Below are 72,089 nucleotides of genomic sequence, written 5' to 3' on the forward strand. Positions count from 1 at the left end.
CAATCTGCTTCACCTGTCTAGTGATGATGTGTCTAAGGAAAACCTTTCCCTTACTGAAGACTACATCATAGCCTCTGTCTTCCAGCATCGCGATCGACACCAAGTTTCTCTTTAGTCCTGGTACATACTTGACATCGGTCAAGGTAACGCGAGCTCCATGCTCCCTCTGAAAAATAACCGTGCCTACACCTGAGACACTATACTTCTCATCATTACCCATCGCTATGAGTATCTAGAGATCTTTCTCCTCCAAAGTACTGAAAAAACTCTTGTCACCGGTCATGTGGAAAGAAGCTCCATTGTCAAGAAACCAACCACTTCCCATCATGGATGAAACCATGCATGTGAAGAGTGTGAAATCCAACTCAAACTGTGAAGCAAGTGCCTCACCTTCAGATCCTTCCCTAGATCCCTTCTTGGACTTCTTCTTTGGGCAATTAGTAGCATAATGGCCCAACTCATGACAACGAAAGCATCGCACCTTCGACTTGTCAACCTTCTTCCCATCATTGGAAGAACTGGATTCAGAAAGAGAAACCTTCCCCTTCCCCTTCTTCGCCTTACTCGCTAAGGCATAGTTCTCCTCATCATGCATAGATGAAGAACTGTCTCTGGTGCACCGTCTAATCTCCTCTTGCACAAGATCCAACCAAAGTCTCTCCCATCCTGGCAATTTCTCCCTTCCATTCACCAAGTCCTGGTAGCTATGCCAGCTCTTAGGAAGGCCAAGGAGTGCTAGACTCACCATATCCTCATCCTCAACAGTTGCCCCCACACTTCCCAGCTCATCCCAGCATTGGGTGAACTTCGTGAGATACTGGGGCATACTGTCTCCATTCTCACACCTAATGTTTCTGAGTTTATCCTTGAGCGCCAACTTCCTCTGGTCGCTCTTGCTTTGGAATAGATCTGTTAAAGCCTTCCACATCAGATATGGAGAAGTCTTTCCATGCAGTCTGGACACAATGTGATCATTCACACCCTCCAACAAAATCCTTCGACATTTTGCGGTCTTCTTTTGCCAAGCATTAGCTTGAGTAGCATCAGTGGGCTTTGGGACATCCGTCTCAATGAACTCCTTCAGCCCGTTATCATCCAATACTGCCTCCATCCTGTCCTTCCATGCACTATAGTTTGAGCTGACCTCAAGAGCATACTCCAATCACAATCCGTTGAAAGACATTGCTTCTTTGACACCAAGAAAACTCTGTTGCAAATTCGAATTCCACCAGCTCCCAACTCAATCGCCTCGGATCTAAGATTCGTGAGAACAAAATATTTCTCGTACAGAGATTGATTGTATGGGCATTCACCGGATATCTCACGTTCCAAAGGAAGGATGAATCCAGAGGCTACCTGGCCCGATTATAGACTCTGCCTGAAGAAATAGAATGTAAACACTTCCTAAATAGTAGATCTAATGATCAACAGCTCTGATACCATGTAGAACTTTTTCTACAAATCAACCAGCTCTTTTACCATGTAGAAATTTTGAATAATATGACACTTATTCACAGAGATTATCCTGATTATACACTATTGTGGAATACATGCACAATACATAACCTCCTCTACGTTGATCATCAATTTAGCAGCATTAAAAACAATGAAACATCAATCGCATGCGCACATTAACACAGTATGTAACTCAGGGAAAGCATACAGCTGAAAACCCCACACTATCTATATATTATAATGATTGAGAACATGTAACAATACATAGTACAATACTCTTCACAAGTACTCAGTACTATCTCCACCTGTTACACACAATACAACTCAGATCTGATGCCTCAAATCTCCTCCGCTGCTTGCCTGCCTCCACTGCACAATCCTGCAAGAGAATGAATGAATCCAAACTCGTTCCAAGTTCTATTTAGCCTTGGAAAATCACTCACACTAGAAATCATGTGATCATAGGCTATATTACTGGGCATTCTCATGGGCATACTCAATACATTGCTTGTGCAAAGTCTCATGCACAATTATAGTCACAACTGATAGCAATCTCAACCTCTAACACCTGTCCCTGTTGAACTGTACATGCACTGAGTTAACTGATGTATTCTTTAGTTGCTTTATGAGTTAATAATTAGTGAATTAATTAATAACTAATTCACACAACTCATCACTTAGTCTATTGATCAGTTAGACTAAATACAAAAAGTTCAACTAAGTCAAACTGAACACAACTCCATCAACTCCTCATCCAACTCCACAGAACTCAACCACATGAGTTCTAACTGATGTCCTGCATGCAATAGCTCAACTGACTCATAAAGAAAGTGTATTTCCTTCTGACAGCTACATGTGCCACATCTGTAGCTCAAACTGAAGTGCTCCAAGAGGATAAGATAAAGTTTATAGTCTAAATATTATTATGAGACAATAATATTTGACTTTTCTATTTTTGACTAACAGTCTAAAAATAGACTCTGATCACTCCTGCTATGATCACTCCTGCTGTGATCACTCCTGCTGTGATCATTCCTGCTATGATCATTCCTGCTGTGATCCAAAAATAGACTTTGCGCCATAATTTGCCTACGGGACCACTTAGTGAAGGTGACTTCTTTCCACTAAGCTCCATCATCTTGTTGCATTCTCAACAAGCATTTCTTGTTGCACACTTTTCAACAGAGAGTTTGCGGCCATGTTTCAGGTAGAAAATGAGCTCATGGACTGCATTAGAGCTTCTCCATTAGAAAGTGATTTGAAAAAGGTTTACAACAATATGTGTAAGTCCATAAATGGATATCAGGATCAAAATTTATTGATTTACGAAGGATCTTGAAGTCCTTAGGATCATATCAAATTTCGAAACATCGTAACCAGGGAAGCAGGCCAAATTTCAGAACCTCAGAACCAGGGAAACAAGCCAAATTTCAAAACTAAGAAGGTAGGTTGAATATCGGAACGCTAAATTTTGGGAATTCAAAAATTATGGAGGGTCAGAGTCTCGGAACCTCGGAGGGTTGGAATTTCAAGATGTCGGAAGGTCAAAATTTCGAGACATCAAAAGGTCAGAACATTAAAGACGTGAAGATCTATTTAAAAGATACTCGAGATAACATTGAACCAGGGAAGCAAGATGTATTTTGGACTCCAAATTTCAGAACCTCGGGACCTCATAAATTAATAATGGATCCTTTTTAAAAGTGTTGAGGCTTATGGGGGGAATGGATTTACAAAGGAATTCATTTTCAAAACCAAAGGATCAAGGGACCTTTTCTCTCTTCTTGGATAGGACACATCGCAGCAGTTGATTTTCCCACAGGAGTTGATAGTGGCAGATGACACCAGCATGGCATGCCTATACGAAGGACACGTGGGAATCAATTTCAGAATTATTGAGTGGCCTAATGGGCCAAATCTTGGTGACACGTGTCACCACTAAGGAGATGCCATGTGGGGTGTATGACAAGAGCATGATGTCATTTTGTGAGCATATCGAAGGTCGAAGATTTCGTAACTCTTCTGTAATTGCAATTTAAAGAATGTTCTAATATAGGGAGCCCTGATGTTGTTGGAGTTTGGTCGTGGAGCCCAAAGAACCAAGGGCTTAGCCCTTATGTTATGTAGACACCCTGCAAGAAGTATATTTTGGAGGTTGGAGTTTTCGTAACTCCTTTGTAATTGCAATTTGAAGAAATTTCTTATATAGGGAGCTCTGATGTTGTTGTCCTTTGGTCATGGAGCCCAAAAAAAAATGGCATAGATAAAGAACAAAAGGAGATAGGCCCCCGATAGGATCTAGAAGAGATTAGAACCTAAATTCTATGTCATTGGTCACAATACCCAATCCTATGGTGGAAAAACAATAAGAGGTGAAGAAAAATGGGATAAAGTATAAGATCAGAATCTCACAATTTCGTAATAACCGACCTTAATAAAGTTACGAAATGTGGGGCTCTGAGATTGCAACACATAGGTGTATGAAGGATGAATGATTTATAAACTAAGAGTAAATGTGCACAAAAGAGGTGGTCGCTAGAATAATGGCAACTACAGAAACTCTTGTCTTGAAGAACATATAGGACCATGGTTGCACAGGATGAAATATTGGAGTCTATTAGGAGTTGATACAAGCCATCCCCGATCTTTCTTGCATGCTACGAGGGATTGAATGAATATCAGAGCCTCATCTAAAAGATATCTATTCACAAAAAGAACAATAGCCTTGTTGGAGAGTATAGACAGACTGAGATTTAATTCTCAACATGGAGAATCACATAGTGCCCATTATCTGAATTGATTGTACTACAACCATAGTTGGTGAGAGAACAAAGCCCATTCTTAGCGATTAATGAAGTTTCTTTTGCTTATGTATTAGACACAACAATAGGAAGGAGTGCAAAGTGAAGAAGTACACTCGGGCATCATGAATGGTGAAATGATCGCTGACAGAGACAACATCGATCACTATGTTTGAGTGAAACAAAACCCAGGATTGAAGTTGAGCAACAGGGTAAAACAACATCGTTTCTAGTGAGCTATGTGGAGAGGTATGTGTGTGAGTGCACTATTGAGGAGAGGCCAAGTGTTCCTGTGGTGCAGAAAGCGGTTATGTGTGCCTATGTTGCAAAGAAAATTGACTGAGTGGGCCAATGTTGTTGTGTGAGGCCTATAGAGCCCGTGGAATAGTAGAGGGCCAAGAGCAGAAGTATGATTCCACAGTGTGGATAGAGTGTTGCGTGAGCTGTGTATTAGTGAATGTTTTTGGGTAGAATAGTGGCCTACGGTAGAGTGAGAAGAGGACATATAATGTTGAGTGGGCCAAGGGAAAAGGAGAACAATTAGGTGAAAACAAGAAGAGAGGATGCCAATTACAATGAGAATTAAGTTTTTCTTTTGAGTGTGGGTTGGATCCTACATATGGGAAGTTGGTGCTTCCATATCTAGTGGGTGTCTGAGAAGGCTTGGGGGTTGGTGCCTCTTGCAAGTTGGTGCTTGCATAAATCCAAGGAGATGCAAGTTGGTTCTTGCAACAAATCCATGAAGTTGGTGGTTCAGATGGTGCTTCTGGTAGGCTGATCAGGTGTGTGCAAAAGGAGGGAGTTGGTGCTTCCTGCTAGTGGGTGCTAGAAAATAATCAAAGGGAGTTGGTGCTTCCTATGAGTGGTGGCTTAGAAATAGATTCATGTAATAGAGTAGGTTCTCTTATTTTTACATCAATAACAAAAACAATATTTGGTGGTTTTTTCTCCTAGAAGGGTTTCCATGTTAAATCTCTATGTCATATCTGTGTTGCTCATGATGTGTATGCTTTTGTTGATTCTTATGGCTATTGTTATGGTTTGTTAATGGTTTCTCTCATTTAGTGGATACCTAGTTTGAATGAGTAAAGGAAAATTTTCATAAAAGTTTAAATTAGCCTTAATGTTGATTCACCCCCCCCCCCCCCGCCCTCAGTATTAACATTGTTTCCAACATTTACTTCAACAAGTAAGGATGATAAATGCAACATAAAGTTTGGAAACCTAGAAGAAGAAATAAGATAATAAAAAAAGAAATAAAGTAGCAGAAAATAATGGATGAACAATGACAAACTAAAGTTTAGGATATAGGAGGATTTATCAATCTATGAAAGTAAATGGTCAAGAGACCATGAGTTTTTTCCACCTTGGGAGTATGAGGCAAGAGCATCTTACCTCCAAGGGGTTTTCATTTACCAAGGGAGTTTCTCCCTAATTGAGTCTAATCATTTAAATCAAATGGTTTTTATATGTTTTCTTGTTATTGCACGTAAGTGATGAGAGTGAGGAATATTGTAATCAGGTCTACTTCTAAGAAGATATCTCAAGAATATTTGAGTGAGCTAGAGAGATCTTAAGGCTAGTTAGGTCTCTTGGGAGATTAGAGGATCTACAAATAGGGATTTGTTGAGTAATTAATGGATCAAAACCAGATTAGACACTCCATTTCGAGCGTTTGGAACCATGTGTCAAACCTCTATTCATTGTATAATTTGATCTATGTAAATCATATTAAATACAAGTGTGTTGTTAACTTGTTACAATTTATTTCAGGAGGGATTGCGTGTAGAAGGAGTACACAGAGATCACAAAATTCTATGAATAAATATCGAGAGGGTGAGTGCTTTATAAAATTAATGCAAGAGTGCATACAAGGTTGAAAGTATTTTGCAATTAGCAAATATAAAATGTTGATCATTGATCAATGAGCCAGATCAACGATCTAATTTAATCAGAGTGGTGGACCAAAAGCGTGATGATCTATTAGGCGAGGAGGTGTGGAAGGCGTGTTCTAGAGGAGTTACTAGGAGTATTGAAACCCTATGTTGAAGCCTTGCGAGTGTTGACTTTGAACGAGAACATAGTAAAGGGAAAAGACATAGTTTAATTGAAGTGTGCAAAGCTCCATTGCATAATAGAGGCCGGGGAGATAGAAATTGAAGTCTATTAAGCTTTTTTTGTCTTAAGATAGATTCCCTGAAAGAATCACCTCAAATGTTTCTACAAATTATTACATTCGTAATTGTCAAGGTTCGAGTCAAAATTTAACATGAATTGAAATATTCTTGATTCTTGGAAGGTCAATACAGTGGAGGAGGTTGAAGGTCCAGGCATGTCATGTAATGGAGGCTAGGATCAATGGTTGACGAGAAATATTTTTGCCTCCTAGAGTCTATCAGCCCAAAGTATTAGAGAGGAGGCTATCAGAGGAAATGCTAGGGTTCCGAGGTTTGGGATTGTCAATTGACATTGGTAGAGGCAAGTGTAATAAGTGACGTGAATCCTTTGTTCGTTCTGGACTAGATTCACCCATGAATTTTTTTATAAATTGTAAAGTGAAAAAGCATTGGGTTCTGAGGTTAGAAACTAATAGGAACACACACTACAATCGATGGAAAAATATTTTCTCCGTCTCCCTAGATATTTATTAGGAAATCCTTGCACATTAGACTTCGAAAAGTCGAGGTCCGAGGTTCCAGGGTCCTAGGTCATGAGGTTAGGTTATATGGGTGCTAAAGTGGATTGACCACAAATGAATATATTAACAAGGTTTGGAAAATGGCTTTCCCTCACTTCCTGTCATATGAATAAAGGGTTGGATCCATTGGTTATCATATAGAAGGGCTATTTGAAGGAACGGGCTTGTGTAGAAAAGTAAGGTAATAGGAATTCTCTGCTGATACATATATATAGCTTGGTCGATGCTACGATGGTTCTTCCCTAAGTCTTATATACATATATATATATATATATATATATATATATATATATATATATATATATATATATATATCTATATATATATATATATATATATAGATATATATATATATATATATATATATATGAGTTTGAATCTGGTAGTTTTAGATATGAACTCCTTCAACTTGGCTCCATATGCCTTTTAAATAAAAAGAAATTCATTTCACAGTCATGATTGAGATTCAAGTATACATGGGATTTATACCCCATGGTTGGGTTGATGGAAGTTTCTAATTGCCACATTATTGGCAAAGGTAATTTTCTGTCATCACTCTCTCTCTCTCCTCCCTTCATCTGTCTCACTATCTTCCCTCCCTCTCTCCCCCCTCCAAATCCATCTCTTTCTCTCCCTTTCTCCTTCTCTCTCTCCCTCTCTCTCACCTCCCTTGCTTCCCTCCCCACCCATCTCTCTCTCTCTTGCTCTCTGCCTCTTTCTTTCTCCCTCTCTCTCTGCCCCTTTTCTCCCCCTCTCTCCCTGTCTCTCTCTATGTCTTTCTTTTTCCCTCTCTCTCTCTCTGCCTCTTTTTTCCCCTCTCTCTCTGTCTCTCTCTGTGTCTTTCTTTTTCCCTCTCTCTCCCTCTCCCCCCCATCCATATGATCAAGAATTGTCACTATGTGTCATCAGTAACATATGTAAGGTCTAATATAATAATACTTACAATGTAGATTATTATTATTATAATATATTATAATAATAATATATTTATTCTCTTATTGTCATTTACATGGGTTTTTATAGGTGTGATAGTGGTTTTAGCTTTACCTTGCCATTTACAAATAACCATGGTGTGATAGGGTTCTCTCTTTAGTTGAGCTTGGATTGTCGGATGGTTTTGGAACTAGGTGAGGTGGTCTCAGGAAAATTCCCAAGGGCCTAGAAATAGCTTGAACGGTAATGGTGGGATATGCAGTAAAGCCTGAGGGTGGAGATAGGAAAATACCTTAAGGTATGGGTGAAGAAATACAGAGGCATCCATGTTAGGTCCCTATAATACTAGTGTAGCCCTTTATTTTTATTGTTATTATAGCCCCCTTAGTATTATTGTTGTGCCCATGTAGTCCCCATATTATTGTTATTATGCCCCATAGAAGCCCACTATTATTATTGTTGAGCCCTTGCATTATTATTTTTATGCAGGCTCTGATTATATTCTAACCCCTTAGACTCCTATATATAGAAACGAGGTCTTGTCATTTGAATAATCCAAGAATTGTTCATTTATGTGATGTAAAAGAGGTTTCCCCATTGAATAAGCTAATTATCAAGTTGTTGATCTATCTTTTCTTATATTTTATGAGTTGGTTGCAAAAAATTTGGTATCATAGCTTTGGATTTTAGGGTTTTGCTGCTTCAAACATGTCATATTGATATTTTCGCTATAATTTTTTTTCTATGAATCTTCAGAAGATGAAACATTGACCACGTGGATCCGATGTCATGGCTAACTTCATGTAAAAGTTTCATACCTTGGTTCGCTATATTTTCGTAGATATGATCTGAGGAAGTTAGGGTTTTTTCAAGCTCCAAAATTCAATCTCAAACAAGTAACCTAGGGAAAATCATCATAAATTAAGAAGTCATCGGAAAGTTGAAACACTGTTATGAGCAATCAAAGTGTAAGACAAAGTCTCAACAAGGTTGGAAAGGGAAAGACAAGAATAAATGTAAATTTCCATCGAAGTGCACAAGACCTCAAGATGAAGGTGAGAAAGAGAATGTTGTTCCTTACAATAATTTTAATGTAGTTGAGAAGGGAGATGGGTCATAAGTTGGAGAGCGGCATAATAGAGGCAGTGATAGGGGACAGTTGCAGTGTTGGATATGTGGCATGGAGCATCTCAGCAAATATTGTTCGTTATATCAGGGTGATAGGCCTAAGATATATAATGCACAAGAGGTGCATATAGTTGGGGATGTTGGGAAGAGCATTCCTCAGATCTACGCAACATTGGATAACAGGTAGGTGGATCACTAGTCATTTATTATCAAGATGGATAGTAAGATTTATGATCCATTTTTTTCTATTTTGATTGACCCTTGATCTAATTATAGTTAGGCTAATCCTGAACTAGTGGATACGTGTGGTTTGAGAAAAGAAGTGCATGCGAAGTCTTGGTTAGTGTAATTGGCTACAGATACTAAGAATAGAGCTCATCATTGTGTAAGAGCTTGTGCATTTGAGTTGAATGGTATGTCTACTTTAGCACATCTGAGTATACTTTCGTTGGGTTCGTACAATATGATTTGGGGTATGGATTGGTTGTATATTCAAAGGAGTAAGGTGGATTTTTATGAGAAGACTATTGAGTGCTTGGATGACAATGGTGAACAAAGAATCTTACAGGGTAAGAATAAGGGAACATTAGTTAGAATGGTTACAACTATGTAGGCAAAGCATAGTCATAGGAAAGGATGTGTATTTTTTGCAATGCATATCACCAGTGATAAAGGTAAGGATGTTAAGGATGAAGAAGTCTTGAAGAGGTACCCTGTCTTGCAATAGTTTAAGATGTGTTTCTAGTAGATATTTTAGAGTTTCCACCTCATAGGGAAGTGGAATTTTCTATTGAGTCTGTACTAGGGGTAGCATCAGCATCAAAGGCACCTTACAGGATGATCACACTAGAGATAGTGGTATTAAAGTTGCAATTAAAGGAAATGCTTAACAAATGATACATTAGGCCAAGTGTATCACCTTGGGCTGCACTAGTGCTATTTGTGAAGAAGAAGGATGGTACTTTCAAATTGTGAATCTATTGTAAGAAGTTGAATAAGGTGACAATCAAGAATAGGTTTCCGTTGATGACGATCGATGATTTGTTTGACCAGTTGAAGGGAGCAACAATTTTTGAAGATTGACTTGAGATTCAGAGAACATCAAATATGCATCAAAGAAGAGGACATCTACAAGACTTCTTTCTGGACCAGGTATGGGCATTATGAGTTTGTTGTATTTCCTTTTGGTTCCACTAATGCTCTAGCTACTTTCATATGTTTGATGAATAGTATGTTGCATCCTTATATCGAAAAGTTTGTTATTGTATTCATTGATGATATATTCTAAGAATGAGGAAAAGCATGTCAAACACTTAGTAGTAGTATTGATATTACTAAGAGAGCAGCAATTGTATGCCAATCTTAGCAAATGTAGTTTATTTCAGACAGAGGTACATTTCCTGGGACATTTTGTTTCCAAAGAAGGCTAACAGTGAATCCAGAAAATATAATAGCTATCATGGAATGGGAAACTCCTATAAATGTGGATGAGGTTAGATCATTCATGGAGTTATCAAGTTACTATAGGAGGTTCATCGGGAACTTTTCAAGGATTACCTATCCTATTATATCATTTCAAAGGAAAGGAAAGAAATTTGAATGGACAAAGGAATATACAACTAGTTTTGAGCAATTGAAGCAATTGTTGAGAAATGTTCAAGTTCTCCAGATTGTAGATCTAGATAAAGAGTTTGTGGTGTGCACAGATGCTTGCAAGAGAGGACATGGTGGAGTCCTAATGTAGGAGGGATAGGTTGTATGCTATGAATCAAGGAAAATGAATGTGCATGAGCATAACTATGTGACACATGATCTTGAGTTAGGAATGATCATTCATGTGTTGAAGATGTGGAGGCACTATCTTCCTTGGAAGGAGGTTCATTCTGATGAGTGATCACAATGGGCTAAGGTCCTTATTTGACCAACCAAATATGAATTCCATGCAAGCTAGATGGTTGGCTACAATCAATGAGTTTGACTTTGGGATCAAGTACATTAAAAGAAAATAGAACAAAGTTGTAGATGTTATTTGAAGAAGAATATAAGTGAATCACACAACAATTATGATTTCATATGGGACAGATTTACAAGATTGGATCTTACAAGAAGGACAACAGGATGCTGAGTATAGGGAGCTTAGGCACAGATTACAACAACTGGGTATAGGTGAGTAGGATGTGTATTATCATCTCACGATAGATGGTTTGGTCATATTTAGGAATAATATCTATGTGTCTGATAGTAGCAAGCTTAAGATGCTTATTTTGAGGGAATTTCATGTTAGGCCATATTAAGGTCACTCAACATATCAAAAGACTTTGACAGTAGTTAATAAGTTCTACTATTCATTAAATCTGAAGAAGGAGGTAGCTAAGTTTATGGCTAGGTGCTTGGATTGTCAGTAGGTAAAAGTAGAGTGTAAGAATCTAGGTGGTCTATTGCAACTGATTCTGATTCCGGAGTGGAAATTGGAGTTAATTTCCATGGATTCCATTACAGGATTTCCTAAGGACATCTAAACAAAATTATTCTATCATAGTTATGGTTGAAATGTTGACAAAGGTAGCTCACTTCATATAGGTTAAGTCTACTTATTTAGCTAGTGAGGTAGCTCAAGTCTTCATTAGGGAGATAATGAGGTTGCATGGTGTTCTGAAGAATATTGTGCTAGATAGATATGCCAAGTTCACTTTTAGGTTTTGGAAAGAGTTATTTATAGGTTTTGGGATAGAGTTGACCTTTAGTACAACTTATCATTCACAGACAGACGGAATGACAGAGACGGTTAATGAGATTCTCAAGGACATGTTGAGAATGTATGTTATGCGCCATCAAAGGATGTGGGAGCAGTATCTTCCATTGGTAGATTTTTCTTACAAAAATGGGTATTAGGAGTCAGTGAGGATGATTTTGTTCGAGGAACTTTATGAGTGGATTTGTATTACTGTCATCAGCTGGAGTGATCTAGTGAACAAGGTGTTTATAGGACTAGACATGTTTGCAGAGATGGAATAGGAAATGCAAGTTATCAAGAAGAATCTAAATGACACAAGACATGGAGAAAAGTTATGCAGATCAACAAAGGTAATTTAAGGAGTTTCATGTTGGGGAGCATGTGTACTTGTGCATCAAGCCCAAGAAGAGCTCCTTAAGAATTGGGTCATGCGCAAAGCTCACACCTCAGTATTGCGAGCATTTCAAGATCCTTGAGAGGATTCGACTAGTGGGATACAAACTTGCACTACCTCTGACAGTGAAATTCCATTATGTTTTCCATGTTTCATTGCTTAAAATATATGTAAAGGATGTTAATCATGTGATTGATTGGTCTATATTGTAGGTGGGCCCATGATGAGAATTCTATCCAAAACCTCAGTGCATTTTGCAATGGAAACAACTCATGCTTCGGAACTGAGCAATCAAGCAAGTTAAAGTGCAGTGGAAGCACTTTGGGCCCAATGAAGCTACATGGGAGATGGTTGATCAGATGTAGGATATGTATCCTTCATTACTTGTCAGTGGAGGCAAATGAGTTTTTGGTATATGTATATATTTATGTATGGTTTTTATTATAAATACCACAATGAGATGTGTTATAAAGCTCCATTAAGAAATATAGTTGTAATGTTGATTTTTCTTTTTAGTAGGTTGTTTATTGTAAATACTACATCAAACTTAAGTTGTAAATATCCATGGGAAACATGTGTTTTGCTAGTTTATAAGTGTCACTGAACAACAAGGACAGTGTTCCCCTAAGGGGGAGGGATCTATAACAACCCCAGGTTAAAATTTCATGTAATAAAGTAAATAAAGGAAAAATAAGACCAAGTTCATGGGACACATATTCCAAGCTAAATGTTGGGTGAAACATCCTAGTGGATGTTCATTTTGTTTATTATGGCTAAGGAAAATGGCAAAGGAAATGAAAAGGCAAAGAGGCATTAATTGTCATTTTATTTATGAAAATAATGGAAAATAGGAGAAAAGGTGAAAGGTCATAGGTTGCATGTGAGGAGGAAATTGAAGGAAACTTTGTGGAAATTGAAGAAAATAGAGGCATCTTTGATAAAAAGGCTCCTAAAGACCAGTTCAAAAATTTTGTCAGTTCAGTTTTGGAGCTCTCTCTCTATTCTCTCTATTTTCTCATACTCTTGCATACTTAGAGCATTCTTGGATCACTCTAGAATTGAATAAATGAAGGCAAAGGAAGGACAAAAAAGAAAAGAGAAGAAAATATCAAGCAAGGAAAATTTGGATCAAGCAGTTACAACGAGATTACTTTGCAGGTATTGAGTTGCGTTTATGATTTCCTTTCTAGTTTGGACATGAATGTGTGTATTCGGTTCTCTTGCTATCATTGGAATGGGTTTTGCTAGGTGTGATAGTGATTTCAAAATTTCCTTCCCATTTCTAGATAGCCATGGTGTGATAGGGTTCTCTCTTTGGTTTAGCTTGGATTTCCAAATGGTTTTGGAACTGAGTGAGGTGGTCTCAGGAAAATTCCAAGGGGCCTAGAAATCCATTGACTAGTAATGGCGAGATACATGGTAAATCCTGAGGGTGGAGATGGTAAAATTCCTCAAGGTATTGGTGAAGAAATCTAAATGCATCCATGCTTGTTTAAGGCCTATTGATCCCTTGAATGATATTGATGGGATTGTGGTATATCCTCATAGTGCATGTTTCTTTGTTTGGGCCTAGGAATCCCCTAAATGGTAATGGTGGGATTGTGTTAAAGTCTAGTTGAGTAGGTGTTTGCTTCAGGCCTAGAAATTCCTTAATTGGTAATGGCAAGATATGTGATAAATCTTCAGGAAGCCCTGGCTTTTTTTGTTGTGAGTCCCACATTCATGCTTGGAATATGGCATGAGGGTGACTAGCTAAAATAAATCTTTGGTTCAGACCAATCTATGTTCAGGTGGTACGTGGAAGTCCTAACTTGGTTGGATTTTGCATATGTTAATAAGAGATATTTTCCTCTTGTACTTCAAGAGTATTTATACTTGTTATTATGTGGATTTGATGGTTGTTCTATCACTATTATTATTTTGGTTATAAACAAGGTTTTATGACAAACTTTAGTTATGTCTCTCATCATGTTTTGATTAGTAAATGAATGGTTAATGAGTAAATTACCTAATAGATGTTATTGCAGCTATTATGTTGGCTTATATGGGCTTGACCCATGTTCGGAAGAATTATTTAGCCAAACAAATCCCATAGCTACCGGCCCTTTCAGCAACAGCCTGCGAAGCGCGGACTGAGGTCTCACCCGAGGTAGCAAGGGAGGGTGCTAGAACCAGGTTTCCGCACCCTGCGGATGTCTTAGATGTGGTTTGGGGCTTGCGCACTATTTTGTAGCCTCGTGCTATGATAGATCCGCGCAAATCAGAATACCCTTATCGCACTTATTACAGATTGAATCACTTATTACTGGTTTGGTCTAGTTAAAACAGTCTTTAAGCAAACATTTATTACTTTTGGTTACTTCGTGCATCAAGATTAACCCAGTTCACATGTATTCAACCATAGAAAATGCAGAAATCATAATAGTTCTTTTATCATAAAAGAGTAAAGTCGCAACCAACATATAATTCAGAAGAAACTTATCTTTATTATCAATCTCCAACAATACATCTAGATCCACCCTACGCACTCATCTGTAGGGGTACGTGCACATAGCTGTGGACTTTCTAGGCCTCTACGCACACAGCTGCAGAGCCTCTACCTTCTACCCTACTCCCTCAACTCAGACTTACATATGCTTTCAAGCTATTGCCTTTAAGGACCCATTACATTCCATCTTTTCAAAGAACTACTTTCCCTCATAGATCCCCGCTCTATTTATACTTTGCCTTGGCCCACAATCCCTCCACGGGCCGACTCTATTACTATTTCTTTACATTATTTTTGGGCAGACTACCCTTTGACTCAACCTACTATATTTCACACTCTACACTTTCCGCAGAGCCTTTTACCCTAATATTACCCACAATTCTAGGCTTCGCACCCCATACTCATTCCATGGGGCTTGCGCTACCCAACAGTCCCCCAACACAATCATCGTGACTCGTCTTGAATCACTTGCTGGCGTGGCTAGATGCTCTACCTTGGCGTCACGTTTCGCCTCCTGTTGACTGGCGTTCATCATCCAGCTGCTCATGGTTTGTCTCCTGCAATGCTTCATCTGTCTCCTGCTTTAGTGTTTCTACCACATCTCGCAACTGATGATACTCATTCTGCTCTGCTCGGTTAACACAGAACACCCCCGCCGAGGATTTTAGCACGAGCGAGGGAGCCACATACAAGACCTCTTAGTACCACCGTAGCCCTTTCTAACCATCGTATCTTCTCTTCACACCGTTCGCTGCAACCTATGTTGCAATTTTGCAAGACCCTGGGTGTTGTCCACATGATCCCAATCGTCGGGAACCATCAAAGGCGACTTATTGACTGCATCTCCACCCATGGTCATCATCTGTCCATCCTTCTGTTGTTCTATTATAGTGCGCCATCCTACCCCTAGGCAGGGCGACGGCATCCGGACCAATTCTACTTCGCATTCCCTATTTTTCGATACATCCCCTACTAGCGATGCTACAGCCTATGAGATACCTGCAGCTGTTAATACCGGACTCCTTAGAGAATCCTGCTTCTCCCTCAGCCAGATTACTACCTTCAAACACATGCTTGGTGCAAATATGATGAACAACTCCATCTATATTTCCGAAGCGCAGGCTACCCATCGAATTCCCCATGGTGATTTATAAGCCATGCAAACTTCAACTGCCCAGATAGCCGCTCGTTCCAGCTCATGTAACCTTCCCGTGTGAAATCTGTCGCTGATCATTTCATATTGGGTCATACGGTTGCTCTTAATTGCCAGTTTCCCACTCCCTTTTTCCATAATGTAGCCTTCTTGTCATGAACAGTGGTATTAACGGTCATCATTCCTTGGAACAACGCACCTGCACAACTTTGTCCGCAGAACCACGCCCCTAATTGTTGGCCAAATGTACGTGCACCCTGATATCTGCGCCTCTGTCCCCCAGACTGCTTTGTCATCCCTCACTCTCTTTCAACTGGGCAGAGCAGTCTCTCCTTGGAACAGTTAGTCAGCTGGTCAGCCTGCCCGTATAGAGCTTCAAGCGACTGCCATTCACTCTTCCCAGGAAGGGGTCTTCGTTGAGCTTAGCCAGCTGAACTGCACCCCCATCAGTTACTTCTTTGACGACATAAGGTCCCAGCCAATGCATGTGGAGCTTACCTGGGAATTTATCGAACTTACTGTCATATAACAATACAAGATCATCCTTCTTGAACATGCGCACCTTGATATGGCCATCATGCCATGCTTTCTCGCACTGTTTTTGTACCTGCTGATGAAATCCCGCCAGAAATCATTCTTCGTCCAGTTCGTTAAGTTGTGCGAGCCTTTCCTCCAAGGCCCCACAAGTTGCCATTCCTGTAGCTGTTGCAATCCACAGACTGGGCATGATATATTCCATAGGCATCACGACCTCCTTAGCATAGACTAGTTGAAATTGTGTTTGGCCTGTCAACTTTTTGCACGTTGTTCGATATGCCCATAACACAGTAGGGATGCACAAGTCCCAATCATTTCGTCACGCATTGCAGATCTTAGTCAGTGCGGTTTCCAAAATTTTGTTGAATGCCTCAACGGTTCCATTTGTTTGCAGATGGTATGGAATGCTCTATTGGTGACATATCTGGAATTCCTTAGTGAGCACACTAATGGCTTCATTCAAAAAATGTGTTCCTTGATCACTCATGAGAATCTTAGGACACCGAAACCTAGTTAACACATTCTCGAATAAGAACTTTGCCACTATCGTGGCTGTGCAATCCTTAAATGGCTATGCTTCTACCCATCAGGTCAAGTATTCGGTCGCAGTGATAATATAGCATGCATCCGTCTTCCCTCGCAATTCAATAGGCCCGATGAAGTTGATCACCCATTTCTCAAATGGCTATAGCGTTACTTATGGACGAAGTGGCATTTCATCCCTTCGCGACAACTTGCCTGTTCATTGGCATACATCGCAAGCTCGACAGTATGCTTTTGAATCTTGATGGAGGGTGTTATCCGGAAAACTAGTGTCTATGCAGAGCTGCTAGTCCCACTAAGGCTGGTAGCTACCTTAGAAACAAACAAACTAAAACTACTTCCGTTTTCCTTTATGAGAAATAGATAAGAGGGGAATAAAGGAGACCAACCTCCTTCTTGCGCTTGGTTCCTTACTTGATTCCTCTCCCTTCTGGTAGATCTTTGCTACTCGCTTCCTCGTATACCCAGCTTCAAAGAGCAACTGTAGAATCAAAGCAGCATAACACTATCCAAGAACATAGATCTATTATCATAAACAATATAGGACCAGATATATATTGACCACACAAATGCATATATCATCGATCATACAAGAATGTGGAGGAAAACTTGAATAGATTTATTAATAATCAAGAAAAGCAAAGAGGATTACAACCAATTGTTCTGACCCAGTGTCATCCTCCCAACAAGAGAGCCCTTCTTCATCTCATGAAAAGCTTAGATCACCCAACACTATGATATTGCACCAAGAAACCAGCAGCACTTCCTTACAAGATACAAAATTCCAGCCTCCGGATCTCTGGGATGAGGGATCCATATATAGATGTTTGCAACGGGGGTGAGTCAGCTTTTGAGATTTGATTAGTGTCCTCTCTCTGATAGTTCTTGAATCCACTTGGAGATTGATGATCTCTTACTCATCCCTGGGCGAATGCAAAGAGGCAAGTGTCACAGGAGAAGTTTCTGGAAGATTCCATGATTCTCCACCTTGCAGATTGACCCTGCCATTTGTCCACTCTCGCCCATCGCACCCCATAGAAGGGATTTTCAAGATGCATCGCACCTCCCGAGTGTATTTAGGTGGGATGCAGTGCACTTTGACCATGGAGCAGGTGAGATGGACCTGTTTTGACCAGTTCTGAGCAGTTTTTCATGGAGAACTTCTGGGAGAAGATGTAATCAGTTGACCTTGTTCTTTTAGAGGTTGGAACAACACTTTTAGGGACTTAAGAGCCCTTGGTTTATGGACATTTTATGCTTGGGGTTGCAGTGCCCAAAAATGTCTATAACAGTTGCCCCCTAAAGCATGAGGTCGTTAATTTGTTGATGTCGGGTGAAATGCTTTATCATGAGGATCTGAAGTTCTTTCAAGCTGGAAGGCGACTTGTAATAAGATACAATACAATACATTATCTTCATAATATTTTCATGATCTAGCTGAGGCGGGCATTCCCATGCTCAGCTTTATAAATTCATTTTTCATGTACATAAGACAGACAATCGTCTGAGTGTAGACTGATGATTCTGGTAGAGCCATCATCCCTTAGGTTGGATGATTATCTATGCAGTAATGATGTACATTCGATGTCTTTATTTTCTTGAATATATATCGCAGCCCGGATGGATGAAATTAGATTCAGGGTCTTCAATCTTGTTCGATCTTCACTCAAAGTACAAGTCGATCCATGCGAGAGATGTTCTGGAGTCAAACATGGAAAGACATCGCCTGATTACCAGCCAATGATGTAAGTTGTTAATAGGCACGAGAGGAATCACCGATAATGATGATGACCCTCAAGGTACTACAGTACAATTCACGTGGTGTGAAAAAGGGACTTGGCATCGAACACCACGCAAAATCTTTCGGTCGAAGGCCATTGATGTAAACCTATCGCCGGAAGTGAGAAACTTGCCATTGAGGCATGCAAGCTTCAAAGTACTGAAAGGGTTGTTCCTAGATCGACTTCTTGGATAATGAGCTGATGTCGACAAGAAGCAATCCGTCATAGGAGGGCCTTCGTGAATCCCACATCAATGACACGGAACGTAGCAAATGATTTTAATGCAGGTGAAAACGATCTGGTGATATAAGGTTCAGGGTGGCGGTCATCAAAGAATGGAGCGTGAATGTATTGCACTGGGTGAGACACAGGTGAATTCTCTAAGCGACTTCTCTTGAACATATTGGTGACACTGACATGATGGATTGGTAGCATTAACCCCAAATATGGATGGTGTGATGGAACCATGGTAATGTGACCAGTGAATGGAACAACCCAACCTGACCCAGATGTGGAGTGAAAGTGTCATGTTCAAGAGCGACTTGCTACCAATAAAGTTTTTTCAAGTTTTTCTTCCCAATTTTTCCCTAGTCATTGTTGACCAGTACCTCTTTATTTTTGTCAAGCTTGAAGAGGATAACATATGCTTGTTCTATAATTTGCCCTTCGGGAAAACCCATCGCTATGTTTTAACGAGCCTAGCGATAGTGAAACTCGTTCTTGTCTGTTATGGACAAGTTTGTCGCTATTCGGTTTTAACGAGTTTAACAACAAGGATAACTCAGTCCTTTTCAATTTTAGAGAGTCTGAAAAAGGGACGTAAAGAAAACTCCAATGATCCTTTTTCGTCATATAATCCCTTGAGTCCGAAAAAGTATAAAACAATACAAAAGGGATGAATTTTCGGTACTTTTAATGAGCCGAACAAAACAAGCGCTTGACCTTTTTGTGTAATAATCCCTCAAGCCCAAGAAGATTAAAATCTAAAGGAGGGATAGCACTTCCGGTCCCTTTAACGAGCTGGAGAGGCCAATCGCTTGGCAATCTTTTCATATTTTACTAGTCAGTTGAAAAGAGCTTAAAGGAGACTCATTTTTTGAGGAACGAGTGATAAATTCGAGTAGCAGCTGATTCCAGGTAAGGTTTGGAATTTTCCAATCATGGCAGTGTCACAAGGATGGCTAGCAGGATCACTCTTCGCAGCTGTTCCTCAAAAAGGGTAAACAATCAAATAGAGGTGAATGATCGGCCAAAACAAAGTGGAGGTGATGATGAGAACACAACCAAGGCTTCAAAGGCTGATGGTAATACATTCATAATGGTTATTTACCAGAAAATGGTTCATTTTTTAATGAGCTTAAACTCTGGGGGTAAATTTGCTCATTGCTTATGTTTATTTTTTAATGAGTTTGAATTCCACGTTAAAACTGCTCAATCCAGTCATATAATAAGGATGTCTCATATAACAACGGCATTTTTTCGAAGCTTTACCCCGCATCCTTTCTTTATGCAAGTTAGGAAACGACCAATCCTACGAGTTTAAAGGGTTAGAGGACCTATAAATTTAAAAAATAAATGGTCACTCTTTGCTTGCATGCCAAAAGGTTTGCATGCCCCCAGGTATAGCGAAAAATTTTCAAGTTACCAAAGATTGTTCTATCCGTACTGCGGATAAAACACTTCCTTGGCAATGTCTACCGAAATAGACAAAGGTGAGTGGCGCAGTCGCCTCCACTCACATAACTTTGACGGAGGAATCTTGTTCCAGTCTAATCCCATTTTCCAAAATGGATGGGTGTGTTAGCCAGTCATATATCCTCTGCGGAAACCTACCCTATACCCAAGGTTTTCCTGTCGAAACAGGCCAGGGTGCATGCCCCCTGGGTTTCAGTCATATCCTCCGAATTACTCGCGCTCATTAGGAGGACGGACTGGGGATTGATGAGACATTCCTTGCATGAAAAGACCATTCAGGGTTGGTATATGACTATTTGCTATGTGTGAACCGGGGAATGAAAGCTGGTCTACGAGCTTGACCACTCTTCCTTCGTGCAGAAAACACATTACTCTAAAGAGCGAGGAGACAATGGCTCCCATGCAATAAATATAGTCTCGTCCAAGGAGTAGATTATAATCCAGGGGTCCTTGGACTACCATTACGTTCATGTGAACGGTTTTCCCTCTCAATGTTATCAGCACATTGGGAAGGATCCCTAATGGTCGACTGGTTCCTTTGTCAAAGCCTGTTAGATTTCTCATCTCAGGCAAAAGCGATGGCGAACCAAGCGCTTTCCAAGCAGTTGAGGAAAGGATACTCACAGAAGCCCCTTCATCTATGATGGTACCGACCATGACCATTCTATATATTTGAGCAATGATTCGAAATGGTACACTAGCCGGTAAACGGGGTCAGCCTAGTAGATTCCAATCGAAGGAAACAACCAGGTTGCTTGGAGGTGGGACCAAATAGACGGCTGGGTATGACTCTGACGAACTTCCTTCCTGCGTTAAAGGAATGTGTAAACTGCCCCCATGTTCATCGGAGTCTGTGCTTATGAAGAGAATTTGAACGGTGTCGTTCTTGTTCTCTTCGGTGACTATATCATCTGAAGATGGATCCTCTGAAGGCAAGACCGGGTCAACTGCCGCCTCGACCTTTTGACTTTCGTCTGGTGTGGATTCAGATGGTTTATCTTCAATGATAGACACTTCGACAGACCACAAGGGCATGTCAGCCAGATTTTCAACTAGTGACGGACTCGTCAAGAGCTTATTATATCCAGGAGGAAGCCGTAACGGTGAAACCGGACGATCGTCCAAAACTCTTTTAGCCTTGTCTAAGAAGGGAAAACGGTGGATGGCGTGATCGCCTTCACACAGTTTACAAGGAAATTTACATTTTCCTTTCTGTCCAAGGGTTTCACTTTCACTAGTTGACGGTGTACTTTCAAGATGATCATCAGAGGTTGACGACATCGGATTGTGCAAACGAGGAGACCAGTCCCTTAAGATCCGAGGGATGCAAGGACAATCTCGATGATAGTGGTCTCCTTTGCAAATGACACATGGTGATTTAGGCCTGGATGGTGCAGTGTGTGGATTTTCACTAGACAATGCTTGGTTTCCCCTTTTCACATTTGGCTCCTTCTTTTTCTTCTCTTTCTTCTTCTTCTCCTTCTTCTTCTCGGTTACTTGATTTTTGGCTTTACCAGCTTCATCAAGCGAAGAGGAAGGAGGAGAGGAAGAATTAGACGAAATAGAGGGTTGGGGGGGTAACTTTGGTATCGTTTAGTTGCTGACTTGATTGTTCAGGAATCACAGTGTTCTGAACGATAGAAGTTGAGAAGAGCCATACAGGCAAGCCGATTGTCAATCTTGAAAGTGACAATGTGGCCATATGGGGTGCACCAACATCTCCCCAAGAGTAGAAGGGACTAGGATTTCCTCCAAGGGGAACTCCTTGGTTGGTGGGCTCCATTTTTCTCAACCTAATACCAACGTAGGAAAGGTGATGTTTATTCCGATTAAAATAAATTTTAGACGCTTTGACACAACTTGTTTTTTCAATTTTTAAGAGTCAAGAAAAAACAAAAGATGACTCTAGTCGCCTTCGATTTTTAATGAGCCTGAAGTGACAAGTGCTCAGATGGACCTTTTCCTTTAAGGAGTCTAAAAAGGAATGAAAGAGACTGCTATGGAAATCTAGACAGAGGGATTACCAAACCAATCGCAAAACTATAGAATACTTTTTACGGTACAGTAGTCAATCTTCCTGAATGCTGTGTTCAGTGCATTGCGATCGATAGGGCGACAGACACAGCTTCCTATGGATAAAGGATAAAGCCTATTGTGGTCTCCCAATATATAATCGATGGTACATGGGAGCACAAGTCCATACTGGCACTTATCATCTCAAAGTGGAGGAATCACCCAACCATCAATGAAAACAACAGTTACCAGGCTTTACGACACCGGAATACGTCTCTAGCCTAGACTTCTAAATGTTGTGCGTTAGGTTCCAAAGCATTTTTAGATTCATTAAATTTATTTTACAGTTGATCTTGCTTAAGAAATTTGCCTTTCAGGTTCACCGCGTGATGTAGATGTACAATTCCTAAAATGCAATCTAAGATGATAAACAGCCGTTTAGTCTTCTTTTTACAATGAAAATCCTAGCTACTAAGGAAAGAGAGATGGCATTCTTTCAACAAAGAGCAGAGAGCACACACTATATGCACTGTCCTAAATCAAACCAACAAACAGTCTAAATGCAAATGCACATGCATGTATTTTTTTTCAGCCTTCTTAATGTGTGAATGATAAAGAGAAAGCTAAGCGCAAATCTGAATTATTTTTTCAAAGCGACATTTCTAACAACTTTCTTTTCAAGACCAAACAAAGACAACGACGACACTTTGCGATTTGGAATTGAACACTTGCTTTCGACACTTGAAAAACTACTAATTCAAATCAAATACAGGAGTAACAGTGTAATCAACTATCGAGAACAATCGAATTCTCTTCTATGACTGAAAACGACACTTGTGACACTTCAAATCAAGAAATGACAGTACAATTACGCTATTTCTTTGTAAAAGAGAACTGAAAATGACTCAAAATACATAAAAGCATTTACAGTCCTTTGCACAATGGAGGCGGAATAATGGCAAGGAAGGGGGTTTCAACAGAGGTGTACTGACTACAGGCAGCAAAACTCTTGATTAGAGCTGAAAAGAGTGAACACAGAAACCAAAATATAGGAGCAGGAAAGGCCTTGTCTAATCAGCACACCTGTAACACAGTGAAAAAGAGATGCAACGCACCTACTACACTCAGGAAGTGCGATGTATCTAGAATTCACAGAAGAGACAGTGCGATGGACTAGGGACGAGACTTTAACTGGGTTCCGGGTCACAGTTTGCAGCTCAATTCAGGGGTTTAGGCCGAGCAAGTGGTAATCAGTAAATCAATCACAAGGGTAGATCTAAAGAGGTTACTAGAGGCACCACAAGGGCAATTAGAGAGCTTGTAAATCAATTGTTCAGTTCATAAAAAAAAACCCAGAGATAGACTGAAGCAGCATTGATCTACTTTGCACTTGCATAGCAAATGCAGTTCGAAGGCTAGCTGGCTTGACTTCAGGCTCCGTCTATAAGTTTATAAAGTAAACAAATGTAGATAAAAAAACAATCTATTCGCTCCCCAGTGGAGTCGCCATTTTGTTATCGGGAAAACTAGTGTCTATGCAGAGTTGCTAGTCCCACTAAGGCTGGTAGCTACCTTAGAAACAAACAAACTAAAACTACTTCCGTTTTCCTTTATGAGAAATAGATAAGAGGGGAATAAAGGAGACCAACCTCTGTCTTGCGCTTGGTTCCTTACTTGATTCCTCTCCCTTCTGGTAGATCTTTGCTACTCGCTTCCTCGTATACCCAGCTTCAAAGAGCACCTGTAGAATCAAAGCAGCATAACACTATCCAAGAACATAGATCTATTATCATAAACAATATAGGACCAGATATATATTGACCACACAAATGCATATATCATCAATCATACAAGAATGTGGAGGAAAACTTGAATAGCTTTATTAATAATCAAGAAAAGCAAAGAGGATTACAACCAATTGTTCTGACCCAGTGTCATCCTCCCAACAAGAGAGCCCTTCTTCACCTCATGAAAAGCTTAGATCACCCAACACTATGATATTGCACCAAGAAACCAACAGCACTTCCTTACAAGATACAAAATTCCAGCCTCCGGATCTCTGGGATGAGGGATCCATATATAGATGTTTGCAACGGGGGTGAGTCAGCTTTTGAGATTTGATTAGTGTCCTCTCTCTGATAGTTCTTGAATCCACTTGGAGATTGATGATCTCTTACTCATCCCTGGGCGAATGCAAAGAGGCAAGTGTCAAAGGAGAAGTTTCTGGAAGATTCCATGATTCTCCACCTTGCAGATTGACCCTGCCATTTGTCCACTCTCGCCCATCGCACCCCATAGAAGGGATTTTCAAGATGCATCGCACCTCCTGAGTGTATTTAGGTGGGATGCAGTGCACTTTGACCATGGAGCAGGTGAGATGGACCTGTTTTGACCAGTTCTGAGCAGTTTTTCATGGAGAACTTCTGGGAGAAGATGTAATCAGTTGACCTTGTTCTTTTAGAGGTTGGAACAACACTTTTAGGGACTTAAGAGCCCTTGGTTTATGGATATTTTATGCTTGGGGTTGCAGTGCCCAAAAATGTCTATAACAGAGGGTGGGCCACCATAATCCGACGTGAAAAACCTTCTGGGCTATGGCGCAGCCTGCATAATGTCCGCCAGCAACCCCTCCATGTGCTTCGGCAAGGATTTGTTCTCGCTCAAACTATGGTACATATCTGCGTAATATCTCATCATGGCCCATCTTGTAGAGATGGCCGGCAATCATAGTGAAATCTGTTGCTCATGTCACCAATTCATTTTTTTGTTGCACAAAATACCCCTGTGGCGTAGTGCCGGTAGTCAAAAAATAGATTATATCTTTAAAGTGACCATCCGCAATGCACATTGCATACAACTGGGCATTCAGGAGTCCTTCTTCTAGATTCGTGGGTTCCTCACCCGTCTTAATCCGGGATAAGTGGTCTGGACCCACATTCAGACATTCCAGCTTTACAAAAACGTCAAAATCATATTCCTGAAACAACAACAACCATCGACAGATGCGCCCCCCCAACACAGGCTTATTCACTAGGTATTTTAGTGCAGAGTGATCAGTATACATCTTAAAATGTCCTCCAAGCAAATAGTGACGATACTTCTAGAGTGTGTACACCATCACCAATCCCTCTCGCTCAGTAGTAGAGTAATTCTTCTCAGGTTTCGAAAACCTTCTACTTACAAACGCAATCAGGTGGTCAGCTCCCTCCACTCCTTCCTGAGTAAGTACTACTCCTAACGTGATACGCAACACATCAACATGCACATGGAACTCCATGTCCCATTTTGGAAAGGTCAAGATAGGGGCAGATGCCATTTTTTCCTTCAGCAATTCCAGGCTTTTGTTACATTCCTCATTCCAGCAATACATGGCATCCTTTTTTAACAACTGTTCCATTGGAGTCGTGATCTGGGCATAACCTTTTATGAACTTCCGATAGTACCCCGTGTGTCCCAGTGTAGCGTGGAGCTATTTGACACTGCGCAGCACTTGCAGACCTAATATGATAGTGATCTTTGTTAGATCCACCATCAAGCCTTGCCTACAAACTATGTAACCCAGCAAGTTCCCGAAAGGAACAAAGAATGTACACTTCTTTAGATTGAGCATAATCTGGTGTCGACAGTAGGTATTCAGCATTGATCATAAGCTCTCAGTATGTTTCTTAACCAGGCCAAAGATGGTCCACTCGTCAAGATAGACTTCCAAAAATTTATGTATAAATTCCTTGAATGCAGCTACCACAATGCGGGAAAATATTACCGGCGTATTCTTCAGCCCAAATGGCATCACCGTATACTGGAAGCAACCCCATTCCATAGTAAATGTTGTCTTACTTTGATCCTCCAGTGCGATCTTGATCTGATGGTATCCAGAGAACCCATCCGTAAAGGAATATGATTCCTGCCCGCCCACATTTTCTAAGACTTCATCGGTAAAAGGTGTGGGAAATGGATCATTAACACAAGCATCATTGAGCTTCTGTAGATCCATGTAGATGCGGATCTCACCATTCTGTTTCTTCTCCTATACCACCATCGGACTTACCCAATCGGACTCCTTGACTGGTTCAATGATCCCGGCTGCCAGCATCTTGTCTAGTTCTTCTTGTACTTTTGCTTTATATTTTGGATTCAATCGATAAGGTCATTGCTTTACTGGTTTCGTGTCAGGCTTCAAAGTTATCTTCATCATTCCTAGTTCACCTCGAATCCCTTTCAGCTCCGTAATCTTGGTAGGGAAGAGGTCTCGATACTCTCGGAGCAGCTCGACGACCTTTTCCACTATAGCATCGTCCCAGTAATCTCCAAGTGTAGCATACTTCGGTTCTTCCTCTATTCCGATATTCACTTGCTTCATTTTTAATGGCGCTGCGATGTCTGGATCTTCTATTTCGGGGCCGCACACTTCTCGACTTCCTTTGAATTCTGGTATATTGATGTCACACGGATCATCTTCGTCACCTTCTACTTTTACATTGTAACATTCCAGGGCCCAACTTAGCTGTCACGACCAGTCTGGTTGCACGAGTTCTTCTGGTTCTAGCGGCATTGTGAAAATTGCGGTCTTTACTAGTTTTAATGCATCGTCCACTGTATCCATCCATTGATCCTCAAAAAGAAATATTGATAGAAACCCTTCACACAAGATATCCCACTCCCCTGTGCCATGTCAGAGCTCTATTTCAGTATACCAATTCCTTGGGATGACATCCAAGGTATGATAAAATAGGTGCACCCATTCTGGTTGCGGTTCCTCGCCATAGGCTTTGGTCCATTTGCTCAGGTGTATGTGCAGATTCTCTCATCCATCATATTTCTCTGTTAGTTCGAGCATTGGTTTCCCAAATCATATCTACATCATGCACTTACAGCTTCGCCAATTTGTGAAGGTTCCTTCATCGGTACCCCACCATCACATTGGTGTCGCGCGCAATGCCCATTTGAGCGCATCAAATCACTGGTATTCTAGTACTGCGCTCTTAAACTTCTCGAGGAATTCATTTACTATTGTGAGCAAGTCATACACCGGCAGCTTGCGATCTTGAGCTTTAACGCAGTACATGGATTTTGTAAGCATATTGCAGTTTAAAGTAGTTGGCCTGTTCATTCTGTTCCACTATTGCTCGTCTTCTTCCTCCAACTCATCGATGTATGGTTCCATGTAACCCTGTGAAATTCTATGTTCCTCCATTGCCTTACCCTTTATTGGCCTTTGTGTAGCAATTTGGTAGATGCAATCCAATGCTTCGTCCTGCTCATCGTCACGCACTGGTTCTGTGTGGCAAGGTCCCTCAGTTGGATCTGGCGGAACAACTACACAGCGTGAATTTTTCTCAAATATCATCTTCCTCTGCTTGAGGTTAATAATCCCATTCATGTCGATGGCACAGTCTATTCCCAACAACGCGGGGTACGGGCTTTTTTCATCCACTATCTCAATAACTTCAAAGTTCATTCTAGTGTTCAAACCATCCAGGTCAACAGTGATTCCTTGCAGCTTGCCCATGGGCAAGATCTTCTACTAATTTGCCATCCATAATTGGATTGGAGACCATTGGAATGGGGGCTTGCCAATACGCTCCGACGTCTACTTAGGTAAGACATTTGCATCCAAGGTGAGGTCCAGAATGACCTGATCCATCTCATAGTCGCCAATCTGCGCTGTTAATCGCATTTCTTGTCTAGTTCGCGACGTATGGCTCCCCAAACGTCGGACTATGCGAGGTTCTCCCCACCCTTTGTATCTATTGATTACCTCCTGTATTCCTTTCACTGCCCTATTATCGCGAAGTAACTTCATGCAGGTTTCTAAAAAAGTTGTCAACATCGAGGGACCTTTGTATGGCTCAGACTGATCCCCTTCTAAGGTTGCACTGCCCCTTAGTACCATATTTACTTTAGATTCTTCATCGCGCAATTCAGCCCTTATCATCTGCACATTCTTTGTCATCATAGGAGTTGTTGTCCTTTTTTCACGAATCTGTGCTAGCAGCATAGGGAAATCTAGTAGTTCATGGTCAAATTGATCGTAATAGGGACATGATATTCGAGTTGGATTTGTGCAATCCCACACGTAATGTCCTGGTCCTCCACTATTGTAACAAATTAGCTGTCCTCAACCCCTTCCTGGGCCCATTCTGCCCCTTCCTCAACTTCGTCCTTGGAATCCACCGTGCACAAATGTTGCACTTGGGTTTTGACCTCACCCCTCAGTCTGCATTCCATAGGTAGATGCCTGATCTACCAACATCCAACAATCCCTTTCCTCATGACCCACCGATCTACAAAAGTTGCAAAAGAGCTGCTGGGGGGTCTGATTATATTTCGGCAACAGGTGGCAATTATCCGTGTTGTGTTTTCCTCCTACTTGACAGATTGCGCACCAGAGGAAGGCGATCACGCCTGGCCCTGCCTATTCCTCTGGTCACAATGGTATTGGTCCCCCCGTGACCACAAGATTCACCGCGACTCGACAATGGTCTTTATCATGTCCCTAGCCCCTACACTTGATGCACTAGACTTCTTTTCGAACTTCTAGCGCCTGGTCTTGTTTTAACTTCTGTATTTCCAAACACAAATTTTGGACCTGCACTTGGATTTGCTGAACTCCCAACCCTAGGTCCTATACCGGGTTTTCATGCAGCCGCATTGTTGCCTCCAACGCTTCTGCTTGGGTTGAGATCTTCTGCTGTGACAAAGCTAATTTCAGATATGGCGTTAGTGATGCGATGAACCAAGCGTGGTGTTGTGCATCTGTCAGGGTCATGTTGGCCTCACGAATAGTGCTTTTTAACCTTTGATCCAGATCCCACGGGGTCTCACCAAGCATCATTGTGATCTCTTTGAATCCCACGACCAACTGTGATTCCGATTTTGGCCGGCTGAACTCCTTTTTTAATTCCGTGTGGATGTCCGCTATCCCCGCCATTGGGTTGATGCCTGAATACTTCATATACCATGTTAGCGCTTGGTCCTGCAGTGTGCTGACTAAGATGGCTTTCTTGATATTATCATCCGTGATCTGCTGCGCATTCCATACTGAATTCAATACAAACCAAAACTTTTCTGGATCTTCACTGCCTACTCCTTTGAATACTAGTAACTAGATGGCAATCGTCATTACTATCATCCTGATCTTCCATTGCTCTTTTCTCTAGCATCCCCGCCTTTCACTCCAGACACCCCTTAGGCAAATCTCGGTCTCAGCAATGGAACCATTTGTTGGCTTATATGGGCTTGACCCAAGTTCGAAAGAATTATTTAGCCAAACAAATCCTGCAGCTACCAACCCTTTCGGCAACAGCGCGCGAAGCGCAGACTGAGGTCTCACCTGGGTAGTAGGGGAGGGTGCTGGAACCAGGTTTCCACACCCTGGGGATGTCTTAGATGTGGTTTGGGGCTCGCGTGCTGTTCTGCAGCCTTGCGCTATGCTAGATCCACGTAGATCGGAATACCCTTATCGCGCTTATTACAGAATGAATCACTTATTACTAGTTTGATCTAGTTAAAACAGTCTTTAAGCAAACATTTATTACTTTTGGTTACTTCGTGCATCAAGATTAACCCAGTCCACATGTATTCAACCGTAGCAAATGCAAAAATCATAATAGTTCATTTACCATAGAAGAGTAAAGTCGCAACCAACACAGAATTCATAATAAACTTATCTTTATTATCAACCTCGAACAATACATCCAGATCCACCCTACGCACTCAGCTGCAGGGGTCCGCGCACATAGCTGCAAACTTTCTAGGCCTCTGCGCACATAGCTGTAGAGCCTCTACCTTCTACCCTACTCCCTCAACTCGGACTTACAGATGCTTTCAAGCTATTGACTTTAAGGACCCATTACATTCCATCTTTTCAAAGAACTACTTTCCCTCATAGAGCCCCGCTCTATTTATACTTTCCCTTGGCCCACAATCCCTCCACGGGCCGACTCTATTACTATTTCTTTACATTATTTTTGGATGGACTACCCTTTGACTCAACCTACTATAGTTTGTGCTCCGCGCTTTCTGCAGATTCTTTTACCCTAATATTACCCACAATTCCGAGCTTCGCACCCCATACTCGTTTCGCGGGGCTTCCGCTACCCAACATATTGTGAGAGGGCATCATATCTTCTTGATGATTTTCTGATTTGCATGAGACCCCTATATTTAGATATGCATTTATAACCTATATATTAAATGTTCACTATGTGTTTGATGGAATGCCTATCATTGTTAGGCCTTGTTAGGTCAAGTTCTTGTCTAAGTTTTACATTAATGGATTTGTCCTTGTGTCATTCATCATTCTAGAAAGTTATATCAACTTTGGGAAGACGTATGGATCCTAGCCCTAAAAAAGTGGCTCTGATATCAGTGTCGCATGTACAAAACTAGGTAGATTAGATTGCATTCGCTGGGAAGCAGTATTATCCATGCGACTGGAGGCTTACAGTTGTTGGATTGGCTTGTTATGCATACAAATGACAACCTAGGTTAGTGAAAAACACAGTTATCTTAGGGTTATGGCACCTAGAGTGGTTGGTTGGATCCTCGTGGTCCTTTAGCTCCTTATGAAGGTTAGTAAAGGTTCAGTTTGTCGATTCCACTTCCTTAACTATACCTAGGAGGTTGAGCCATATCATAGTAACTCTTTGTCACATATTTACATCGGTGGACCAGTGAAATTGGGTAAGTGCGGGAGGAGGGTGTTACATAATGATTTAGACTCTACCTAAGAACAAGAATAAGAAGAAAATGAATCACATAGTATGGTTTCAAGGAGATTGGTTTGGGAAAAAAACATAGCTAGAAAGGTATACTCTGCCTGATTTCCATTCAAAATTTTCTTTGTTTTTTATTGATGATGATCCTAGAACTGTTAAAGAGGTAATGGAATTAGAGGATGGAAAACTATGGAAAATGGCCATGGTTGAAGAAATCGCAACCCTGGACAAGAATGAGGCTTGAGATCTAGTGGAGTTTCTAGCTGGAAAAAAAATCCATTGACAACAATTAGGTGTTTAAAAAGGATATGAATGCAAAGGAAAAGTGAAGAAATACAAAGCTTGGTTAGTAGAAAAGGGTTATTCCTAGGTCTAGGGAATTAACTTTGCTGATACGAAATTTGTCCATTACATTGGTATCAGAGCATTCATCTGAGTATACAATCTTTGATCGTTAAATTGGTATCAAAGCCACATTCTCCGATCTTGACAATTGGCCATTAAAAGTATTCATCAACCTTGTCGTCATCATGATTTAACCATTTCACTACACGAGTCTTGGAGATTCTCCATTCTATTGGATTTGTCGTCAGGCCTTTGGCCATTAATTTTTATTTTTTTTTATAAAAAATAAAATAAAATAAAATAAGAAAATAAATTACTTCACTGCGTATACGAAATTTGTCCATTACATTGGTATCAGAGCATTCATCTGAGTATACGATCTTTGATCATTAAATTGGTATCAAAGCCACATTCTCCGATCTTGACCATTGGCCATTAAAAGTCTTCATCAACCTTGTTGTCATCATGATTTAACCATTTCACTACACGAGTCTTGGAGATTCTCCATTCTATTGGATTTGTCGTTAGGCCTTTGGCCATTAATTTTTATTTTATTTTTTATAAAAAATAAAATAAAATAAAATAAAAAAATAAATTAAAAAAAATATATTATATAAAAAAAAAAAAAAGAGAAAGAAAAAAAAAAAGTTATAAAAAAGTTATTAAAAAAAAGATATTTAAAAAACAAAAAATTAGAATAAAAAATGAAAAAAATACAAATACAAATAAAAAACCATATATATATAGATATATGTTATATTTTTGAAACGAAAAAAAAAAAAAGGGGGAAAAAGGAATCCCCTGAATGGTAATGGTGGGATTGTGTTAAAGTCTAGTTGAGTAGGTTTTTGCTTCAGACCCAGAAATTCCTTAATTGGTAATGGCAAGATATGTGATAAATCTTGAGGAAGCCCTGGCTTTTTTTGTTGTGAGTCCCACATTCATGCTTGGAATATGGCATGAGGGTGACTAGCTAAAATAAATATTTGGTTTAGACTAATCTATGATCAGGTGGTACGTGGAAGTCCTAACTTGGTTGGATTTTGCATATGTTAATAAGAGATATTTTCCTCTTGTACTTCAAGAGTATCTATACTTGTTATTATGTGGATTTGATGGTTGTTCTATCACTATTATTATTTTGGTTATAAACAAGGTTTTATGACAAACTTTAGTTATGTCTCTCATCATGTTTTGATTAGTAAATGAATGGTTAATGAGTGCATTACCTAATAGATGTTATTGCAGCTATTGTGTTGGCTTATATGGGCTTGACCCAGGTTCGAAAGAATTATTTAGCCAAACAAATCCCGCAGCTACCGGCCCTTTTGGCAACAGCCTGCGAAGCGCGGACTGAGGTCTCACCCAAGGTAGCAGGGGAGGGTGCTAGAACCAAGTTTCTACACCCTGTGGATGTCTTGGATGTGGTTTGAGAATCGCGCGTTGTTTTGTAGCCTCGTGCTATGCTAGATTCACGCAAATCAGAATATCCTTATTGCACTTATTACGGATTGAATCACTTATTACTGGTTTGGTCTAGTTAAAACAGTCTTTAAGCAAACATTTGTTACTTTTGGTTACTTCGTGCATCAAGATTAACCCAGTTCACATGTATTCAACCATAGCAAATGCAAAAATCATAATAGTTCATTTATCATAAAAGAGTAAAGTCGCAACCAACATAGAATTCAGAAGAAACTTATCTTTATTATCAATCTCCAACTATACATCCAGACCCACCCTACGCACTCATCTGCAGAGGTCCGTGCACACAGCTGCGGACTTTCCAGGCCTCTGGCACACAGCTGCAGAGCCTCTACCTTCTACCCTACTCCCTCAACTCAGACTTACATATGCTTTCAAGCTATTGCCTTTAAGGACCCATTACATTCCATCTTTTCAAAGAACTACTTTCCCTCATAGAGCCCCGCTCTATTTATACTTTGCCTTGCCCCACTATCCCTCCGCGGGCCTACTCTATTAGTATTTCTTTACATTATTTTTGGACGGACTACCCTTTGACTCAACCTACTATATTTCACACTCTACACTTTCCGCAGAGTCTTTTACCCTAATATTACCCACAATTCCGGGCTTCACACCCCATACTCATTCTGTGGAGCTTGTGCTACCCAACAGTCCCCCAACACAATCATCGTGACTCGTCTTGAGTCACTTGCTGGTGTGGCTAGATGCTCTGCCTTGGCATCATGCTTCGCCTCCTATTGAGTGGCATTCGTCATCCAGCTACTCATGGTTTGTCTCCTGCAATGCTTCATCTATCTCTTGCTTTAGTGTTTCTACCACATCTCGCAACTGATGATACTCATTCTGCTCTGCTCAGTTAACACAGAACACCCCCTCTGAGGATTTTAGCGCGAGCGAGGGAGCCACATACGAGACCTCTTAGTACCACCGTAGCCCTTTTCGACCATTGTATCTTCTCTTCGCACCGTTCGCTGCAACCTATGTTGCAATTTTGCAAGACCTTGGGTGTTGTCTGCATGATCCCAATCGTCGGGAACCATCAAAGGTGACTTATTGACTGCATCTCCACCCATGGTCATCGTCTGTCCATCCTTCTGGTGTTCTATTATAGTGCTCCATCCAACCCCTAGGTAGGGCGACGGCATCTGGACCAATTCTACTTCGCATTCCCTTTTTTCCGGTACATCCCCTACTAGCGATGCTACAGCTTGTGAGATACTTGTAGCTATTAATACCGGACTCCTTAGAGAGTCCTGCTCCTCCCTCGGCCAGATTACTACCTTCAGGCACATTCTTGGTGCAGAGATGATGAACAGCTCCATCTGTATTTCTGAAGCATAGGTTTCCCATCGGATTCCCCATGGTGATTTATAAGCCATGCAAACTTCAACTGCCTAGATAGCCCCTCGTTCTAGCTCGTGTAACCTTCCCATGTGAAATCTGTCATTGATCATTTCATATTTGGGTCGTAAGGTTGCTCGTAATTGCCCATCACCCGCTCCCTTTTGCCATAATGTAGCCTTCTTGTCATGAATAGTGGTATTAATGGTCATCATTCCTTGGAACAACGCACCCGCACGGCTTTGTCCGCGGAACCACGCCCCTGATTATTTGCCAAATGTATGCGCACCCTGATACCTGCGCCTCTGTCCCCAGACTGCTTTGTCATCCCTCACTCTCTTTCAACTGGGCAGAGCAATCTCTCCTTGGAACAGTTAGTCAGTCGGTTTGCCTGCCCGTATAGAGATTCAGGTGACTGCCATTCACTCTTCCCGGGAAGGGGTCTCCATTGAGCTTAGCCAGCTGAACTACGCCCCCATCAGTTACTTCTTTGACGATATAAGGTCCCAACCAATGCATGCAAAGCTTACCTGGGAATTTATCGAACTTACTATCATATAACAATACAAGATCATCCTTCTTGAACGTGTGCACCTTGATATGGCGATCATGCCATGCTTTCTCGTGTTGTTTTTGTACCTGCTGATGAAATCCCGCCATAAATCATTCTTCGTCTAGTTCATCGAGTTGTGCAAGCCTTTCCTCCAAGGCCCCACGATTTTCCATTCCTGTGGCTGCTGCAATCCGCAGACTAGGCATGATATATTCCATAGGCATCATGGCCTCCTTACCATAGACTAGTCGAAACGGTGTTTGGCCTGTCAACTTTTTGCACGTGGTTCGATATGCCCATAACACAGCAGGGATGTGCAAGTCCCAATCATTCCGTCATGCATTGCAGATCTTAGTCAGTGCGGTTTCAAAAATTTTGTTGAATGCCTCAATGGTTCCATTTGCTTGCAGATGGTATGGAATGCTCTATTGGTGACATATCTGGAATTCCTCAGTGAGCGCACTAATGGTTTCGTTCAAAAAATGCATTCCTCGATCACTCATGAGAATCTTAGGACACCCAAACTTGGTTAACACATTCTCAAAAAAGAACTTTTCCGCTATCATGGCTGTGCAATCCTTAACTGGCTATGCTTCTGCCCATCAGGTCAAGTATTCGGTTGCAGTGATAATATAGCACGCACCCGTCTTCCCTCACGGTTCAATAGGCCCGATGAAGTCGATCGCCCATTTCTCAAATGGCTATAGTGTTACTTATGGATGAAGTGGCATTTCATCCCTTCGCGACAACTTGCCCGTTCATTGGCATACATCGCAAGCCCGAAAGTATGCTTTTGAATCTTGATGGAGGGTGGGCCACCATAATCCGACGCAAAGAACCTTTTGGGCTATGGCGCGGCCCGCATAATGTCCACCAGCAACCCCTCCATGTGCTTCGGCAAGGATTTGTTCTTGCTCAAACTCTGGTACATATCTGTGTAATATCTCATCATGGCCCATCTTGTAGAGATGGCCGACAATCATAGTGAAATATGTTGCTTGTGTCACTAATTCATTTTTTTGTTGCATAGAATACCCCTGTGGCGTAGTGTCGGTAGTCAAAAAATAGATTATATCTTTAAAGTGACCATCTGCAATGCACATTGCATACAACTAGGCATCCGGGAGTCCTTCTTCTAGATTCGTGGGTTCCTCGCCCGTCTTAATCCGGGATAAGTGGTCTGGACCCACATTCAGACATTCCAGCTTTACAAAAACGTCAAAATCATATTCCTGAAACAACAACAACCATCGACAGATGTGCCCCCCCAACACAGGCTTATTCACTAGGTATTTTAGTGCAGAGTGATCAGTATACATCTTAAAATGTCCTCCAAGCAAATAGTGATGATACTTCTGGAGTGTGTACACCATCGCCAATCCCTCTCGCTCAGTAGTAGAGTAATTCTTCTCAAGTTTCGAAAACCTTCGACTTACAAACGCAATCAGGTGGTCAGCTCCCTCCACTCCTTCCTGAGTAAGTACTGCTCCTAACGTGATACACGATGCATCAACATGCACATGGAACTCCACGTCCCATTTTGGAAAGGTCAAGATAGGGGCAGATGCCATTTTTTCCTTCAGCAATTCCAGGCTTTTGTTACATTCCTCGTTTCAGCAATACGTGGCATCCTTTTTTAACAACTGTTCCATTGGATTCGTGATCTAGGCGTAACCTTTTATGAACTTTCGATAGTACCCCATGTGTCCCAGTGTAGTGCAGAGCTGTTTGACACTGCACGGCGCTTGCAGACCTAATATGATAGCGATCTTTGTCAGATCCACCATCAAGCCTTGCCTACAAACTACGTAACCCAGCAAGTTCCCAAAAGGAACAAGGAACGTACACTTCTTTAGATTGAGCGCAATCTGGTGTCGATAGTATGTATTCAGAATTGATCGTAAGCTCTCAGTATGTTTCTTAACTAGGCCAAAGACGATCCAATCGTCGAGATAGACTTCCAAAATTTATGTATAAATTCCTTGAATGTAGTTACCACAATGCGGGAAAATATTACCGGCGCGTTCTTCAACCCAAATGGCATCACCATATACTGAAAGAAAACCCATTCCATAGTAAATGTTGTCGTACTTTGATCCTCCGGTGCGATCTTGATCTGATGGTATCCAGAGAACCCATCCGTAAAGGAATACGATTCCTGCCCGTCCACATTTTCTAAGACTTCATCAGTGAAAGGTGTGGGAAATGGATCGTTAACACAAGCATCATTGAGCTTCCATAGATCTACGCAGATGCAGATCTCACCATTCTGTTTCTTCTCCTATACCACCATCGGACTTACCCAATCGGACTCCTTGACTGGTTCAATGATCTTGGCTGCCAGCATCTTGTCTAGTTCTTCTTGTACTTTTTCTTTATATTTTGGATTCAATCAGTAAGGTCACTGCTTTACTGGTTTTGTGTCAAGCTTCAAAGTTATCTTCATCATTCCTAGTTCACCTCGAATCCCTTTCAGCTCCGTAATCTTGGTAGGGAAGAGGTCTCGATACTCTCGGAGCAGCTCGATGACCTTTTCCACTATAGCGTCGTCCCAGTAATCTCCAAGTGTAGCATACTTCGGTTCTTCCTCTATTCTGATATTCACTTGCTTCATTTTTAATGGCGCTGCGACGTCTGGATCTTCTATTTCAGGGCTGCGCACTTCTCGACTTCCTTCGGATTCTGGTATATTGATGTCACGCGGATCATCTTCGTCACCTTCTACTTTTACATTGTAACATTCCAGGGCCCGACTTAGCTGTCGTGACCAGTTTGGTTGCACAAGTTCTTCTGGTTCTAGCGGCATTGTGAAAATTGCGGTCTTTACTAGCTTTAATGCATCGTCCATTGTATCCATCCATTGATCCTCAAAAAGAAATGTTGATAGAAACCCTTTGCACAAGATATCCCACTCCCCTATGCCATGTCGGAGCTCTGTTTCAGTATACCAATTCCTTGGGATGACATCCAAGGTATGATAAAATAGGTGCACCCATTCTAGTTGCGATTCCTCGCCATAGGCTTTGGTCCATTTGCTCAGGTGTATGTGCGGATTCTCTCGTCCATCATATTTCTCTGTTAGTTGGAGCACTGGCTTCCCAAATCGTATCTGCATCATGTGCTTACAGCTTCACCAATTTGCAAAGGTTCCTTCATGGGTACCCCACCATCACACTGGTGTCGCACGCAATGCCCATTTGAGCGCATCAAATCGCTGGTATTCTGGTACTGCGCTCTTAAACTTCTCCAGGAATTCATTTACTATTGTGAGCAAGTCATACACCGGCAACTTGCGGTCTTGAGATTTAACGCAATACATGGATTTTGTAAGCATATTGCCGTTTAAAGTAGTTGCACCGTTCATTTTGTTCCACTATTGCTTGTCTTCTTCCTCCAACTCATCGATGTATGGTTCCATGTAACCCTATGAAATTCTCTGTTCCTCCATTGCATTACCCTTTATTGGCCTTTGTGCAGCAATTTGGTAGATGCAATCCAATTCTTCGTCCTGCTCGTCGTCACGCACAGGTTCCATGTAGCGGGGTCCCTCGCTTGGATCTAGCAGAACAACTACGCAGCGCGAATTTTTCTCAAATATCATCTTCCTCTGCTTGAGGTTAATAATCTCATTCATGTCAATGGCCTAGTCTATTCCCAATAACGCAGGTTACGGGCTTTTTTCATCCACTATCTCAATAACTTCAAAGTTCGTTCTAGTGCTCACACCATCCAGGTCAACGGCGATTCCTTGCAGCTTGCCCATGGGCAACATCTTCTACTGATTTTCCATCCGTAATTGGATTGGAGACCATTGGAGTGGGGGTTTGCCAATATGCTCCCACGTCTACTTAGATAAGACGTTTGCATCCAAGGTAAGGTCTAGAATGACCTGATCCATCTCATAGTCACCAATCTGCATTGTTAATCGCATTTCTTGTCTAGTTCGCGACGTATGGCTCCCCATTTGTCGGACTATGCGAGGTTCTCCCCACCCTTTGTATCTGTTGATTACCTCCTGTATTCCTTTCACTGCCCTATTATCGCGAAGTAACTTCATGCAGGTTTCTTAAAAAGTTGTCAACATCGAGGGACCTTTGTATGGCTCAAACTGATCCCCTTCTAAGGTTGCACTGCCCCTTAGTACCATATTTACTTTAGATTCTTCATTCCGCAGTTCGGCCCTTATCATTTGCACATTCTGTGTCGTCATAGGAGGTGTTGTCCTTTTTTCACGAATCTGTGCTAGCAGCATAGGGCAATCTAGCAGTTCATGGTTGATTTCATCGCAATAGGGACATGATATTCGAGATGGATTTGTGCAATCCCATGCATAATGTCCTGGTCCTCCACAATTGTAACAAATTAGCTGTCCTCGACCCCTTCTTGGTCACATTCTGTCCCTTCCTTGACCTCGTCCTTGGAATCCACCATGCACAAACGTTGCGCTTGGGTTTTGACCTCGCCCCTCAGTCTGCATTACATAGGTAGATGCCTGATCTACCAAAATCCGGCAATCCCATTCCTCATGACCCACCGATCTACAAAAGTTGCAAAAGAGCTGCTGGGGGGTTTGATTATATTTTGGCAATAGGTGGCAATTATCGGTGTTGTGTTTTCCTCCTACTTGACAGATTGCGCACCAGAGCAGGGCGATCACACCTGGCCCTGCTTGTGCCTCTGGTCACAACGGTATTGGTCCCCCCGTGACCACAAGATTCACCGCAACTGGACAATGGTCTTTATCATGTCCCTGGCCCCTACACTTGATGCACTAGACTTCTTCTCGAACTTCCAGTGCCTGGTCTTGTTTTAACTTCTGTATTTCCAAACACAAATTTTGGACCTGCGCTTGGATTTGCTGAACTCCCAACCCTAGGTCCTATACCGGGTTTTCATACAACCGCATTGCTGCCTCCAGCACTTCTGCTTGGGTTGAGATCTTCTGTTGTGACAAAGCTAATTTCAGATATGGCGTTAGTGATGCGATGAACCAAGCGTGGTGTTGTGCATTTGTCAGGGTCATGTTGGCCTTGTGAATAGTGCTTTTTAACCTTTGATCCAGATCCCACGGGGTCTCACCAAGCATCATTGTGATCTCTTTGAATCCCACAACCGACTGTGATTCCGATTTTGGCCGGCTGAACTCCTTTTTTAATTCTATGTGGATATCCGCTATCCCCGCCGTTGGGTTGATGCCTGAATACTTCATATACCATGTTAGCGCTCACTCCTACAGTGTGCTAACTAAGATGGATTTCTTGATATTATCATCCGTGATCTACTGCACATTCCATACTGAATTCAATACAAACCAAAACATTTCTAGATCTTCACTGCCTACTCCTTTGAATACTAGTAACTAGATGGCACTCGTCATTACTATCATCCTGATCTTTCGTCGCTCTTTTCTCTAGCATCCCCGCCTTTCACACCAGACACCCCTTAGGCAAATCTCGGTCTCGGCAATGGAACCATTTGTTGGCTTATATGGGCTTGACCCAAGTTCAAAAGAATTATTTAGCCAAACAAATCCTGCAGCTACCGGCCCTTTCGGCAACAGCTCGCGAAGCGCAGACTGAGGTCTCACCCGAGGTAGTAGGGGAGGGTGCTGGAACCAGGTTTCCGCACCCTGGGGATGTCTTGGATGTGGTTTGGGGCTTGCGCACTGTTTTGCAGCCTCGTGCTACGCTAGATCCACGTAGATCGGAATACCCTTATCGCACTTATTACAGATTGAATCACTTATTACTAGTTTGATCTAGTTAAAACAGTCTTTAAGCAAACATTTATTACTTTTGGTTACTTCGTGCATCAAGATTAACCCAATTCACATGTATTCAACCGTAGCAAATGTAGAAATCATAATAGTTCATTTACCATAGAAGAGTAAAGTCGCAACCAACACAGAATTCAGAATAAACTTATCTTTATTATCAATCTCCAACAATACATCCAAATCCACCCTACGCACTCAGCTGCAGGGGTCCGCGCACACAGCTGCGGACTTTCCAGGCCTCTGCGCACATAGCTGTAAAGCCTCTACCTTCTACCCTACTCCCTCAACTCGGACTTACAGATGCTTTCAAGCTATTGCCTTTAAGAACCCATTACATTCCATCTTTTCAAAGAACTACTTTCCCTCATAGAGCCCCACTCTATTTATACTTTCCCTTGGCCCACAATCTCTCTGCGGGCCGACTCTATTACTATTTCTTTACATTATTTTTGGATGGACTACCCTTTGACTCAACCTACTATAGTTCGCGCTCCGCGCTTTCCGTGAAGTCTTTTACCCTAATATTACCTACAATTCTGGGCTTTGCACCCCATACTCGTTTCGCGGGGCTTCCGCTACCCAACATATTGTGAGAGGGCATCATATCTTCTTGATGATTTTCCAATTTGCATGAGACCCCTATGTTTAGATATGTATTTATAACTTATATATTAGATGTTCACTATGTGTTTGATGGAATGCCTATTGTGGTTAGGCCTTGTTAGGTCAAGTTCTTGTCTAAGTTTTACATTAATGGATTTGTCCTTGTGTCATTCATCATTCTAGAAAGTTATATCAACTTTGGGAAGACGTATGGATCCTAGCCCTAAAAAAGTAGCTCTGATATCAGTGTCGCATGTACAAAACTAGGTAGATTAGATTGCATTCGCTGGGAAGCAGTGTTATCCATGCGACTGGAGGCTTACAGTTGTTGGATTGGCTTATTATGCATACAAATGACAACCTAAGTCAGTGAAAAAGACATTTATCTTAGGGTTATGGCACCTAGAGTGGTTGGTTGGATCTTGGTGGTCCTGTAGCTCCTTATGAAGGTTAGTAAAGGTTCAGTTTGTCGATTCCACTTCCTTAACTATACCTAGGCGGTTGAGCCATATCATAGTAACTCTTTGTCACATATTTACGCTGGTGGACCAGTGAAATTGGGTAAGTGTGGGAGGAGGGTGTTACATAATGATTTAGACTCTACCTAAGAACAAGAATAAGAAGAAAATGAATCACATAGTATGGTTTCAAGGAGAATGGTTTGGGAAAAAAACATAGCTAGAAACGTATACTCTGCCTGACTTCCATTCAAAATTTTCTTTGTTTTTTTATTGATGATGATCCTAGAATTGTTAAAGAGGTAATGGAATTAGAGGATGGAAAACTATGGAAAACAGCCATGGTTGAAGAAATCGCAACCTTGGACAAGAATGAGGCTTGAGATCTAGTGGAGTTTCTAGCTGGAAAAAAAATCCATTGACAACAATTAGGTGTTTAAAAAGGATATGAATGCAAAGAAAAAGTGAAGAAATACAAAGCTTGGTTAGTAGAAAAGGGTTATTCCTAGGTCTAGGGAATTAACTTTGCTGATATTTTTCTCTTGTTTCCAAGTTACCTTTTATTATATTTTTTTATCTGTTGCTGGTACTTTTGATTTTGATGTAGAATAAATGGTCATGAAGACATCATTCTGTTATGAATAAAATACATATAAAATAATACTAAGTGTAAACATTAATAATAATAAATAATGATAAATTAACTAGTAGTTAATAATAAATAGGCATGTCTCTAAAGACATGACCGCTCATGAAAGGGTACCTGGCTAGGTATATATAAAGGACCCTTAGTTGTAATCTCACCATCTCATATCAATTCAATATAAACTATTTAATATACATTACTTATCCTGCAATGGATGTCTTTGTCTTCGAAGTATTTTAAAGCTTACTCCATTGCGTATACGAAATTTGTCTGTTACATTGGTATTAGAGCATTCATCTGAGTATACGATCTTTGATCGTTAAATTGGTATCAAAGCCACATTCTCCGATCTTGACCATTGGCCATTAAAAGTCTTCATCAATCTTGTTGTCATCACGATTTAACCATTTCACTACACGAGTCTTGGAGATTCTCCATTCTATTGGATTTGTCGTCAGACCTTTGGCCATTAATTTTTTTATTTTTTTTTATAAAAAGTAAAATAAAATAAAATAAGAAAATAAATTAAAAAAAAATATTATATCAAAAAAAGAAAAAAAAGAAAGTTATAAAAAAAATATTTAAAAAAAATATTTAAAAAACAGAAAATTAGAATAAAAAATAAAAAAATACAAATACAAATAAAAAACCATATATATATATATATATATATTTTTGAAACAAAAAAAAAAAGAAAAAAAGAAACAGAACTTACCTATGGTTACCCAGTTGCAGCCCAACCAACTACCACCACTGCCAAGGCCCCGGCGGCTCAACTCTCCACCACTGTGACCACTGCAATCGTTGTGATCTCACGGTTTCATTCCCCACTTGTCGTCACCCTGCCACCTATCCTGTTCTCCGCCGGTCGGATGCCAGTGGACTCAACACCACGCCGCCACCCCTCAATTCATTTTCTACCCCTTGAGTTGTTCACCGTCGACCACTGCAGCAACAGAGCCATTGCTTTATTCACACAACGCCTTAGCCATGAAGGCTTGTCGCCATTACTTCTTGCACTATTGCCTAAACACTTCTACGGCCATTTGACATTACCCAACACTATTCAACTTCTAATTATTATAAAAAACCAACATTTCCAGCGTCCACATCCTCGGCATTGCCCCACCCTTTCGCTGCTCCCTATCCTTGGCGACAACACCTACAAGCCACCCTCTACTTAATCATTTGATTATGTTCCTATTCATTACATTGATAATAATTCATAAGAAGTATCCAGTAACATACGAATTATCAACACAAACATTTCGACTCCTATGTTATCATACAGGTTAATTTGTTATCGTAGTATCACCATATGGATTTTCCTTCTATAATTAAAAACCATCGCTCACCATACCTCAAACTACCATATCACTACAAAATTGGTGGAAAATGTTGGAAAATGTAAGTCGTATTTGTTCAATATGATTAGAAAATGTATATTAAAATGATATACAACTATATTTAAAAGAAAGGAATTAAGTTTGACTTAATAAAGGAAAGAAAAATATATATATTATTTCTCATTTGATACTCATTATGATACTCTGAGAATAAAAGAGAAAACTAAATAGAAGAAACTTTTAAATATATAAATAAAATCAAAAAAATATACTTAAAAAAATAATAATAATAATAATAAAAAGAGGAAAATTAAAAAGAAAAAAAGTCAAATGAAGTCAAATTCGGAAAGAAATCAAGATGAGTTCTACACAAGTATCATTATTCTGGACTAAATGCCCATTTTGTCTAAATGAAATTGGATATACATATATTTTAAAAAATTGTAAATTAAATTGTCCAGCATGTAGAAGATTATTTGGTACTGAAGAACATCAAGGTAATACATGTTGAGATTTTCTGTTTGGAGCAAAATAGGAAAAATCTCAGCTGATGACAACAATAGAATTCAGGTCCTAGATTAACTCCAGGTTGTTGGGAGGGAGTTAATGCCTCCTATATTTGATGTGAGGGAATTAATGAGGCTGTTAGATTCTCTGTGCTATATAACAGGCAACCATTCGGATGTTTGCTAAGAGAGTGTGAGGATTTCTTGATGTAATCTCCAATTTGATTAATAAACTCCTGATGCCTATGTTTGGTGGACGTAGCCCAGATTGGTTGGGTGAACCACGTTAAAAATTGTCTCCTATGTGCTTGATTGTTCTGTTGTGTTAATTCTGTGTTTATTTAATTTTGCTGTGCACCTGAACCAACAATTGGTATCAGAGCATGTTGGAGGCGCTGAGATTGATTGCTGTTGGTGCGTTTGACTGGAGGTGTTCAACATCGTTGCTGCGGTGGAGAAATCGATTGCTGCGTGGGCTGTTTGTAATCGATTGTTGTGGCTGCATAACGTGGATTGCTGGAGCCGTCCATTGCCCTGCGCGCTGAGCGTGGATACATTTCAAACCGGCGTGGATCTGGTATACACAAACTGCGTGGAGTGGATATATTGGTACTGCGTGGCGTGGAGTGAATATATTGCTGCGTGGAGTTGTTATAAAACCTGCGTGCAGTGGAGTGAATATATTGTGAATATATTGCTGCGTGCGGTGACACCTGCGTGCAGATGGAGGTAAACAACGTTGATATATATTTATAAAGTGCGTGGCAAATGGAATTACATTGAAAACTGCGTGGATGTGTTTTTTTAAAACATGGTGGATATATGTTGATTAAAAACAGCGTGCATATGGTCTTTTAACACAGCGTGAATATAATTGAAAACGGCGTGGTTATTTTTTAAAAACAGCATGTATATGTATAAACAGCGTAGATATATATATTTTTTGCAACAGCGTTGATATAAAACTGTGGTATTGTTTAAATATATGCGCTGTGTACATATGTGAATTTTGTCAATAACAGTCGGCCCAAAATCACATAATCCTGTTAGGTTGTGTCCAAGTTCAGTTCGGTGAAACTATTTGCCCGAAACTTTTGAGAGAGTAAATTATTTTGCCTGAAAGGGATGTATTACTCTTGAGTTTGATACTCAGTTTATATACTGGAATTTTGCACAGCAATAAGGCAGTTTTTTTTTTGTGGTGTAAACACAAAGGCATAGGCAGTTTGTTTTTTAATTTGCTAATTGCTGGTATTTAATCACAAACTTCATTAAAAGTTGGGTTTTGGAGATTACTGTGTTTTTTGCTGATACAAAATGGCGAAAACTCAAAGTGCCCGGTTTGAAATTGAGAAATTTAATGGCAAGAATAATTTTGAGATCTGGAAGGTGAAGATGCACGATCTGCTGGTTCAACAAGGTGTGGCGAAAGCACTGTTGGGGAAAAACAAAAGGCCTCCTTCCATGACGGAGGATGATTGGGATGAGATGGACGATAGAGCTCTGAGCGCAATTCGGTTATGTCTGGCGGACGATGTTCTGTTCAACATTGTGTCAGAGAAAACCGCCGCAGGCCTGTGGACGAAGCTTGAGAAGCTCTATATGACGAAATCTTTGACAAATCGGATTCTCCTGAAGCGGCAGCTTTATGGTTTGCGGATGAAAGAAGGTACCTCAATTGCTGATCACCTGAATGTTTTTAATACCTTATTGGTGCAATTAGACAGTCTAGATGTGAAATTTGATTCAGAGGATAAGGCAATAACTCTATTATGTTCTTTGCCTGAATCCTGGGATCACTTTGTTACTTCCATAAGCTTTAGTACATCAGACATCCTTGAGTTTGACGATGTTGTTGGAGCCTTGTTGGCTGAGGAGACGAGGAAGAGGTCGAATGCAGACACCTCTACATCAGAGGTAATGATGGCCAGAGGTCGCTCACGAGAGAGACACTCCGGAGGAAAGCATAGCGACTCTCGTTCGAAGTCCAGAGGAAAGAAGCCCAAGGTGAAGTGCTGGCATTGTGGCAAGGCTGGACATCTGAAAAAGGATTGCTGGAAGCGAAAGCAGGCTGCTAAAGAAGGCTCTTCGACAGAAAAGAAGGAAGCCAACACCACAGATACAGGTTCAGTATCTGGTTCAGGTATGAGTGATGAGGTATTGTCAGTTAATGTTTCAAAACATGATCAACATTGGTTGTTAGATTCCGGGGCATCTAACCACATGTGTATTCATAAAGATTGGTTTAAAACATATAAATCAATTGATGATGGTGTTGTGTACATGGGAAATGATGTAACATGTAATATTGTGGGAATTGGGAGCATACAACTACAAATGTTTGATGGCACAACCAAAATATTAACTGATGTGAGGCATGTACCAGATTTAAGAAAAAATTTGATTTCATTAGTAGCACTTGATTCAAATGGATATAAAACTGTAATTCAAGGTGGAGTTATGAAAATCTATAAAGGTATCTTACTAGTGATGAAAGCTAAGAAAGTAGGAAATCTATTTCAGTTAGAAGGTAGAACTGGGTCAGATCATGTGTCTGTGTCTGAACATGACAGTAGTTCCATTCACTTATGGCATCAAAGATTGGGGCATATGAGTGAAAGAGGATTGAAAATTTTGGCTGACCGAAAGTTACTTCCTAATCTAAGATCTGGAAAATTGGATTTCTGTAAACATTGTCTGTTTGGTAAACAAAGTAAACAAAAGTTTAAAACAGGCAAACATACTAGTAAAGGGATACTTGATTATATTCATTCAGATGTTTGGGGTCCAGCCCCTACAGCGTCGTATGGTGGCTCGTCGTATTTTGTGTCGTTTATTGATGACTTTTCTCGAAAAGTGTGGGTCTACATGTTGAAACGGAAGTCTGATGTTTTTACAGTTTTCAAGCAGTTTAGAGCATTGGTAGAAAACAACACTGGTAGAACTATAAAATGTTTAAGAACTGACAATGGTGGTGAGTTTTCCTCCAAGGAGTTTGACAGCTATTGCAAGGATGCAGGGATCGAGAGACATAAGACCACGGTTTATACTCCTCAGCAGAATGGAGTTGCTGAACGCATGAACAGGACTCTTCTAGAGAGAGCAAGGTGTATGCTGAGTAACGCCGGGTTGCAAAAGGAGTTGTGGACGGAAGCAGTGGCAACAACTTGTTATGTGATAAACCGATCTCCATCAACGGCAATAGGCTGCAAGGTTCCGCAAGAGGTATGGACAGGACACCCTTGTGACTATTCTAAACTCAGAGTGTTTGGTTGTGATGCATATGCTCTAGTGCCTAAACATCAGCGAACTAAATTAGATCCGAAATCGAAAAGGTATATCTTTGTTGGGTATGGTGATGGAACAAAGGGATTTAGATTGTGGGATCCTACTACCCGCAAAATCATCATCAATAGAGATGTAAAGTTTAATGAATCCTCTCTTGTACAGTTAGATGTAGATAGAAGATTGAAACAGGATGATGTATCTGATTTCCAGCATATTCAGTTTGACAACATTTCTAATGATAGTCATAACGACCATAGTTTAGATTCTAGTCATGAACAGGTTTCAGAATCAGATTATGAACAGGGTTCAGATGGAGGACATGAACAGGTCTCAGATGGCGATCATGAAGAAATTCCTACAGTTGATAGACAGCCAATTGTGGAAGCACCAGAAACATTCTTAAGGAGGTCTACAAGGATCAAACGCCCTCCGAGAAGGTATGATGATAATGTTACTTCAGTTGCTTTGATCGCTAATGATGATGAACCTTTGTGTTATCAGGAAGCTGTAGAAGGTTCAAATAGTGACAAATGGAAAGCAGCCATGAAGGAAGAAATGATGGCCTTAGGTAAGAATGGCACGTGGGATCTGGTTGAACTTCCCAAAGGCAGGAAAACTGTGGGATGCAAGTGGGTGTTCAAGCTGAAACGGGGTGTGAATGATACGGAAGACAGGTACAAAGTGAGACTGGTTGCAAAAGGGTTTTCTCAAAAAGCTGGCATAGACTTTCATGAGATATTTTCACCAGTGGTTAAAATTGTTTCAATTAGAATTGTGTTAGCATTAGTGGCTTTGTTTGATTTGGAGTTGTAGCAGTTAGATGTTAAGACTGCATTTCTACATGGTGATTTAGATGAGGAAATATATATGGAACAACCGGAAGGGTTTGTTCAGCATCGCAATGAGAAATTTGTCTGCAGGCTCAAGAAGTCTTTATATGGCCTGAAGCATTCACCTCGGCAGTGGTATAAGAAGTTTGATTCTTTCATGTTGAGTCAGAAATATGTAAGAAGTGAATATGATCATTGTGTTTATTTTAAGCAGTTAAATAATGGCATGTTCATTATCTTAGTGTTGTATGTTGATGATATGCTTTTAGCAAGCAAAAGCATTGAAGAAATCAACAGGTTGAAGACTCAGATGGCAAGGACGTTTGATATGAAAGATCTAGGAGCGGCAACACAGATTTTGGGCATGGAGATTTTCAGAGACAGGGGCAATGGTAAGCTATGGCTATCACAACAAAAGTATGTTGAGAAAATACTTTTGAGGTTTGGTATGAACAATGTGAAGCCTGTGTTGATCCCTTTAGCTTCCCATTTTAAGCTTTCTTCGAGTTTATGTCCTAATACAGATGAAGAAAAGGATTATATGTCTCGAATTCCGTATGCCAATGTAGTAGGATGTTTAATGTATGCGATGGTTTGTACTCGACCAGATATTTCACATGCAGTTGGGGTTGTCAGCAGGTACATGGCAAATCCTGGTAAAGAACACTGGTCAGCAGTGAAATGGGTGCTTCGGTATTTGAGAGGCACAAGTAGTTATTGTATTTCTTACAATAAGAGTAGTGAATTTGTTTGCGGATATGTTGATTCCGATTTTGCAGGTGATTTGGATAAGAGAAGATCAACTTCAGGGTACGTCTTTACTCTTGCAGGTGGAGCTATAAGTTGGATGTCAAAGCTATAGAACATTGTCGCGTTATCCACTACTGAAGCAGAATACATTGCTGCTTCGCATGCTTGCAAAGAGGTGGTTTGGTTGAAAGGTTTGCTTGGTGAGTTTGGTAGGTTACAGGACAACATCAGGTTACTTTGTGACAGTCAAAGTGCAATACATTTGGCTAAGAATCCGGCCTATCATAGTAAATCAAAGCATATTCCAATCAAATATCATTTTGTAAGACAGGTTATCACTGAAAGGGGAGTTTCTCTTGAAAAGGTGCATACAAAGGAGAACTGTGCAGACATGTTCACGAAACCAGTTTTGTTGGAGAAGCTACGCTGGTGTTTGGCTTATCTTGGCTTGCAGAAAAGATAAAATAATAATAACAGGGCATCAGGGGAATTGTTGTCAAGGTGGAGATTGTTGAGATTTTCTGTTTGGAGCAAAATAGGAAAAATCTCAGCTGATGACAACAATAGAATTCAGGTCCTAGATTAACTCCAGGTTGTTGGGAGGGAGTTAATGCCTCCTATATTTGATGTGAGGGAATTAATGAGGCTGTTAGATTCTCTGTGCTATATAACAGGCAACCATTCGGATGTTTGCTAAGAGAGTGTGAGGATTTCTTGATGTAATCTCCAATTTGATTAATAAACTCCTGATGCCTATGTTTGGTGGACGTAGCCCAGATTGGTTGGGTAAACCACGTTAAAAATTGTCTCCTATGTTCTTGATTGTTCTGCTGTGTTAATTCTGTGTTTATTTAATTTTGTTGTGCACTTGAACCAACAATACACAGACACAAACAAAAAGATTATAAAAAGGGTTCACAAAGCTTAAATAAGAAAAACAATGCATTGGAAAAGGACGAGGAAATTTTGCGTCGAAGGAACCATAATAAAGAACTACTTGAACATATCAAGAAGTCCAAAGGTTCACAAGCAAAAATTAAAGCAAGAAAATGAAATTTCTGAGAAGAAATTCAATGAGAGTCTATCAAAGAAGGAAGAATAAAATTTGTGCTTAAAAGATCTTAATTAAAAAGTATTATAACAAATCAAGTGTTGAAGAGATGAGAAGCCTGAATGCCAAAATAAAGTTGACTTGGAAAATGAGGAACTCTTACGTCTCAAAGTTCATAATCAAAGTCTACTCACTCAAATTAAGAAACTTAAAAATGATAAGAGATCATTGAACAACAAATTAGAAGAATTCATCACGAAGGAAGTGTCAAAGTCTTCAGTCCAAGTTGAATAAAAATATACAAACACTGATCCAATCAACATCACAACTCAAGAAAATGACAAACCAATTGGAGGAAAAACATATTCAAATATTGCAGTTCAGATGATGGAAATTCCAAGTAATGATTCTATACTCAACACAACAACAACAATACCTGGAGTAAATCAGGAAACTGCCACATGCATGATAAGGGAAATTCCAACCATAATAACTCCCTATTGACATCTGAATCACAAGAGTAGACAACTAAGTCAATCTATACATTTGAACCATTCATAACGGAAACAATGGATTTATGTTCCATGGAATACCAAAGTTTGCAAAATCGAGTCCTATGATAAAAATTCATTATAAATTTCTAATGATCAGAAGATTCCACAAAATATTAACTTAGGATGTTCTAACTCATTCTCAATCTGACAATTTTGTTTATCACTCAGAGCATCGTATCATCTTGTATCAAAGAAGATGAAAGTTCAAAGACGATAAGATATTCGAAATGGGAAAAGAGATCAATACCTTTCAATAATATGTTTTAAGAACAAATCTTTTTGAAGAGGAAGACAATGTTATGAATAAAATATATGTAAAATAGTACAAATAATGTAAACAATAATAATAATAAATAATGATAAATTAACTAGTAGTTAATAATGAAGAGGCATGTCTCTAAGGACATGACTGCTCATGAAAGAATACTTGACTAGGTATATATATAGGACCCTCAATTGTAATCTCACCATCTCATATCAATTAAATATAAGCTATTCAATATACATTACTTTTCCTACAATGGATGCATTAAATTATCTTCAAAGTATTTTGAAGCTTACTCTACTCCGTATGCGAACTTTGTTTGTTACATTGGTCTCAGAGCATTCCTCTGAGTATATGAACTTTGTTTGTTACAGTGGTATTAGAGCATTCCTCTGAGTATACGAACTTTGATCATTACACATTCCTACATGGGGATCTAGAAGAATATATCTACATGACGGAACCATAAGGATTTCTAGTGAAGGGAAATAAAGAACTGGTAGGTGGGTTGAAAAAGTCCATGTATGGGTTAAAGCAATCACCAAGGATGCGGTATCAAAAAATTGATACATATATATTGGGACTTGGCTTCACAAAGAGAAAATCATATTAGTGTGTATATTTTAAATTAGTTGGTGATCATCTTATTTATCTCATTTTGTATGTTGATGCCAATGTGCTAATTGGAAATGACAAGGAAATTATTAAGGAAGTGAAAACTGAATTGTCCTCTAAGTTTGACATGAAGGATGTTGGTGTTGCAAATTTCATTTTGGGCATGGAAATTAAAATAGATCGGGAAAAGAAGAAACTCTGGTTAAATCAGAGTAAATGTGCTGAGACAATATTGCATAGGTTTAATATGCAAGAAAGTAAGCCAATAAAGGTCCATATTTCTATAGTTGTAAATTATCTGCAGATCAGTGTCACAAGACATAGGAAGAGGAAGAGGATATGCCTCATGTTCCACATGTTAGTGCAATTCAAAGTTTAATGTATGCAATGTTTTGTATAGAACAAACATTCCACATGTAGTGGGAGTATTGAGCAGGTATATGTCAAAACTAGGGAAGGAACATTGGATAGCAATAAAGAGGGTTTTCAGGTATTTGTGTCGCACTAATTATTATGGATTGTGCTACCAAGGAAGACCATGATTGGACAGAGTGCTAGACATGCATGTCTTTGTTGATGCAAGCAAGGATGGAGATTTGGATCAGAAAATATCTACAAGTGGGTATGTGCTTAACCTATTTGGAGGAGCAATTAGTGGTATGAGAAAGAAATAGTTTATAGTGGCATTCTCAATTACAAAAGTTGAATACATGGAAGCTACTAATGCGAGAAAGGAAACAATTTGGTTACAATATTGTGTTTATATATTAGGTTGGTACAATGAGAAGTAAGGATAGATTGTGATAGTAAAAATGCAATTTTTCTAGAAAAGAACACTTCTTACCATTCAAAGAAAAAAGCATAGTTATGTTCATTATTACTTTTTGAGAGATATGGTTAAAGAGAAGAAGGTGCTACTCGTAATTTTGAATAATTTTGTAAATTCATTAACAAAATTTGTGAGCTTTAAGAAGTTCTCTTGGTGTAGAGAAACAATGAGAATTATTTCCCTAGATTGTTGAAAATGTACTTTGATGACCCCCTATATGCAAAGAAAATATTAAGTGGGAGAATGTTGGGTATGCATTATATTATTTTCATGATTAGTTGTGTTTGGACCACAGTTTGCCCCCCATTTAATTATCATCTACTTCCTAAATGAACTTTACACAACTTCTTTTTACAACCCAACATGAAACAAATATGTAATTCCTACCATGCTCAATTCACACACACACATACACACATATCTATAAACCAAAAAAATACCAATAAAACAAATATTTCAAAGTCTAGCTCACTAAAATAACTTTATAAAAAAATATTTCAAAGTCCACCTTACTGAAATATTTTTATATTGAAATATAAAAAAATTGAAAGTAAAAAGTTCTTATTCTACCAATAAGTATGAGGGTGATGTGTAATTCCTTCAATTCTTAATTTGGAGTTGACACCTAACATTTAAAAAAATATTAATAGCAAAATATATTTCAATGTAGTAGATAATCTCTCTCTCTCTCTCTCTCTCTCTCTCTCTCTCTCTCTCTCTCTCTCTCTCTCTTGCATCCTGAAGGCAAAAGTGAGGTTGCTAGTACTAGGCTAACCTACAATTATACTCAAGAGTGCTTTTCTCAGGCTCAAATCCATTTCAACAATAATCGTCTTGGCTTCAAAATTCATCATGTCATTCGAGAGGATAATAAGTGTTCCACCCAACCACTCGATATAACCCCAATTCACAATTTTAAATAGCATCTATCCAATCAAATTTCTTGATTTTTTAATCATTTAATTCCATGTTTATGTTTTCAATCATTTTTAAAAAGTACACATTAAGAAATTTGATCCCAAAGATTTAATAGATCCAAGTTTAAGATGGATCTAGATTGGTTTAATTTTTAAATGTTGTTACATACATATGTATATAATTTTTTAATATTTTATTTTATTAATTGTTTAATATAACATTATGTTTCTTCGTCATAACATCTTCCTCATGTACTTTATTAACATCTTACTAGTCTTAGTGCAATAAAGTAATTGAAAGTAAAATAATTCAAGAAAGGTGTAATTCACACAACCATATAAATCCGTGAAGGTATTGCTAGGTATTACAACCACTTTTACCATCAATTTTTTATTGGATTTACAATGGTTAGGAGCCCTCAAAATGTAATACGAATTCCCAAATCTGTTGAAATAAGTTGTTGTTGTTGGGACGATTTTATAGATTGCTTTGGGAGCCTCAAAAATGCACAATGCATATTTAGGTTTGGAAAATTGGGTGATATTTTCCCGTCACCATCCATTTTAAAGACTGTAGAAACCCATTACTAGCACCAATACATATTTCTCCCAAAAATGTGCCCTGAACAAATAATTGTAATATTAGGACTTGTAGAAAATAAAAATTGAAAGATAGAGATGGAGATAAGATGAGATTTACCCAATCCATCACCAACTCGAAAACACCATCTTGGATTTTCTATGACCACTAACATTGATGGTGGTGGCCTCCCATCCTTGAACAATGTGATAAACCCTAAAATCTTTTTGCATTGAAAATATAGTGCTTACACACAAAATAAGAACTATAATCAAGCCATCCAATTAAGTAGAAGGAATTCTTGCATATAAATTATGTTTCTTTCTAGAATTCTTAGAGTTGCTACATTTAAGTTATGTTTCTTTCCATAACCTCCCTGTTCCTTTTGCTTTCAAAATTATATGGAAATTGAATCTGAAACATGTGGACATGACATTTTTTTTAATTAAATTGAAAGGAAAAATGGGCATAACTACCATGATTAGGGTTTGAGATAAATCTCAACCCTTTATCTCTCACTATTAAAAAATTTATGTGGACATTTTGTGGAGGTTAAATCCCTACCATCCACATAATAATTATTAATGATTTTTTTTATTAACTATGATGAGAATATTATATTAAATCAAAATCCACGCCTAGATTGTGACCTATACAATAGGTGAGTATAATGAATATCCTTTTAAACTAGGTATACCTGTAACCTCACAAAAGTCTGTATTCTCAATATATATTTTCCATTTTACTATCCTAAAGGACACAACGCCTTTTGAGTTGTAGATTCTCAAAAATACCTGTAGATGCAGACAAAATTTAAATTGCATAGCAGGCCCATTGTTAAGGAATAGTTGTGAGGGAAGGAATACCATTTCTCATTAGGCTCCTGTGTCCAAGTTTACACCTTCATTTGCGAGATAATTTGTAGCACGTGTTCATCTCAACACATGAAAGAAGTTAATAGTAGATGAGGTTAGTTTCATATTCCTAATTCGATTAATAATTCTTCACAAGTTGCATCCTTAGGCAAAGATTTGTGAACAAGCTGATGGATAACCATCTGTGAATCTCCCAAAAGCACCAAATGTTTGATGTTTTCTTTTGTGGCCAAAAGGAGCCCTTGAAATAATACATATGCTTCTGCTGCATTATTTTCACCACTTCCCAACCCCCAACTGTACTCAATTTCAATTTTTCCATTGGGGTTGAGAATAACCTCTCCCACTCTTTCCATAGACAATAATTATTTACAATTATTGATCATTACTTTTGTACTCAATATGTGGTTGACATGTGATATTATAAAGAAAAATATTAAAAAAAATAAATAAATTTAATATCAATAAATGACTTCATTTTTCAACTTAATAAAATAAAATTTTATTGAGATATAAGTAACTGAAAATAAAAAATTTCATATTTTTACAAATAAGTACTAGGTTAATGTGTAATTTCTTCAAAGATTAGTATGGAATTAGAGTTGGCACATTCTATATATATATATATATATATATATATATATATATATATTATATATATTTATATTGATTGAGAGAGAGAGAGATTAAAAAACTCTTATAATTAAAATATTTTAAATGGGCTTGTTGTTATATGTAATTCTTTTGTGTTCAACTTGGAGTTTACACATGAGAGAGCCCGCCAATTTTTTTTTTTTTAAATTAAAAGAATATGAAAAAATATTTTCACCTCAAGAGTTTGATCGCTCTTAACTCATGAAAATTCTTGATTAAAAATTGAAATAGTGTGTTGCTATGTATAATTCCTTTTATATCCATTTCGGAATTGGTAAATGACATATGCTTTTTAATTTAGGATTTATCACCTGTGGAGATGGATCAAGTTCCTTAAAATTAAAAAAGATATACAAAAAGTTTTTTCTTTAAATTTTGATCTCTCACTCCTCATGAAATTTAATCCAGAGTTAAAATAGATATACTTTAATGATAAAAGAAACATACATAAATAAATAAATAAATATATATATATATATATATATATATATATATATATATATACATACATACATAGAATCAATTTGATATAATGCAATAATATTTTACGTATATTATTTTTTTTTTAATTTAATTTAATACAATTTTACATTTACAATATATTAGATAAATAATTTTTTATTTCTATTTTTATATCAATTTTAAATTTTAAATATCATTCAAACAATTTTACTATTAGTCTTTTTATATGTATTCTCATACTTTATTTATTTATTTTTATATTAACATCCATGAGAGTTTGAACTAGTAACCTATCATAGGGAATGCTTTAACAATACACCTATTTACTCTATAAGTATATTTATTTTGATATTAGATAATACCAAACATACATTTAATTTATTAACCATATTTCTATTAAAACAACTAAAAAAATTCAAATATATAAAAATTATTTTTCACAATCATATATATCTATTTACGATCTCTCTGCGGTAATAATTCAGAGTGATGTATTTACCATCTCTCTCGAGTAATAATTTAGGGTGATGTATTTACGATCTCTCTACGCTAATAATTTACGATTTCTACGGTCATAATTTACGATTTCTCTATGGTAATAATTCACGATCTCTCTGCAGTAATAGAAAAACAATCTAGGGCATGTGCGTCCGGCTTGCTGATATCAGGTGCACACATTCCTTATATTTTTCTAATACATATCTGCTCATATATTTTCAAGTATGAATAATTCACCACAATTACCAAAGATTACCAAAGGTAGACCTAGCATAGTTACTCTACAGAGCCTCTATGAGTATATAGAGTCTTTAGAGAAACATAGAGAAGAAAGAGAAGTCAAGCTACAAACAAAGTTAGCAGTCATGCTGAAAAATAAATTCACATCTCTTGAAGACAAGATCCAAAAACAAATAGAAAATAAAATAGAACTATTGGATAAATAAGATGGAGGCAATAGAGACTAGGTTGTAGGTTATAAAAAAACAAAACCAAGATATGAACCAAACATCCCAGCAACTAGATGCTGATACTTTAGAGAGTCTTAAAATGAAGGACATGATTAAAGAGCTAGAAGAAAAATTTAATAGTCACCTCACCCTAAATAGTGTGGCAGGTAAATTAGATATCAAACCAATTATTGATGAAATGAAAAAATTGATAGAATTAGACCATGAGCATAACAAAAGGGCCTTGAACCTTATAATCTTCAGTTTGAAAGGGGAGGTAGATGAGGATACTTTAGCCATAGCCTAGACAGAATTACATAACAAATTACAAATTGAAACAACGTGTCTCACAGAAGCAACAAGGTTGGGGAAACTAACTGAGAATAAAGGAAGGCTGATCCGAATAAAGGTGAGCTCTACTGACCATAAGTATGACATACTTAGTAAAACATCACGTCCAAAAGGAACAGGAATATTTATAAATGAAGATCTCATTCCAGAAGATCAAGCAAAATTGAGAAAGGAGGTTCAAAAGGTAAAGGAAGCTAGGAAGGAAGGAAAATGGGCAATAATTAGAAATAGAAAAGTCGTTATTCGAGATAGAAACCAAAAAGATAATAATAAATACCAATTCAACATGCTTCAGATTCTTTCTTGGAACTATCGGGGCTTTCCATGGAACAAAGGCCCCAAGCTAAGTTGGATCTCGAATGATGTTGATATTATTTTGCTTGTTGAAACTTGGGAGCACAAAGAATCTAAGGTCTCTAACATAGATGGCTTTACATTATGGTCTACCTGGAATAAGCGATCCTCCCGTAGAGGCATTGGGGGTATAGCTTGTTACATTAAGAAGAACATCTCTCCCCATGCTAGGATTTATAAAAAAGACCTTTACAACCAATATAGTTTGATATAAATTACTGACATTTATGATAAAAAGACCTACATAGCAATCTATTATTCCCCCCCCCCCCCCCCCACCCTGTCAATTCTAACTTCTATAAGAAAAAGAATCGAGATAAAAATAGTCCTTACAATGGTTTATAGAATGATATTTCTAGCCTAAGGAATGAAGGCAATATCCTTTTAATGGGTGACTTTAATGCTCAAATTTCAAGCAACCAAGCTATTATTCTAAGCAATCATTCCAACCCTAATCCTCTTTGGTTAGACGAAGACCTTCCTCTGGCTAGCCGGTACAAAAGGAGCTCTGAAGACCTCGGGGAGAATTTGTTTGGGTCGGAGCTAGTCAAGCTCTGTAGTGCTCAAGATCTCATAATTTGCAACGGTCTAAATAAGTGGCCCAATTCTAGCGAGATGACCTGCATCCATGGGCTTGGTAGCAACGTGGTAGACTATGTTATCTCCGATCTCCCTCTATACAATGAAATAACAAATTTTGACATCTTAAACGACCACGAGCCTGACTATGATCATAGGACTTTACTTATAACTCTCAATTTTGTCATGCATAGAGATCCCATAGAAGATAATCCTTATAGCCAAAAGAGGTTAATATTTGCTAGAAATAAAAAATATCTCTTTCTAAATGAATTAAAACTAATTTTCTTCCTTTATCTAGTATAGACAACATAGAAGATCTCTATCATAATTTTACTACTACCCTCTCATATTCTATTAACAAGTTCTCAATTGAAGTTTCAAGTAATAAAAGAAATAGCAAAACCAACCCATGGTATGACAAAGATTGTAAAAGTGTGAGGAGAGAAATTAAGGAAGTTTTTGATGAATCTCTTAAAATTGGCAAGATAAAAATATAGAAAGCCCTAACTAAAAGGAAAAAAAGGTAGTATATTCGTAAAAGACAAGAGAATCTCTTACACCTCTCTAAGGTAGCTCCTAAGAAATTTTGGAGGCAGATTCTAACTAGGAAAACTAAAGATAATATTAAAATTGATTTACACGACTGGAATTCCTATCTTAAAAAGTTTTATGAATATCCAAATGTCATGGATAACTTTGAAACCCTGTCACAACAAAAGAAGTTTTCTCATTAGAAGACATTGATTTTGGGGTTAATCGCTTGGCTAATGGGAAAGCTAAGGAAATTGAAGGTTACTAGGCAGAAATATTAAAAATTGGAGGTCTTGTCCTCATCCCCCACATTCACAAGATTTTCAATCAAGCGGTCAAGTAAGGGTTCCCTAAACCATGGACTCAAAGCCTCATTATCCCTATTTTTAAAAGTGGGGATACAAATAACCCCTCTAATTATCGGACAATTATGATCAGGCCTCTCCTAGCCAAGTTATATGGTATTATTTTGGAAAGGAAGTTGAGCATATGGCTTAAAAGTGAAGGTAAGCGGGCTAAAGGCCAAGCAGGTTTTAGAAAGCAACACTCAACAACAGACCACCTCGTTACGCTTCGGATCATTGTGGAGGAATGTCGCAATGATAAATCCAATCTCTTTTGTAGCTTTGTGTACTTTAGAAATTCTTTCGATACGATTCCTAGAAATAACCTTTGGAACAGATTAGAAGAGTTAAAGGTTCCTTTTGAGTTGAGAGATGTTGCTATAAGGTTATACGAGAATGTGATTTCTAGGTTAAAAAGGAATGAGGGGTGGTCGAAAGATATTAAGTGTAATATCAGAGTTAAACAAGGTTGCCCCCTCTCCCCTACCCTATTTGGCATTTACATTGACAAGCTAGAAGGTTGTTTAGAGGAAGCAGGATGTGCTGGCACGATCTTAGCTGGGATAGTCATCATCCTTCTTCTCTACGCTGATGATATTGTTCTTCTTGCAAGGTGCCCATCTGATGATGATAAGCAACTTATACTTCTTAAGGATTTCTTCTCTACCATGGGTATGATTGTTAACACTGACAAAACAAAAGTTACGATTATCAAATCCAAGAAGGACACTTACGCTAATTTTATGTATGACAATAGTAACTTGGAGGAAGTGTCTTCCTACAAGTACCTAGAAATTGATATTCATCACAAGCTCAATTGGAACTATAGCATTGAGAAAAGGATTAATGGGGGATGGAAAGCTTATTTTGGTCTTGAAAATAATTATAAAACGGAAAACCTCGTAATGTGGGATAGAAAGAAGTTCCTCTTTGAAACTTTAGTCACTCTCGTTATCTTATATGGATGTGAGGTTTGGGGTTGTAGCATCTCTAGAGAATCCTATATAAAGAATGAGAAAATCCAGAAGCGTTTTATAACGTATAACCTCAAAATTAAAATCAACACACACTATCCTATTCTCCTTATAGAAGTGGGTCTTTCCCCTATCGAGAGCCTAGCTATGACTAGACTTCTATTGTACAAGCACAAACTCAATAACATAGGAGACCATAGACTTCCTAAGCTAGCTTTAAATTCCAGCCAAAACCACCTAAGGCTCAAATGAGGTTGGTATAAAGACACCAGGGCCTGGTTAAACTATTGGGAGATCAACGAGAATGTTGCTTTGCAAAACATTAATAACATTAAAAATATTGTTACTTCTAAGTTCAAAGAAAAAATGTGGCGTGAGAAAGATTTAGCAGCTAAAAGAAAATTAAGATATTATAAGGAGGTCATCAACCCCACCCTAGAAGATCAAAAGTATCTCTCTGTTTTAACTAGCTCAAAGAAGAAAATTAATATAGCCAAGATTAGAACGAACTCTCATGAGCTCCATAATGAAACAGGTCGTTGGGCAGTTCCTAAAACACCATGGATGGAAAGGTTTTGCCATCTCTGTGAGAATACGAACATCGAGGATGAAAATCACTTCCTCTTAGAGTGCCCCGTGTACAACCACATTAGATCTCAGTTTCAAAATCTTTGTTGCAATACTGACCTTCCTAGCCTTTTACGTTGTCAAAATTACAGTGAGCTCGGGAGGCTTCTCTCCAAGCTTTTTGAGTATAAGAATAAAATCTTAAATCAAACTAAATAATTCGTTTCTTTAGGTCGAATAGACCAAAGTTTAGTCTCAGTAGACGTTAACCATCATCATCATCATAAAATTTTACGATAAATATCATACATAAAATCACGTCACCATTTACTTTACATTATTTTAAAATTAATAATATTTAATTACTTTGCTTCATATTTTTCTATTTGAAAAAATTAATTCATATTTTTATTTATTTTAAGTGAAACTATGATAAATCTTTAAAGATAATTCATTTCGCCAAGCCTATAAATATGTTTAAGTAAAATATTATGGGGGTTTTCATTCAAGTTTCCAATTAATTCGTAACGTGATTCCAATTAATTCGTAAAGTACTTAGTGTTTATAGTTGAAGCCAATGAAATCAATTGTAATACAATCATAAACCATAATTGTCTAAGATTTTATATCTTTATCTAAAATAAAGTTTTATTCTTAGTTTCAATTATATTAAAATTAAGATTTATAATAAATATATTTATTATATTTTAATTATATAAAACGTTATAATTTTAAGAGTAAATATGTTTTCGTTAGATTCATAATATGAAATATTACGATTTTACATAGAAACAATCACACATTATAAGTTATCTATAAGGAACATTGTGATTCCAAACCAATTACATAAAATATGTGATATTTGATTCATATGGAACAATGTGATGTGAGGTGCAATTACCTCATACCATATACTAGTTATATGGAATATTCTGATTCCAAGTGAGAGTATCTTTCTCTGACATGACATGTCATTAGTTGGTTGTATACAACATTGATTTTAGATACTAGCTATATGGAATATTATGATTCCAAGTGAGAGTACCTCCCTCTAACATGACATGTCATAGGTCAGTTGTACATAATAGGGAGATTCTAAATGTGTGTATTTTATTTTTGTCTTCTTTTGTAGGTCAACTATACAAAACATTGTGGTTCTAAATGTAAGTATTCATTGATGACAGGTCAATTTTATGGGACATTGTAATTCTAAATGTAATTATCTCTTTCTCATAAATAACTATTACATAAAGTTTTGTGATTACAAAAATTTTGGCAATATGTCAAATATTGTGATTATAAATATAAATAGTTTATTATTATTGTAGTGAGAAGTGTTTTACAATTTAGTATAGGGTAGGTGTGTAAGAAGATGTGTAAACATCAGATGTAAATATTTTTTAAATTCAATATTTTTATGTTGTAATTTTGTTTTTATTAATAAACAAAATCATAATATACATATCACATTTAAATATATAACATATATAAATAGTAGTTATAAATTAAAATAATGATTTCGTAACCATATTTAAATTTAATTAATAATCACATAAAATTTAGTATTTACATTATAAAAAGATTCTTAATCATGAATATTCACCCCATTTTACCTTGTATATTATTAACTTTTCAATAAGCTTTCTTACAATACTATGGGCCAATACCATGGCTTATCAATACTACTTGCCTAAAAAATTGTCCACAGCATAAGATTCTTAAAAGCAGGTTCCTTCAACGAAAGGGGAGGAGACATTCCTCGTCAGCCAGTTTATCCTCCACAGAGCCGCTGGTTGAGAAACACCCAAGGTATCTACACCTCAACGGGTGTTATCTCAGGACATCTCTCTGTTTCCAGAATCCAAACCTGGTAGCCCCATCAAAAATGACGGCCCTCTGAACAGTCGTCCCTCTGAATTTCATTGCCCTCCCATTCCAGAACCAAGGGAAGACACAGTCGTCCCCTCCCCTGTTCCCATGCAGGTAAAGGATTTTTCTTTGGGATCTCATCCCATCCCCATTTCGTCTTCCTCTCCAACTCCCGATAAGAATCTTTTATCTCATATAAAAGGAAAAGATCCATGTGTGTTTGTCACCCCTGTCAATTCCCCTGTTTCATCTCCAGTCAACCCATCTGACAGTGATTTGGATTTTCTTCTCAGCAAAAAGTCCCTAGAATTGGAGCCTTTAATTATCCACAAACCTAGGAACCAGGCCTCTCCCTTCATAAGCCCAGACTTTGCAAAGAATATAACTGTTCGAAAAAAGAGTAGAGGTGGCAGCAGGCATTTTAGAGGAAGGACTATTGTCACAAACAATGCAGTGAAGAACCTTTCTTTGGTCGATGTTCCTATCTATGGTATGAAGGATTCACAGCCTCTTAGAGCAAGCACGGTTGGTCAATCTTCCAAATGACCTTTATTATCTCTCTGAATATCAGGGGTCTCGGCATTGACCCTAAATTCCTAACACTGAAGAATTTCTTTTACTCTACCAAGACGGGAATAATACTTATCCAAGAAACTATGCACAGTCGCAAGGCCTCCATTTCTTACTTTAGGAAAATGTTTCCATCATGGTACATGGTGGCCACTGAGGCAAGAGGTCTATCAGGAGGCTTAGCAACTCTATGGGATCCTCATCGGATCAAAGCTAAAGCATATAGGTGTTTTGCAGGAATCATCATTTCGGCCTCCATCAGGGGCAAAGTTTTCCCTATAAACATCTTAAACATATATGTGCCTTATAAGAATAGAGCCCCCTACTAGGAAAGGTTCTTCGCCTCAGATATATTTGATATTGAACACCTGATCATTGCAGGTGACTTAAATATAACCTTGAGTTCGGAGGAATGTTGGGGTAGCTGTAAGAAAAAAGACTCGCTCGCAGATAGCATAAAGCTCGAGATTCTAAATAAGAATTTGGTGGATATTGTCCCATCGGAAATGAAACCAACATGGGTAAATGGCACAACTGATAATGCTTATATCGCAAAAGGAATTGACCGGTTTTTAGTGCATATCAACATCATAGATAAGATGGGCATGCCTCTTTCATCAGTGGGGAATATACTTGTCTCTGATCACAGGCCTATTCTTTTATCCTGGTGGGAAAAAAGCTTCAGAATGGGGTATCCATTCAAATTCAATAGAACTCTATTACAGGACCCGGCCTTTAATGAGCACATATCTAAGGCATGGAAAGAACTAATAGATAAAGCTATGCCCCCCCCTTTTTTAACATTTAGAGATAAGATGGCCGCCATGAGAAAGCTGGTGAAGAAATGGAAAATTGAAAAAAGGAAAAAAGACAGGCAGGACCTTCAGACAGTGCAACAGGAGCTGGATAGCATTTTAAAATTGTCAGATGCCATCTCGTGCTCCTTCAGCATGAAATGCAGCATAAGAGAGCTTGAAAGGAAAAGATATAATTTGCTGAAGCAGGAGGAATATTTTTGTATGCTTAAAAGCAGAGAATTATGGCTCAAAGAAGGTGATAAGAACACGAAGTTTTTTCATAATTATGCAAATGCCAGACGTGAGAAAAACACCATCTAGAAGATAAGCGATGGAAATGGAGGCTTTCTTGTTTCCCAACTGGACATCACAAAGGAAGTTGTAAGACATTTTAAGAGACAATTCAGCAAAAGGTTAGATGTTGCTTTCCAGGACATCCTGTGGGGAGTTGAAGAGGTTCCCCAGATGTTTGACGACGAAAAGAATGAGGCCCTGTTTCGGCCTGTCAAGGAGAATGAGCTTCTTGGAACTTTGAAGTCCTTTAAGAAATGTAAGAGCCTAGGCCTCGATGGTTGGACAATCGAATTTTTCACCCACTTTTTCGACCTCATCAAGCATGATCTGCTGAGGATGGTGGAAGCGTCTAGGATGTCTGGCAGCATTCACCATATCATTTCTTCCACCTTGATTGCCTTACTTTCGAAAAAGGGAGAGGCAGAATCTTTTCATGATTTCAGACTGATATCATTATGCAACATCACTTTCAAGATCATCACTAAAATCATTGCTGAAAGAATAAAAGGTACTCTGGCCTCCTTTTTATCAAAGGACCAACATGCTTTCCTAAAGGGCTGCAATATTTTGGATGCAGTGGCTAATACACATGAGTGACTGTTCTCTATGTTTTCTCAAAACACAGAAGCAGCCATCATGAAAATAGACTTGCAGAAAGCATTCGACTGCTTAGACTGGGGGTATATGGAATGTCTTCTGGCTAAGATTGGTTTGAGATCCAATTTCATCCGATGGATCATGGCCTGCGTAGAGAACGTTAACTATGCAGTCATTATTAATGGTATCCCCTCTCCTTATTTTCAAGCTGAAAGAGGTTTGCGTCAGGGATGCCCCCTATCGCCTCTTTTATTCATTCTGGCCATGAACTCTCTAAGCACCCACGTCAACATGGCGGTCACTGAAAACAGGTGTAAACCTATCAAGATTTGCAAGCAAAATTTCATCTCTCACAACCTTTTCATTGATGATGTGCTCTTATTTGCAATGCTATGTAGAATGTCGTGGTTGTGTTTAAAAGATATTCTTGAAAGATTCCAAAGAGACTCATGGCTTTTTATCAACAAAGGGAAATCCTCTTTATATCATAATGAGGCCAACATGGAGATGGTGAATTGGATCTCTGAGTTATTCGGTATTGAGACATGTTCGCTCAAGGAGGGCCTCAAATATTTAGGTTTTCATCTCAAAGCAAAGGGTTATTCCAAGTATGACTGGCAATGGCTGATAGAAAGATATCCGCATGGGAACATCGGAGTCTATCCTTGGCATGTAGAGTCATCCTCTCTCAATCTGTTCTAATGCAGATGATCATTTATTGGGCCCATTTATTCTTCCTCCCAACAAGCACTATTCACAAGTTGATCAAGGTTATGGCAAATTTTATTTGGGGTGGAAAATCTGAACAGTCAAAGTTTCATCTCTCCAAAATGAATAGAATTTCATTGCCCAAGAGCTTTGGGGGATGGGGCTTAATGGATTTGAGGGCTTTTGGAAAGGCTCTTTTATGCAAATCGCTCTGGAGAGGGATCTTTGGGGATGGTCCATGGAGTACAACTGTTAAACTAAAATATATGAAAGGCAAAAATCTAGAACATTGGTACAGAACTGGAACAATTGGAGTCGGACATGGATCAACCATTTGGCATAGTTTTCGAAAGGTCGAGAAATACTTTTTAAAGAACCTAAGGTGGAGGATCCACACTGGAAACAGTATCTTAATTGGTCTTGATTCTATTGCCTATTGCCGCATTTCCACTTCATTTCCTGAAATCCTCTTATTTTACCTTCACAGAAATGGTATCTTTACATGGGATAAACTTATCTCTGAATGGCACGGTCTTGTTCCTTTATGGAAGGATGCCACTAATCTTCGTCTGCCAAGCGATCTGAGCTCTTCTTGGAAGGTTGTCAAAGATGCTCTGGAGGGATGCGGGATTCAACGTGATGGATCGCCTGATCACTTAACTTGGTCCATGTCAAATGCACAGGTGACTACCAGAGTCAAAGATATTTACATTGACTTTATTTCTTCAGGAGCACCATATCATAGTCCTATATTTCCAATGGCTCTCTCGAAATCGGGGTGCCCCCCTAAGATGATATTCTTCGCATGGCTGGTGTTTAACAACAAGAACCTGACGTGGGACAATCTGAGGAAACAAGGCTGGCATGGCCCAAGCAGGTGTTCGATGTGTGAATCAGAAGAAGAGTCAAATCTCCACATGTTCTTCCAATGCAACTCCTCTCAACAAATCTGGTATGAACTGGCCATTATTTTTGGTTTTCCTCATGTTGTTTTTGTTTCTATCCATGCAGCTTTCGAATGGTGGTGCAGTCAAGGTGAGCCAAGGCGTTTCCTCATCATTATTATGTTATGGTGCACATGGAAGTGGAGGAATCACAAAATCTTCCGAGACTCCAAAGACCCCTATAGATCCATATTGCATCGCATCACTGCTTTTTTCGACTCTTCTCCAACTCAGCTAGCCAATTAGCTCGGGATAGCTTCATGCTTTTGGCTTTTTTGTTTTTGGAATCATCGGTGGATGTGGTATTCTGGAATTGATTTTCCCAGTTATATTTTTTTGAGCATCTTTTCCATATCCCTGAACCTGCTGTAAATGTGTTTGTATATGTCATATGCTCCTGCTTCTCCATGATGTAGGTATTTGTTTCTTCTGTATATGGGGCTTTTTTCGGACATTTGTTTTTCTGTTATGTCCCATATGTCATGGCTTCTCTTGCCACCTTTTTGTATCCCATACTGGTTTTTATATTGTCTTAATATAATACATGATGCTTTTTTTTTCTGAAAAAAACATTTTTAAAATTAAATATAAATACAAAATGCTATGAAAAAATGCTATAATGGTGTAAATGTTTGCAAAGAATTACATATAAACTCAATTTAAAAATAATAATAAGTTAAAAGTAACTTCCTAAAAAAAAATTCCATAACCAATATATATAAATGTTATGATGTCCAATAAATATTTTGATTCTGTCAAAATAAAAATAAAAATATAATAAAATAAAAAATTAATAATAACCATTATTAATAAAATAAAAATAAAATAAAACATACCATCATAAACCTCATCAAAGCTTCTAACACTTTTTAGTAACCCGTTATCTCAAGCTTGTCCTTTTAATACCTAAATTATAGGCGTAAGAGAATAAACTTATGGTATGAAAGATTTATTTTAATACCTAAATTTAAACATAGCTTAGTTTATTTTAATACCTAAATTTAAACATAGCTTAGTTTAATTTTAATACTAAGAACACAATTTGCCATGGTTAGGAAAATATTCAATCATCACTCTTGGAGATCGTCTTATTAATTCGAATGTGTTACGTAAGTCACCTTATCACTAGACTCTTTACACGTTGGCACAAATTCACTATCAAAATGTCCAATCAAGGGAAAAGTCCATCGAGGAGATAAAGTCCTATATGAAAGATAAGCAATAGTATTATTTAATTTAATGTGTAAATTTTCGTTACTGCTTTTGCTTTTCCAAGTTTTGAAATTTGACATATATATTACGAGATAAATTAGTATAATTATATTAAAATTATTAATGTGGTTGACATAGTTAAAGGTTTTATTTGTATTTTTTTTAGCTGAAGCAAGAGTCGATTTTTTTATATCATTAAGCCAAAAATATTTTACATAGTGTACAACCATCCACCAGGTAGTGTGGACTCAGAAAAAAGATTGCTAACTGCCTAAGGCATGACCCCCAACCCAACACATGTCACCTCTGAAACTTTTAGAATACAAACAATGTTTGTGCTAAATGGTTAGCAGGACGTGTGAGAATCCATGCATTTACCCGCGCAATCGCTCACCAGACTTGCCTCTTTAATCGTGACCGTCCATTCCACTCTCTCAATCTAACAACGGAGGAGGATATCGCCTCGAGAAGGCGCCCGATGATTATTGCCCCGGCCCCACCAAATTGCACGATCATTCCTGATCGTTGATCTGCATCGCGAAATCCAACGGATGAGAGAGATATCGCTCGGTTCAAGGGCACCGAACTTTAGTATGCGATAAGGGCGGTTTTACGAACCTGGCCTCCCACCACGTGTTAGAAGCTGTATGGAATCGCTTCCAAATCACAAAAACCACTTCCCGCTTGAGAGGGATGCGAACAACCACAAACCACTCGGGAAGCGGTTTTGCCTCCCGAAAAGGGAAATAAAGGGTACCACGACTGCCGGAAAAGACAGGATTCCTGTCCATCGCCATCTTACCACTACTCCTGAACTCGAAACCATGATTAGTGCTAATCCATCCCACTAGGCGACCACCCGGTGAACTGAGAAATCCGTCCAACAAACACCAAGGATTTATGAAGTTGAAATTTCCAATGCTGCTGACCTTGACCGAGGCCTGCCTCTCACCAAAGACCTGTCTAACAAAAAATAGTGAAACATACAGAGAACTAATCATTGAGACCTTGCCTCTATAGCTTTGTTTCGATACACTTCTCTATCCTCTTCCACTTCGTTGTGACAGAGTACTTTTAGGCTACCCTGAGGCAATACTTGCCACCCCATTGAAACTCTACGTTCTTTACAGTTCACACCTTGGTTGGCCAAGATATCCACCAACTTGTTGGCCTTTCTACGCACATGGTTGAACCTGACCATGCATAGTCCCTGAAGGTGACCCTGAATTCTTTGGAATACCCAGATTGACCTCCAGTGTTTTGAGAATTTCTTCGGCCCTGTTCCACAACTAATTCTCTTGACCGAGTTAATAACTAACTCAAAGTCAGCTTCTATAATCACATTTAGGCAATTATCCTACTTCAGAAATTCTAAGCATTGCTCCAAAGCCATTAATTCTACCATGTTGTTGGTGGCTTTTCCTAAATGACAATGGAAGAGGAAGAGAATACTTCCATCCTCATCCCGAAGAACTCCTCCAAAACCCTCAGTTCCCGGGTTGCCTTTTGAAGCTCCATCTATGTTGTATTTCAAAAAACCTTTTTGGGGGAGGATGCCAAAACTCCTTCTCAGTTTCCATTTGGATTATTTTCCTGTCTAGGCCTTGTGGGATGAGCCCCTGCATGCCCAACTGCCTGAGAATTCTCTTTTCAGCCTATGAGGGAGGATTTTTGGGGAGATTCCTCACTATGGAGTCGACTGTCTCCTTGAGCTGTTTTAAGATCTGCTCAAACAGGTGAAGAGAGGGATTCTTTTCATTTTTGAAGATTCTCTTGTTCCTTTCTTTCCAAACATTCCATATAATGAAGCTTGGCATAAGAGCCCAAGCAGAGTTAAGAACTTCATTATCTGAAAAATTTCTTCTCCAACTGCTTAGGGTGTTAGTGATACTCTCTTTGTCCCTGTCGGTCTGTTGGAAAATGGTGGCAAATGTATCCCATAACCTGGATGTGAAAATGCAGCTATTAAGAAGATGTTCCATTGTCTCCTCTTGGGTTTCACAGAGCTGGCATCTGGAAGGCCCCAACACACCCCTCTTCCTAATATTGTCCCAAGTCAAGATTTTCTTGTGATGCACCAGCCACATGAAGAGTTTGATCTTCATCCAACCTTGGTGTCTCCATAGGTTCTGCCAGATCCTATCCGGAGCATGGGACTCCAGCTCAAGGAGAATACCTTTTGCTTCCTTAATATTAAAGGTGCCTTCTTTGTTGTTGCCCCATCTTAGTTGGTCCTGCCCCCCAGTTACTAAAATCATCCTTTGTTCCAATATTCTCATAAGAGCCTCTGCTTTTGTTTTCAGGGGTCTATCATCCCTGCAATCTATGTTTCTCCAGGTTCTCCATTTTCCTGAATTGTGAGTATGATCCCAAAAATCTTTTACCTTTATTAATCCTTGGGTATCTGTCTCGTGCTTAAGGCCCAAAAAGTCCTCTTTTAACAGTGTTGGTTCTTGTTGCCATTTATCCTCCCAGAATAGTGCTAGATCTCCCTCTCTGATTTCCCAAAAACTGTTTCTTTGTACTAAGCCTCTGTTCTCCCAAGCCTTGTTCTAGATGGATGAGCCCCTTATATTTCCAGACATCCTTATGAGATCTGTATATTGCCAAGAGCTAGCATATTTTTCTTTCCAGATACTTGCCCATTGAGCCTTTGGATCTTTAACCCAACGCCACCATAGTTTGGCCCCTAAAACATTGCTGAGAATCTCCTAATCATCCAAGCCTAGGCCCCCTTGGTTCTTGGGTTTACAGATCTTTTCCCATGAGACTAAGGCCCATTTCTTCCTTGTCTCCTCCTTGCCCCAGAGAAAGTCTCTTTGGATGTTTCTGAATTGCTGCAAGACTCCTTTTGGAGCTAGGAGAGCTGATAGCATGAAAACTGGGATTGATTGGAGCACCGTCTTTGTTAGCACCAATCTACCAACCAGATTTAAAGATTTGATGGTCCATTTCCTGACTTTATCCTGCATCTTATTGATCAACGGTTCCCAAATTCTCTTATGCAAAGGTTTAGCAGTTAGAGGAACTCCCAAATACTTAGAAGGGAGGGAATCCCTTTGAAAGCCTAGAATTCTGGAAATATTTCTCTGAATAGCAATATTGGTATTAAAGAAAAATATTTTTGATTTGGACAAATTAACTTCCATACCTGTAGCCCTAGCAAAGTCATTCAAGATTTGTTTGTACGCTAGAGCCTCCTTGACTGTGGGGATTCCCTGTAACATGGTATCATCTACAAATTGTTGATGAGTCAATACCTCTCCATTCTCCGATAGTTGAAGGCCTTGGATTTTACCTGTTACTCTAGCATGCTTGATAGACCTACCAAGTCCTTCCATCATGAGGATGAAGAGAAAGGGAGAGAGCGGATCTCTCTGTCTGAGCCTCTTGAAGGAAGAAAAATCTCAAAGGGAGACCATTAACTAGTATTGAAAAGCTGGAAGAAGTCACCAGGGCCATGACCCATCTAACCCAATTATGTTCAAATCCAAACGCAATAAGCACTTTCTAGATGTAGGTCAAGTTCACTTTATCATATGCTTTGGCTATGTCTAGTCGCATGATCATTCCAGCTTTCCTCTTGCTAGTTAACGAGTGAACCACCTTGTGCGCTTGAATGATGTTATCAAGAATTTTTCTTCCTTGTACATTACCGGATTGTTCCCCTGAAACTAGAGTGGGAAGCAAAGGTTTGAGTTTGTTGGCCACTACCTTGGATATTATCTTGTATACCACATTGCATAAAGCTATGGGTCTATACCTTTTTGGTGTTTGAGAATTGTCCTGTTTAGGGATCAGGGAGATGAAGGAGGTATTGAGCACCTTCAAAATAGTCCTGTTCAACCTGGAATCCTCCACTACATTTAAAATATCTTGTTTAACAATATTCCAGCAGGCTTTAAAGAAATCCACATTGAAGCCATCCGAGTCTAGTGCTTTGCCATTCTGCATATCTTTGAGGACCTCACTGACCTCATGTTCAGTCACTGACCTGCTAAGATTGAAATTGTCCGCTCTAGACACCAGCTTAGGTATGTGTCTGGTTAAGTCCCTAATGAATTGTTCTCTTTCTGGATTGTCTTCCTGAGCTATGCCTCGGAAGTGTTCAACTAACATAACTTCTATATCCTCATGGGATTGTTAACTTTGCCCATTCTTGTCCTTGATCGAAGAGATCCTGTTGTGAGCTCTGTTTACCATGGTGGATCTATGGAAAAATCTGGTATTATGCTCTCCTTCTTTTAGCCATTGAACTCTAGATTTTTGTCTCCAAACTATTTCCTCTTGTTTACACAAATTTTCCCAGTCTTGATGATGTTTCTCAACTTGATCACTTTTTTCTTTATCAAAGCCTTCCTTGATCATGGTTTGGTTAAGTTCCTGCATTTTACTTTCAACAGATTTCTTTCCAACAAAAATGTTGCCAAAATCATTCTTGTTCCAATCTTTAAGCCTCAGCTTGATGTGCTTTAATCTTTTGTGTAGAAGGAACATTCTTGTTCCCTGAATTTGCAAATCTTCTGCCCACCATTTTTCAATATTGCTGATGAATTCTGGGTGTGAAAGTCATATATTCTCAAATCTGAAAGGTCTATTCCTAGCAGTACTTATGACCTGGATCTCCATTTGAATTGGCCAGT

The sequence above is a fragment of the Pinus tabuliformis genome, chromosome 3_2 (genome assembly GCF_031772625.1).
Source record: "Pinus tabuliformis cultivar Carrire ecotype Pingquan chromosome 3_2, CPIR1, whole genome shotgun sequence".
NCBI classification, from domain to species: Eukaryota; Viridiplantae; Streptophyta; class Pinopsida; order Pinales; family Pinaceae; genus Pinus; species Pinus tabuliformis.